The sequence below is a fragment of the Coenobita brevimanus genome, chromosome 63 (genome assembly GCF_032717465.1).
Source record: "Coenobita brevimanus isolate Jiangsu-jjx chromosome 63, ASM3271746v2, whole genome shotgun sequence".
Taxonomy (NCBI): domain Eukaryota; kingdom Metazoa; phylum Arthropoda; class Malacostraca; order Decapoda; family Coenobitidae; genus Coenobita; species Coenobita brevimanus.
In genome coordinates, this window is record NC_137016.1 from 4635952 (window position 1) to 4689711 (window position 53760).

Sequence of the window (53760 nt, forward strand, 5' to 3'; positions counted from 1 at the left end):
CCGACCACAACTCAGCTAAGAAAAGCGTCTTACACAGGACGAGGCGCCATCAGCAACTTTGATAAAATTTGGGTAAGGACTTTTACTATTTTATTTCATCTGAAAAAATGTCTTGTGAGGTCTGTCAGTTTGTTTCATGCGTAATATTTAATTTTCACTATATATTTAATAAAGAATGATTCATGGGATGTATTTTACTGATGATTTAGTAGATGGTTATTATTTACATATCACAAACAGATAATTTATCGTCCTCTTGTTAATATAATTAAGCTTTGGCTCAACTGTTCGGCGTTTTTTCCACTTGTCCCTCAAACACGTGTTTTCAGGCACTTTTGCAAGTTTGAAAAATGTTTAATGGATTAAATAGTGAATTCTACTTTTAGCTTGGAACGAGTGAGAGAATGGAGAACATTGTCATTCATATACTGTAGTAGCTAGGATAGTGGCGCACGTCAAAATTTAGTTATTTTGGAAATCATAAAAGCTACAGCGAACCTACCCACTGCATTGGGAACTACTAGGAACGACTGTGAAAAAGGCCCTGAACGTTTACCTCATCATGCCTCCAAAGGACAACGCATCCGGGACGTTTGAAAGTTGATAACGTTAGTACAAGCCTTCCATTGAAGAATTAAGCATGGACTGTTATATAAATACCGTAGATAGCATCATGGCAGGCAGGTAGAGAAGTAGGTATATTTTCCACTGCGGAGAGGAGGATGGACTCAGGCACATAACGAAGAGAGGCTTACTACAGTATGCCACTTTGCCTATGCTAGGCAGCTCCTACAAGAGTAACGAAGCTACAGTACTAGAAAAAGATAGCAAGTATGGGGCAGAGCGACTGGGGGTAACATTAACACAGCCCCTCTAAGACTAGGGTAGGTTCAGAACTGACTGAATTTTTCAGGTCAGATTTTTAAACACTCTTTTTAAAATACTTTGTCAATAAACTGACTGCCGACTATGCAAGAAGGTTAGATGTAAATTTATTTTTCATTGAAGAAAATCTCTTAAACAAATAACCAAAATTTTGACCGTTGCTAGAAACAGTATAATATTCTCACACTGCCAAAAATTAAAATAAATTAATAAATGAACTTTTATATTGTTTTTTGAAGCATAATGAGCTTTGCACCGCCATTCGCTTCCATGTAACAATAAATTGTCATTGTATGACTATAAGAAACTACTATATAGGCATTTTAGTTATTTTGCAGTTTTGTAACATTTAGGCTAGATATATGCCCCTTAAGAGCTTTCAAGGTCACCTAAGGAGTCAAATTTGTGCATGAAACTCTTGTATAATTCAGCAGTATATGTAAATCTTTATGAATCAGCACTGAAACAGTATGTTTCATTATTGCTAAAAAGCCCCATACTGATATGCGAAAGTTGTCATAAAAGCAGTTTGTTAAAAAGAAACAAAAGTCACGTCAGTTTTCCCCGGATAAAAAGCTATATCTCAAAGCATAAAATTCAACTCAAAGGTGAAACAGGAGTATCACGTGGTGCAAACTGATGCATTATGTTACGGTATGAGTTAATCTATTACTTGGATAGGACATTCCAATGTTTGTAATTAGCGCCTGTGACGTCACAGGCAATGGAAGGTTTTCGAATGCAATATGCTTAGCGTGTTTATTTTGATTTATCGTGAATGAAGGAGGAAAAAATCTTATATTTACTTGTCACGATACAGGAAGATGCAAAACAGTATCTAACCTTCTATAAAAGTCAAAATTGATGTTTGTTTTGGTTTGTTGGTACGCACTACATATCTGCCTAGCCATCCTGTTCTTGTAAACTAGAGAGAGTACGTAATACTTTATATGCAAGAAAAATACTCTCTTAATTTATACTTGTAACAGTAATATATTATAATTTGGTTTAGTCATTGACAGGGAAATGTATTTTTGTGTGTATCAAGAATTGCATTTAAATCCCTATGATAACGCTCCCATTACTGTATTGATTCACAATTTTGTTACTTTCTTCTGTGGTAGTGCGATCGTCACTTCTGAATCGTCGTCAGAATAGAATTGGAATAATTCTTACCTCTCGTCGGAAGAAATTAGTGTAAAATTGAAGCAACATGCCAACACAGCCCGTGAATACCGTGATCCAAATGCCGCCGTAAGTGGCGCGTATTGGCAGGGGAGTTAAGGTTCCAGGCACATGGTGTATGTCCCCTGTGTGTGTGTTCCCCCCCCCCTTTTTTTTTTTTTTAATAAGGATGCCAATAATTGATTGGGGAGAGGCTTGGTTTGGTAAAGTTGCATTTTAGGTAGCACAAATGCCTTACCAGTTATTCTCTTTGAAGTTTTATATATTTTCATCATTTTTAGAATGGTAAATTATTGTTTCCTCTCAGTTTTGCTTTCCCTTAGGTTTTATCCGTGTCCACTCTCCTCAAGTGTGTTTGTTAAATGTAATGGTGGGGACGGTAAAACCTATTCAGATCTACCTAAATTTTTTGTTATGAGGCTAAGCTTACATACCCATAGCCTAGCCTTACCAAACCTAACAACACTAATCCCACTTAATATTAACCTAACCCAACCTAGCAAAAGAGTGTAACTTATCTTGACTTAACCAAATCTAACCTAATAGTCTAGCCCATCCTAGCCGAACTTAACGTAACATGCTTTCACCTAACCTAACCTAAATTACGGGATCATATCACTTATAAAGGCTCCAATATGCTTCCATACATCAGCCTTGGTCACGTAATGGCAACTCTCAACATTGCTTGATCCCTGGCAGCCTCCCTGTTCAGTTCCATATCCCTGATGTCAGATTATAACCTTATCTCAGGTCATTTTTCGTCTCGCTCTTACAGCCCTACCATCGACATTCATACCTCACACCTTCTGCACCCAGTTTTCATCGTCCATCTTCAGAACTTGCCGAAACCATCTCAATCTACCCCTCCTCGTCACAACACCAATACATTTAAGTCCCAACCATCCTCTCAACTCTTCATTTGCAGTCCTGGCCTCTCCAGCCCTCACATTTAAGGATGCACTTCACATCCACCTAATCATTGTCATTTTTTGTACATTTGAGCCTACCAGTATCTGCTTCTTTTACTGACCTGGTCTTACTACCATACAGCATTACACTCCTAACATGCTCATACAAGATCTATTAGCATGGATGGAGAGCCCTCTCATTGTCAGGAGACAACAGCTTCCTAAACTTACTCCAACCACTCTATATCCTAGCCACAGAGCTAGCTCCAGCCCCACCTCCAGCACATTACATGTCCCCCAAATAACAAAACTCTTCCACACTCAAGAGACACTCCAGCATGATCAATCCTTTCATGCATCTCAGTCTCTTCACACTCTTCTCAACATACTGCAGACACAAAATCAGCATAATTTTGCAGCCTGCCTCTCATACCACTACAGTACATCTCTTATGCATCAGCTTATTAAAAACACTGCATAAAATGCAGTCACATCCAGCACCCTTGCGATAAACCGTACATGGCCACAATCCCTCTGCTTTGAATACCCCACTATTCCTTGGTATCACTGCTTTTATTTTTTTTGCATTTTCTCACAGACCCCTTTACCCCATTCCATCTCTGCATTTCCTAATTCTTTCCCCAGGCTTCCTTTCATTTTCTGCAGTCAAATCCAAGTCTTCAGCATACAACATCTCCCACAGGATTCCATTTCTGAAGCCACATGAGAGAGCTTCAAGTACCATGATAAACAATAAAGGACAGACCCCTGATGCATATCAGCATTCACAGAAAACTCATCATTCAAATCCCCATTCACTCTTTCCTGGGTGCAAGCATCTTCGTACTGTGCATTGCCTAACCAGTTTAACCAGCCACTCCTTTATCCCAAGCTTTCTCATTGCTGATTTCATCACCTCCCTAGGAACTATGTCAAAGACCTTCTCCATATTTGATAATGATTATTGTCAGGTATAATTATTCCCCTGTACTAAGGAAAAGGAGAAGTGTGTGATAATCAAAGGGGTATTTGTCTTCTTAGTGTAATAGGAAAAGTACGATATTGGTATATGGTAGGTTACTTATTGACAGAGTTAGGGAAGTAACAGAGGAATTAGCTAGTTGGAGAAGAACAGAGAGGTTTTAGAAGGAGAAGAGGTTGTGTAGATCAGATAGCCATTCATTATTAGGTCTTTAGTGGAAAAGTTTCTAAAGAAGAGAAAGAATTTGTATGCAGCTTTCATTGATGGATTTGGAGAAATCATACAACAGAGCTTGGTGAATTAGTCTGGGAGAGTGTAAGAAACAGAATTTAAAGGTGAATGTAGGGAAGAGTAAAGTTATGGTCTTTGAGAGAAATGAAGTCACTGAATGTACATTGAGGTTGGATGAGGAGGAAATGGAAAATGAGTGCATTTAAGTATGGTTTTGTACGTGGGTAGTGTGATTATTAAGGATGGAAGTTTTGAGGGTGAACCTGAAAGGGTACAACAAGGAAGAATGGTTGATGGTTCTTTGAAAGCAGTGATAAGGAACAGGGAAGTGAGCATGGAAGTAAAAAAGCCTCTGCATGACAGTACAGTAGTGTAATACCTCGATATACGACACCCCTAGATGCGATACCCCGGCTTAACGATGGGGGTAGAAATACCACCATATCCCACCTAATGATGGCCAAATCTCAGTTTAATGATGGGTTTTGATTTTTTTTACCAATTTTGATTATATTTTAGTCTAAAATTGTGTGTTTAGGTTGATTTATAAACAGTTTTTAGACTTAGATTAATGTGCTTTAGCCATAGGTGGGGTTAACATTGTCATTGTGGGGTACCAGTATGGTTTACTAAGCTTGATATTTTCCAAACATATTTGATGATTTTCAGATTTTATTGTTGGTTTTAGTGAGTTATTTACAGGTGTTAGGCTAAGGTTAGCTTCCATGACAGCTGTTAGGCCATTTAGATTGGCATTAAACTAGTTTTTGGGCTCATTTGGGTGGGTTTTGGGCTTGGTTTGGGGGGAAACCCAAGGCTGGTAAACACTCCACATTGCATTACATGTTAAAAGTACCCTGATATACGATACCCTGCCTAACGATGGGGTTTTACCTAACCAATTACAGCGTTAAACCGGGGTATGCCTGTATTGCAGAACCAACTCTAACATATGGAAGTGAAGCTTGTACCTTGTTGGAGGGACACAAGTCAAGAGTGAGAGCATTGGGAGTGAGTTATTTGAGTGGAGCATATGGAGTCACATGGAGAGACAGACTGACAAGTGAGGAAGTGAAGGAGCATTACAGTATGGTTGTGGATGTGATAGAAAGCGTTAGGAGAAATACATTGAGGTGGTTTGGCCATATGGAGTAGCTGTAGTGGATGCTGAGTAAGTGTTCTTTCTGACCACAGATTATAGTAGACAACAACCATGTTTTTGTGGTTCAGAACTACTAACCCTACCACATCAACACAGCCAGATGTCCCAGTGCTAGCAAGCTCCTAAAAGCCATTCGGAACAGCTGTGAAGTTGGAGGTTGGTTTGGGTATGGGCCCAGCCAATGCTTGGTCCTGAAAGGTTAGGGACAGTTGTGAAAATTGGCTGTAAGCTGTCAAATCTTTGTATTGTTTATGCATATTTCTTCCATTGCCATCCCATGTTTGAAATTACCTCCTCTAGTGGTATAGTATTTAGCACTTCTGGTGCAGTACAGTACTGATATGGTGCATTTTCTTGAATCCACAGATCATTTACAAGGGGACACTTTAACTGTAATCATGGCTTCATCAAGGATTGCTGTGGTGAGTATACATATACCTGCAAATTCTTATTAAGGTAAAGAATTAAGACAGTTTTATTGTATGTTTTCACTGAAACTCTTATGCTGCATATAGCAGTGCCTTCATTTTAACTGTGTATGTAAATAAATTTTTGCTATTAATGGAAATAGCAATTCTTTAATTTGATCGTAGTGATGCTGTTGTTAATACATTTTGAGTGTTGATGCAGTTATCTATCCCCTTTAGGTGACTGGTGCCAACAAAGGTATTGGATTTGGCATCATGAAGGAGTTGTGTGCCAAGTTTGATGGCATTGTGTACCTGACAGCCCGAGATGAAGAACGAGGTCGTGCTGCTGTGGAGAAGCTAGCAAAGGTTTGCAGTTTTCCTTGCTGATACCTGCTACAATGTATTTTTAGACTTTCACTAAAATGCCATGTTTGTGCTACCTTCTGGTCATCACAAAACTACATTACAGTAACTCAGTTATCCGTTATCACAATATCTGACCCAACACAATATCTGGTGCTGTTGGCTCGACTCTATTAAAGCAATATCCAGCAAAATTATGCAACATTTGGTTCCAAAACAGGAAGTAACCTGTGGTTATATGCAATATCCAGCTCTTAGGCATATCAACCGTTTCATTCGTGGTAGCCAACTGGTGCTGTATTACCGTACTGTATCGGTACTGTATTGTATTTTATGCTTAGTTTTTATCTTTTACTCATGGGAAAGTTTGTAGGATAGAAGGCCAAGACAGAAAGTAACAATATCCGGATCAATGCCGAATGGCGTGATGATGGGGCGTTCTATGAAACATCCAGTGTTTCTCGTTATTCAGCTTAGGGGTTGGCTGAATTGCATCAGATAATTGAGAGTTCTCTGTATGTGGATCAGGAAGGACCTCTTGCATGCAGCGAGATAAAAATGATATCCCTTAAAGGCCTTTGACAGAGTCCCTAGAGAGGTGGTGAAGTGGGCAATGAGAAAGCTTGGCTTGGAGGAGTGGCTGGTTAGGGTGGTTATGGCCATGTATGTGGGTGCTCACACCCAGGTGAGAGTGAGTAGAGATTTGAGTGATGAGTTTTCCGTGAATGTTGGTGTGCATCAGGGGTCAGTCTTGAGTCCCTTGTTGTTTATCATGGTACTTGAAGCCCTTTCACCTGACTTTAGAAACGGACTCCCGTGGGAGTTGTTGTATGCTGATGATTTGGTGTTGATTGCAGAGAATGAAAGGGAGGTGGAGGAAAGGTTTAGGAAGTGGAGAGATGGTATGGGGCAAAAGGGTTTAAGGGTAAATGCAGATAAAACAAAAGTGATGATATCTAGGGTTGGTGGCGGTACTGTCAAAGACGAGGGAGAGTGGCCATGTGCAGTTTGCCACAAGGGCGTGGGAAGTAATTCCATCTTGTGCGGTGTGTGTGATAAATGGGTGCATAAGAGATGTAGTGGTATCAGAGGTAGACTGCAAGATAATGCTGATTTTATGTGTAGGGCGTGCCGGGGTGAGCAGGTGGAGATCATCAGACGTGAAAGGATTGAACTTGCTGGTGAATCTCTTGAGTGTGTTGAAGAGTTTTGTTATTTGGGAGACATGTTGTGTGCTGGAGGTGGGGCTGGAGCTAGCTCTGTGGCTAGGGTGAGAAGTGGTTGGAAGAAGTTCAGGGAGCTCTTGCCTCTCCTGACATTGAGAGGGCTCTCCCTACGTGCTAAGGGGTCTTTGTATGCAGCATATGTTAGGAGTGTAATGCTGTATGGCAGTGAGACCTGGGCAGTGAAGGAGGAAGACATTCACCGGCTCAGACGTACAGAAATGACAATGATTAGGTGGATGTGCAGTGAGTCCCTGCGTCCAAGGCCTGGAGGGGCTGGGTTTACAATGGAAGAGTTGAGAGGTAGGATGGGACTGGAGTGTATTGGTGTTGTGATGAGGAGAGGTAGATTGAGGTGGTTTGGACATGAGAGGATGGGGGATGATAATTGGGTGAGGAAGGTGAGAAGTGTTAATATTGGGGGTGGGGTTATGATGGGTAGACCGAGAAAGACATGGGACGAGGTCATTAAGTGTGACCTTAGGGTTAAGGGACTGAACAGGGAGGCTGGATTGGATCGTGCAGCATGGAGAGCCGCCATTAGGTGACCAAGGCCGACACATGCAAGCTTGTTGGAGCCTTTAAAAACGAAAACGAAAACGATTAAAGCTTTCACTAGACCTCCCTAATGCTGAAATGTATCATCATGAAGTAACAAGATTGAACTGTTAAAGTCAACACTTATCACATAGATTGGATCTATCTATCTATCTATTGCCAGACGCCTCAATCCCGTTTGGGGTGGTCACAAACAAATCGCCTCCAAGTCGCCCTGTCCCCCGTCATCTCACTGCCCTGCTCCCAACTCACACCCCCCTCTCTCATATACCTCTCCACCCCATCCCTCCATCTCATCCTCGGCCTCCCCCTCCCTCTTCCCCCCTCCACCTCACTCACATACACTGTCTTCATCAGTCTTTCACCCTCCATCCTCTCCACATGGCCAAACCACCTCAGTGTGTTCCTCATAATGCTTCCTATCACATCCACATCCACACCACAACGCTCCTTTATATCCTCATTCGTCACCCTGTCTCTCCATGTGACTCCACAGGCTCCTCTTAAATAACTCATTTCCACTGCTCTCACTTTTGACTTGTGTCCTTCCAACAACGTCCAAGCTTCACTTCCGTACGTTAGAGTTTGGTATCACAATACCGTCATGTAGTAACTTTTTCACTTCCATGCTCACTTCCCTGTTTCTTAACACTGCTTTCAAAGAACCAGCAACCTTTCTTCCCTGCTGTACCCTTTCAAGCACTTCACCCTCCAAACCTCCATCCTTACTCATCACACTACCAAAGTACTTAAACGTACCTGTACTCACATTTTCCAATTCCTCACCATCCAACCTCGCTGTACATTCACTGACTTCACCTCTCTCAAAGACCATCACTATACTCTTCCCTACATTCTCCTTTAGATTCCGTTTCTTACACACACTCCCAAACTCATCCACCAAGCCTTGCAGCTCCCCTTCGTCTTCACTCAATAACACAGTATCATCTGCAAACAACAGTACAGGGAGTTTCCAAACACTATCCTCTGTCACCAGGGCCACTCCAACATCCACTACCCTACCTTGTACCTCCTTTATTACCCCATCCATGTACAGATTGAACAACCATGGAGACATGACACATCCCTGCTTCAACCCAACTTTCAAAGAGAAAAATTCACTTAGTTCACCATCCACACGCATTGCAGCCTTCGCACCATCGTACATACTCTTCACAGCATTCAGCAACTTCCCATCTACTCCATATATTCTTAACACTTTCCACAATCCTTGTCTATCCACCCTGTCATATGCTTTCTCCAAATCCATGAAAGCCGCATACAACTTCTTTCCCTTCTCTAGAAACTTTTCCACTAAAGATCTAAGAATGAATATCTGATCTACACAACCTCTTCCCTTCCTAAAGCCTCCCTGTTCTTCTCCAACTAATTTCTCTGTTCTTTCTCTAACTCTGTCAGTAAGTATCCTACCATACACTTTTCCTATTATACTAAGAAGACAAATGCCCCTATGATTACCACACACTTCTTTTTCCCCTTTTCCTTTGTACAAGGGAATAATTATACCTGACTTCCAATCCTCCGGGACTCTACCTTCCTCCCAGGCCAATCTGCACATCTTCCACATCCATTTTACTACTATCTCTCCCCCATGCTTCAGCATTTCACCAAACACTCCATCAATTCCTGGGGCTTTCCCCGATTTAACTTTCTTCATTGCTTCCACAACTTCTATCCTACTGATTTCTTCCTGTCTTCTCACCTCCCTCCTTCTCCCAGCCATTCCCCAGCCACTTATACTCGCATTACTTCCATCCTCTATGTTCATCAATTCCTTAAAGTGTTCTCTCCATCTGCTCACTTTTTCTCCCTTCTCCACTAGTAATCTACCATTTTTATCTTTCACTCCCCTGCTAACTTCACTTCCACCCTGTCTTACTCTTTTCACCTCTTTCCAGAACATTTTCTTATAGGCCCTCCACTTTACACTCAAATTCCTTCCAAATTCCTCATCCACTCTCTTCTTACTCTCTCTTACTAATCTTTTCACCTCTCTCTTTCTTTCTACCTAGAACTCTCTTTTCTGCCTCTCAACTTCTTCCACACCCCTATTTCTCATCCATTCATTGTATGCTTTCTTCTTTTGTGCCACAGCCTGTCTCACCTGTTCAGTCCACCACGCTGTTCCTTGCACCCCCCTCCGTCTTCTCTTCCTTCCACACACCACATCACATGCTGCATATATTTCTTCTGTAAAAATCCTACACACACCTTCCACGTCTCCCATCTGCTCCAATTCATATTTGCCCAATCGTTCCTCCACTTCTCTCTTATACTCTGCCTTTTTCTCATCCTCTTGTAACCTTTCCACTCTCCTTGCAACTACTCCTTCCTCTCGTCTTTCCTTTCTTCTATTCCTCCATCTTACTTGAATTCTAATTCTGGCCACCACCAAGTAGTGGTCAGAAAGTCCACTCCCCCAACCTCTATAAGCTCTTGCATCCATTACACATCTTCGCATCCTTTCATCCACACACACATAATCAATCATTGGATACCTGCTGTATTATCTGTATGCTGTATATGTCACTGCTTCCACTTTTCAGTTTTGAAGACTGACAGCAGGGCTCTTGCTAACTGCCTATGGTTGCGAGCCATTTGGCTCCTAAGGTTTCAGATTCACAAGCCAAATAAATTTTTAGTAGCCAAACTGACTTCGAGCCGAAATAATTTACGAGCAGTGAATATATTTATTTATATAATTATATACTGTCTATTTTTAAACATTCACAGTGGCGACAAGGAAAGACTTATTCGATCACAGTGTGCTTTTTTTGTTCATTTAAGTTAGATTTACTTATTTTGTAGTTTACTGGGTTTTTAAGTGGATGTATTTTCTCCTCGCCAAAAGGCGACTTGCAAGTAAAATTTGTTCGCCAAAGGGAGCTGTGGCTCGCCAGACAAGGGCGCTGGACAGATATAGCTCTATCTGTCTGTTGCCTGATGCCTTAATCTCGTAAAGGGTGGCCACAAACAGATCATCTCCACATAGCAATGTCCTCTGCCGTTTGATCTCACTCCCTTCTACTGATACCGCCATTCCTCATATATCTCTCCACTCCATCCCTCCATCTCATCCTTAATCTCTCCCTCTTTCTCTCCCCATCTACCTCACTCACCTACATTCTTCTGTTCAGTCAGTCATTCTTCATCCTCTCCACATGGTGATACCATCTCAAAGTAAATCTCTTAACACTTTTAGTCACATCCACGTCAACAGTGGTGGGCAGCACAAATGAAGAAGGACCTTGTGGAAGCGCAATGTGTAATCCACAGTTCACTACCTTGTGCAAGTGCAGTTGAGCAATCTGACAAATATTTAGCTTGTGCAATGTCCCAAAGTGCAAATGCAAACCATTTGCATATATTTGTGGGAATTACTGTAAAATATTGAGATATTTAAATAAAATAGGATATTTACTTACTTTTATTTATTAATATAATTTTCTGTTATTTGTAATTTGCGCGTGTGCAATCTAATATTTAGCTCACACAATGTCACAAAGCGCTAGTGCAAACCATTTGCATATATTGTGGAAATTACTGTAAAGTATTGAGATATTTAAATAAATTAGCATACTTTTATTATTATTCTATCTATCTGTCTATTGCCAGATGCCTTAATCCCATAAGGGGTGGCCACTGGCCACAAACAAGCAACAAATCGTCTCCATGTCGCCCTGTCCCCTGCCATTTCACTGCCCTGCTCCCAGCTCACACCTCCCTCTCTCATATACTTCTCCACTCCATCCCTTCATCTTATCCTTGGCCTCCTCCTCCCTCTCCCCTCCTCAGCCTCACTCACATACACTGTCCTCATTAGTCTGTCACTCCATCCTCTCTGTACGACCAAACCACCTCACTGTGTTTCTCCTAACACTTCCTATCACATCCACATCCACACCACAACAATCCTTCACTTCCTCATTTGTCAGTCTGTCTTTCCATGTAACTCCACAAGCTTGTCTCAAATAACTCATTTATTTCCACAGCTCTCACTCTTGACTTCTGTCCCTCCAACAAGGTCAAAGCTGCACTGCAGTATATTAGACTTGGTATCACAATACTGTCATGTAGTAACTTTTTCACTCGTGGAAGTTCAGAGGAGTGAGAGGGCTGCGAAGCGGAGGGACAGGGAAACAAAGGCTGTGATGTTGCCAGTTTTACTTTATCTGCATTTTTGCAAGATGTTTTATTTAATAATTCAATATAGATATACAATAACATATGTAATTCCTTACAAAAATCATTTAAACATTATAGTATTTAAAGCAAATATCCACAGCCTGTGGATATTTGCTTTAAATAATATGTTTTAATGATTTTTGTAAGGAATTGCATATGCTGCTCTTAATAATTAATGTATTTTAATAATTCAAAAAATATTAAAATACATTATCTCTGTTGAAGCATTTTAAGAAATGCTACAACCCTCTGTCCCTCCCACCTCTCCCCAGCAATCCAAAACCCTCGCGACCCGCCAGAGTCTCCCCCATCCCTTGTCCAGACATGCGGGAAGCTCCCAAAACCATGTGTTCCTTGGATTGCGCAGTGTGCAATCCACAGGACAGGTGCACAAGGCAGGTGTGCAAGCGCAACTAAATTCGCACTTGCGCACCTGCCTTTTCATGTGCGAAAGCGCAATATTGTGCATGATCTCGTGCGGTGCGCAATGCGCAAACGATATTCACCAGAGCACAACGGTGCGCAATTGTGCTTTGTGCAAGTGTTTGCGCACCTGCCCAGCACTGCACGTCAACACTACAATTCTTCATTACTTCTTCATTTGTCTGTCTTTGTGTCTGTCTGTCTGTATGTTGTGAAATATTTCCTTGATCTCGGCACAGTATATAACCCCCCTCAGCACACTTACATCTTAGGGAACGGTAAATGGAGATTTAAGTGGTGAGTTTTCCACGAATATTGGTGTGCATCAGGGGTCAGTCTTGAGCCCTTTATTGTTTAGCATGGTGCTTGAAGTCGTTTCACAAAACTTCAAAAATGGACTCTCGTGGGAGATGTGTATGCTGATTTCGTGTTGACTTCAGAGAATGGAAGGGAGGCAGAAGAAAGATTTAGGAAGTGAAGAGATGATATGGGCCACAAGGGCTTCAGAGTAAATGCAGATAAAACTAAGGTGATGATATCTAGGGTTGGTGGCAGTAGGCAACTGTCAGAGAAGAGGGAGAGTGTCCATGTGTGGTTTGCCACAAAGGTGAGAGTAATGATTCCATCTTGTGCAGTGTTTGTGATAAATGGGTGCATAAGAGATGTAGTGGTATTAGAAGCAGAGTGTGAGCTAATGCTGATATCATGTGTGTGGTTTGTCAGGGAGAGCATGTGGAGATTGTCAGACATAAAAGGATTGCTCTTGCTGGTGAGTATTGAGTGTATGAAAGAGCTTTGTTATTTGGGAGACACATTTTGTGCTGGAGGTGGGGCTGGAGCTATCTCTATGGCTAGAGTGAGGATTGGTTTGAAGAAGTTCAGGGAGCTGTTTTCTCTTCTGACATTGGAAGGGCCCTCCCTCTCTGCTAAAGGATCTTTATATGTGGCATGTGTTTGGAGTGTAATGCTGTATGGTAATGAGACCTGGGCAGTAAAGGAGGAGGATATTCGCAGACTCAAATGTACAGCAGTGACAATCATTAGGTGGATTTGCAGTGTGTCCTTGAGTGTGAGGCCTGAGGGAATTAGGTTTACGATGGAAGAGTTAAGAGGTAGGATGGGACTGGACTGTATTGGTGTTGTGATGAGGAGAGGTAGATTGAATTCGTTTGGGCATGTGGAGAGGATAGGGATGACAATTGGGTGCGTAAAGTGAGAAGTTTTAACCCGCCGCATCCCGGCAAATTTTTCACCAATGACCTCCTCCCCCCCAGTCCTGGCAGATAGATTTTTTTTTTTGGCTAAAACCTCTGCTTTTTATCAGAAGCATCAAAAATTCAGAGAGAAAGTGCTCAACTGAGTTTAGAAATACGGTAGAAGTAACACTACCTACACCTAAGTACCATGTTCTCTCAGGCCAGGCTCCAGAGAAAACATTTTCTATGGGAGGGGTAACTATTCCAAACCATTCATAGTTGGTTAGATATTTAATTATTTGGTATGAATTTATATATAGTACAAGAGTATATTGGTTTTCAGATAATAATTTAGGCAGTGTAAACATTGTTCACTCACCAAAAACATCAACATAAGGCACCTTCTATTACAACATTACTGCCTCATCACTTCTGCTTCTTCCTTCCTCTGGATTGTTTCTTCCTTTGTCCTCCACCTCAGGAATCACTTTTGCCTTGAATGTCGTCATTGGAGAGACCATGGTGCGACATGTCTACAGTATACTGGCCAGGTCACTATTAAGAGGTGAGTTGCCGAGAAAATGGCATGCGAGGGGGAAGGGGGGTCAGGTGGGACCAGTCATTATCCCCACCTGGCATTGGGTCTCCCACATATGCCTACCAAAAATCACTCGTGAAACTTGAAAAATGTGCAAATGACGGACCTCGCAATTGGAAAACGTATGGATACACTGTCGGGTGTCACTATGACAAAATGTGGCAACGTATCCATACGTCATCGGGACGCCTCGGGTTAACATTAGGGGTAGGTTTGTGAGAGGTAGACTGAAAAAGATCTGGCACTAGGTCATTGAGTGCGACCTCAGGGATAAGGGACTGAATAGGGAGGCTGCCAGAGATCAAGTAGCATGGAGAGTCACCATTAGGTTCCTGGGGCTGACGCACGCAAGCGTGTTGGAGCTTTTAAAAACTAAACAGAATGCAATAAATGATACAGATTCTGTATATAGGTAGATAGATAGATATATCCATCCATCCATCCATCATCCAATCCTACATTGCCTCATGAGGAGCGTAGGAGCCTGGGGCTAGGCAGTTGGTCCCGACATTTAAGATGAGATATATATATATATATATATATATATAAATAAATAAATAAATAAGTAGATTTTTTTTTGGAGGGGTGAGGAGAAGACAGGATAGAAACTCCCATTTTGCAGAAGTTACTCCTGGACATTCAGGGAATTTCATGTAACATTAAATTCATAGGTATGATGTTTCTGATTACCTTTCTTAAGTGGTCATTGAATGCATCCTTGTCATAGCTTCAGCAGAGCTTTGTTGTATTCAGGATACTGCTGTACTCCATTGTAGCTAGTATAGAAATACAAAAATTATCTGAAGCTTAATGCCATTCAGGACTTAAATTGGTTCTCAGTGGCAGGAGAACATTCAGATATTAACTACTGTACTATATTAACTGGGGCCACATTAGTGCAAGCAGAGCCCTTCATGATTTGGTAGTTATTATTACTTGATTTAAGCCTGTCCATGTTCAGAATAAACTTGGCTCTTATTAGAAAGAAGAATACAGTATTCTTTTATGCACCAAACTGCATCAGTCTGGAACTCACTTTCCCGGAGTTGTGTCCCCCCAGACTTCAACCTACAGCTTTTCAAGTCTAACTGTTACAGATATTTTATGATTGGAGGATGCCAGTAATCTGGTGTATGGAATTTTTAATCATTTGTTTTTCCTTCCTCTGTTCTGTTATTTAAAAAAAAAAATACTGTATTTGTACGACAGTGGTAATTACAGCCTGTCTCATTTTACCCACAGGCTTGAGGCTGGGCAACCAATACCAGCAGTCCAAAAAATTTAAAAGTAGGTGACCAAACTATGCCTGTGAGAGCATTTTGCTTGATACAGAATTCACTAACCACCTCTACAGGGTTGGAGTAAGACACCAGAGAATTCATTGTTGATGATGATTATGAGGAACCATTAACTGAAAACTGAAAGCTTAGATTCATGCTGTTAATGTATTCCAGCTGGGCCTGACTGCAAAATTCCACCAACTTGACATTGATGATGAGCAGAGCATCAAGGGATTCAGAGACTACATTGCAAATACCTACGGAGGACTTGATGTGCTCGTGAATAATGCTGCCATTGCCTACAAGGTTAGTGCTTTCCCTTTCCTGAGTTAATCTGGAGCATGAAAACCCATCGTACGTAACTTTAACTACATTACTTTATTTCACTTTTCTTTTTAGACTATCAGTGTATCCTACCCATCATCCAGTATACAGAAATTTATTTAGACAAGAAAGTATGATTAGTTGTAATTAACACTTATACTTTAATAAATATGGAAAGCTGCTGGAAACACATAGGTTGCATGTAAATGCAATCAAGAATTAAAGGTCTTTTGGGAATATCCATAATATGGTATTGTTAAGAAAAGTAGATTGTTAACCCCATCATTTTATTGATATACTGTAGTGTTTATTGAATCCTGCTACTGTCAGATGATATTCTTGCAGTCTAGAGACCTTGTAATGCTGGTGTTAGAAATGGTCCCCAATAATCCCCTCAGTATAATAACTTTTTTATTATTATTATTATTCAGTCTCATCTTAAATACCAAGACCAACTTGCCTAGCCCTGGGCTCCTACACTCCTCATGGGGCAAAGTAGGATTGGGTGATGGATGGATTATTATTATTATTATTATAATATAAGCAACGTTGGGTCTGGTTAGTACTTGGATGGGTGACCGCCTGGGAACACCAGATGCTGTTGGCATCCCTACATGTCAAGTGGGGTTGGTGGAGGATTAGTGCCCCTCCCTGTAAAACAATTAACTCTAAGCCCTTGGCCACCCCGTGTGGGATACATGGCGTCTGGCAATGAATGAAATGAAATGATTATTATTATTATTATTATTATTATTATTATGTGGTAGGTGGGGGCACTCACCATCCACTCACTTAATGTAGGGCTGCTCTCAGGTGACTGTCCTCTCCTCTCTCCCTTCCTTCCTTCCTCTTCTGTCTTTCTTTCCTTCATTCTTTCCTCTTCCTTCTGCCTGTGGGTGGGTCTACACTGAGTGACAAGCCAAATGGTTTCCTGTACACCAGGAAACCATTTACTACGCTGGGTGGTAACCATATAACCAAATTATGGCACCTGGTGTTTTAGTGGGTAATTAAGGTGCTCCAATTGGATTGAGCCGGTGAAGGTTTATATCCAAGGGATGGTTGGGGTTTATTGCTCACATAATGCCACTCAGGGATGAGTGAGGCTGGTCACTCTCATCTTAAATGTCAGGACCAACTGCCTAACCCCGGGCTCCTACGTTCCGTATGGGGCAACACAGGAAGAGATGATGGATGGATGGATGAATTATTATTATTATTATTATCATTATTATTATCATCATTATTATTATTATTATTTTGAGTTATTCTTGCTATTGCCAGATGATTTGTGCTTTGGAGAAACCTCTCATAGTGGAAGTTAATTGTGCCACTTCCATGGATGCATTGGGTATTTTATGTAATCTATGTCCAACACCTGTTACTTGTTTTGAGGAAATTTTCAGGAGTCCAAAGGTTAATGTAGACTGTGTTCAACTCTTTTACTACTTGAAGTAACATCAGCTGTAAAAAGAAGAAGGAGGGGGGAGGGGGTGATCATTGAGCCTGAACATAATTTACATCATCCATAGAAGCAAAGGGTTATTGAGATGACAGTTGTTAATTGTGGGATGAGGAAATGGTTGTTTGGGGTCATGAAATAGGGGAGCTGTTTATATAGAGCCTCTGTCATTTTGGAATGAATAGCTTTAGTAGAAGGCAGCATGCCTAAGTAGATGGACAGTAGTGAAATATTTTAATTTTGGAGAGGAGCAGGAAATGTAGCCTGAAGAGTTGTTAAACTGGAGAAGAGCATATTATGGAAGATGGATTGAGGAGCTATGTATTAGGCAAAGCTCGCTTTTAGATAATGTGAGTCTGTCTGTCTGGCAGTCATGTTAGACATGGAATGTGAATGTATTAGCAAGAATATACATTAGTAGACTTACAGTAATACAGTATACACTGTACTGTATGCGGTTGGCTATGGCTCATTGAAATTGATGCTATGCCCACATTCATAAGTCTTATAATATTACAGTATATGCTGTATTTGAGTAATAGTCATCAACTGTCTGTGAATAGGAAATACCATAGCACAGTGTGATGTGCATTGTATTGCATTTCATGATGTGTGAACTTTAAAGATTAATACTGAACATTGTGTTGCATCACCATCACCACTGATACAATTTCATCCTGCATAGACTTTTTTTTTCTTTAATAAATAAATAGAATGCAGCACGTGAACCGTTTGAAGAACAAGCAGAAAACACCATCCGTGTGAACTTCTTTGGGACATTAGCAGTGTGTCATGCTCTTTTCCCCTTGTTGCGGCCCCATGCACGAGTAGTCACTGTGTCCAGCAGTGTTGGTCATCTCTCCAAGGTGTCTGGTGATAAGCCTGCTGCCACTGCATTAAGGGAGAAGCTGGCATCACCCACTCTTACAGAGGAGGAGCTGTGTGCTCTTATGAACCAGTTTATTGAGTAAGTTTGTAGAAATTATAGGTGTTATGCAATGTTTTAAGAGAATTCCCTGTGATATATTTGAATTATAAATGATTTGCATTAATAGCATATTAAGATCATCAGACCTACTTTATAGAAGATTACCTTTTTAAATTATAAATTATTTGCATTAATGTGGTATTAAGCTGCATCCAGCTTACTTTTTAACCAAGTACATATTACTGTATATAAGCACCTGGAGCATCTGTAGGGGGGAGTAAGGGGAGCACCTGCCTGGTGCTCTTAGTCCCTGGATTCGTATCATATCTTTTATAAAGGCTCCAACGTGCTTGCATGCATCGGCCTTGGCCACCTAATGGCAGTTCTCCATGCTGCTCAGTCACTGACAGCCCCCCTATTCAGTCCTTTATCCCTGAGGTCATATTATATGACCTCGTCCCAGGTCTTTTTTGGTCTGCCTCTCACAATCCTATCCCTGATGTTCAGGCATCTCAACCTCCACAGTCATCCTCCTTCCTCTCACTGTACCCAGATCATCTCAGTCTACCCCTCCTCATTACAACACCAGTATGTTCAAGTCCTGTCCTTCCTCTCAACTCTTCAATTGCAATCCTAGCCCCCCCAGGCTTCACGTTTTAGGACGCACTACACATCCATGTATGAGGTATTCATTGTCATTTCTGTATATATAAGCCCACAAATATCCTCTTCCTTATTGCCCAGGTCTGACTACCATATAGCATTACACTCCTGACACATGCTGTATGCAAAGATCCCTTAGCATGGAGGGAGAACCCTGTCAGTGATAGGAGAGGCAACAGCTCCCTGAACTTCCTCCAACCATTCCTTACCCTAGCCGCAAGCTCCAGCCCCACCTCCAGCACATAACTTGTCCCTCATATAGCAGAACTCCTCCACACAGTAATTATTTTGGCTGTTTAACCGCTCAAGACCAAAAGGTGCAAGTTATGGTAGTAGTTAAGGTGGATACAAGAAAGCAATTCAGATGGTAAAGATGGGGGGCATATGTCATGAGAAACTCAGCAGCAGTGTTCATCTCTAACTTTGGCATTTGAGGCCATATCAGGTAACACTGTTTTCATCCAGTATCCTGGTATACATGGCCACTGAATTATTCAGGCATGGTTACCTTCCCTTGATGTTAAAAAAGATTGTACCTACCAGCCTGCAAAGGATGATTGCATGCTGGAGTTGAGTGACACCAGCTGCCTATACCATGATTTGAAACCTGGTGCTAATGGGTCAGCAGCTTTACAGTCAGCACTGATGACCATTCAGATGAAAGGGAAAAAAAAGATGTATCATTAATAAGCACATTGTTAAACATCTTGAATCCAGTAACATATTAGTGACATTATGGCTTTCGCCATGAAAGATCCACTGTAGATATACTCAATCTCTTTGCTCCTATCATCCGTTATTCAGCTGATCAGTATGGAGAAACCCATGCAGTAGTCCTTGATCTTTCTAAAGCTTTTGACAATGTGGCACCATTTCCTGTTATCCAAACTCCCTTGCTATGGCCTGTCATCTTTTGTCCCCTTTGTTTCCTCATAATTCAGCAACAGAAAGTTAAGTGAGAAAGTAGGTGATGTATATTCCAGTTTCCACTCAGTTAATGCTGGCATGCTACAAGGATCACTCCTGGCTCCAATCCTGTTCCTCATTTTAATTAATTATCTCTTATCTGTCACCCATAATCCCATTCAGTCATATGCAGATGACTCAGCACTTCACTCTGCCTTCACACAAAAACATCCATTCACTGAGTTTGTTACTGTATCTTTTTCAACTCAGCACAGCAGTCTCCTTAAGTCAAGACTTATCTAAGATCACCTAATGGGGACAAAATATTATTATTTCATTTAATGCTAGAAAAAAAATATATATATATACAATTTACTAATTGACAAGTATTGTCTAATTCCTATACTTCAGTGCAGCCAATATTCTTGTCACTAAAATTATTGAAATTCTCAGTATTTTGCTTAACAGTACCCTCAGTTGGACCTCTTATGTTAGACCACTTGCTAAAACCACCTCAAAGAAACTTGGGTTATTGTATAGCATTCATAACTTTTTGACTGACAAGCAGTTAACTATAATTTACAAGAGTTGTGAGCACTCTCTGCTCGAATATTGCCCACCCTTGTGGAGTGGATGTGGATAGGTTGCACTACAACAGCTGGACAAAAGTCAGAGCAAAGCTATAAGAAAAATTAATGACCCTGCATGTATTGATGAACTACCACCCCTACATGTGAAGTTGCATCCACTGTGTCATCTTGTCACGTCTGTGCCTGTGCTATATGGGCCTCTGGCAGCGCCCATGACTTGACTGTCACATTGCCATATTGCAAAAATTTTGCCTGTCAGAATTCATTTATTCCCAGAACCACTTCTCTTTGACACTCACTTCCCCAGAGTAGTTTACCCCTAAACTTCAAGTACAGCAGTTCATGTCCAACTGTTACAGATTTTTTATGAACAGAGGACACCTGAAGTCTTGTGTATGAGATTTTTTTTTTTTTTTCTTCATCTGTTAGAAAAAAAAGAGAGAGAGAGAGAGAGAGAATACCCAGTAATCATCCCTGCATCCAAACTATTCCAAGTAAGGACAGTTCATTTACACACATAATTAGGATGCACAAAAATTAATCCAAAGTTTCCTCCCATAAAAGCCTGGGACCATCTGTTACCTTTTGCAAATCCGTCTAAACACATATTCCTGTGATAACAGTATATACTTCAGGTATAAAAATGCAGTACAGTGCAATAATTATTAAAGTATACAGTGTTGTATAGGCTAAGGTAGCCTTTCCCATACAATACAGTTAAGTACAGCTATTGTCCAGTACACAGTACCCCCTCCATGTATGTGCTGTCCATTTGCCCAATGGACATTTTGCCTGGCAACATAAATCTCTGCCCCAATTCTTTTCCAGAGGTTCAAAGTCTCATTTAGCAATGGCAAATCCAGGCCAACCTTTCATTTTTCCTCACTTACATTCACACACCACCAACTTCATGGCTGTAGCACATATGCACTCCATGTCCTTCACCCCTTGCTGCCCAGCCATGGTTCTGTGTCCATGATCTCAGCTTGTGTAAAAGTCCTGTGTAATCCAGCCATTACAGTCTTGTTCATGCACCATATCTTATAAGTAATGATGATCACTGTGTTATATGCTTGTGATTAGTGAGGAAAATTTTTCAAGGGTCAAAATAGGAACTGAAGACAAATTCTGGAGAGGTGGTGCCCCCCATTCGCCAAGTGACTGGAGTTTTGTGGTACTGTACGCCATACACATTTCCATTTCTGCAGCTCCTTTTACTCCTCATAATAGCTTTGTAAACAGATGATCTACTACACACAAATAGTGTACCTGTATTACATGCAGGTAAATATTGTGGACAATGATTGTAGTGTACACTATTGAAAATTGCAGTACTCTGATATCATCATCATTATCATCATCATCATCCTTGACCATCCCATATGAGCAGGAGCATAGGGGCTCAGGACTAGGCTAATCAGTTCTGACATCTAAGGCGATGGTGACAGCCTCACCTGCTTGAGTAAGCTCAAATGTACAGAAATGACAATGCTTAGGTGGATGTGTAGTGTGTCCTTGAATGCGAGGCCTGGGGGAACTAGGTCTATGACTGGAGAGCTGAGTGGAAGGATGGGACTAGAGTGTATTGGTGCTGTGCTGAGGAGGGGCAGATTGAGATGGTTTGGACTTAGGGAGAGGATGGAGGATGACGGTTGAGGAAATTGGAAAGTGTCAACTGGGGGGTTGCGAGAGGCAGACCAAAAGAGACCAGGGACAGGGATGATCACAGCGCGTGACCTCAGGGATAAGGGACTGAGTAGGGAGGCCGCCAGAGATTGAGCAGTGTGGAGAGCCACCATTAGGTGACCGAGGCTGATACATGCAAGCATGTTAGAGCCATTATAAATGATGCAAAACCCCTATCATCCCTTCAATGGAAACCCTACAGACTCCATCTGGGTGGAGCACCTTAACCCACTACACCACCAAGCATCATTTGGTTACCAGTCCCTGGTTGCCACTCATCATAGTACATAGGATTACAGGAAACCATTAGACTTCTCACTCAGTGCAGTCCCTGGAAATGTACAATATATAGAGAGAGATCATGACATCATATGAGTGGATGATGGATGCCCCCACCCACCACAACTTTAAATGACAAAAGACAGTATATCAGGCAGCATTACCTATAAAGAAAACATTAAAAACTCGCCAGCAAGAAGTGGTGGTTCAGCCATCATCGCGAGATCTTATGTATTTGTTTGAGTTCAGTGCAGTGCTTTCTTGGTAATAAGTGGTGGTGACCATCATCCACTTACTTTGATGTAGTGCTGCCTACTTCTTCCTCACCACAATCATTCTTTTTTCTGTCCTCCATGCTTCTGCTTCTCCCTTTCCATCCAGTCTCTTTTCATTACTTGTACTGTACTCGTTTTTTCCACTTCAGGTGGCTTTACACCGAGTGACAAGCCTAATGATTTCCTGTAACCCAGGAAATCATTTACAGTGCTGGTTGATAACCATATAACCAAATAATGCAGTGATGTGCAGCCTACTATGGTGCCCCTAGCTAATTGGGTGGGTGGAGAGATGCAAATGCAGTGTCCATCTGGGAACCAATCCTCCATACTTTTCCCCATACCTCACCGTTGCTTGGTGCTATATCTGCAAGGGAACATCGATTCACTGCACAGGAGGACCCTGCAAAGATGGTTACTTGCATGTGGTTGATGGGTCTGCTCCACCAAGTAGACTGGGGTTGAATAACAACAGTTCTTTCCTTGGGTGTTATCAGGGAGGGGAAGTTGTTGCGATAACCATAACCACACAGAGCAAGAAACACACAAGCTCAGAGCTGGTAAACAAGGGTGCAAAGAAAGTCAGAGTGTGGATACACACAAGGTAACTGGTCAGCAGTGATGTGACTGGGTAGGATGATGCTGGCACTACTTGTGGAACATCTCTCTGAAGTAAAATGCCCATATTATATTTAAAAATTTACAGTTTTACAAATAATGGGGTCTGGATAGTATCTCATGCTGGTATGGGAATTTTGTGGTTTTGTGTGTGTGTGTGTGTGTGTGTGTGCATTTTCTTAGGAGATTTATTAAAACATTGTTGATAATATAGAAGAAAAAGTATAAGAAAAGTTTGAAAGAAAATTTAAATAAATTTCACTGAAAAGATGAAGCTTTTGGAAAGAAGTGTGAATGAGTGTGGGATAATGTAATGGGATGAAAACAGAATAATGTTAACAGACAAAAGTGAAATAAATGACACATTAAAAGATAGCTATAAGTATTAGAACAAAATGATCGTTAGCATGTTAAGTTTAGTGATTTACAAAGAATAAGAATGTGGTGCCTGGGGATTTGTCACTGGCAAGAGTACAAGGGCTTTGATATGACTGAAGAATGAAAGATAGAAAGTTCATATTATAAATGATAATTATCCAATATGTATAGTGAAGAGAACACTGTGAATGGATGAGAAATTTATCATAAAGCCTGGATACATGGTTTTGTGCCAGTGGAGTGGAAATAAACCATGACTCTGTATGATTACAGAAACAGGATGAATGGAGTTGTTGCCCAACCTAGGTCTGTGTGGTTGAATAGACCCATTAACCCCTCTGCTGCGTATAACATTCCAAAAATACCGATTGGTAGACTGTGTCTTACATTCCGGAAGAGTCGCGTGAAATATTTTGAACTTACTGGTCATTTTTCACATTTACTGCATACCTATGCTTGATGAGTGGGTCATGAATTGTCATTGTGGAGTGGCAACTTTGTCTGACTAAAATGTTATCATGTTTGGTTAGGTATAAGTGGGTCATAACATATAATTTTTTAAACTGGTTTTCCCGTACTACAGACATAGGAAATGGTTAAGGCCGCCGCAGCCTAGGGGTTAACCACAAGTAACCAGCTAACTACTTCTATAAACAGCACTTCACCAGGTTGAAAAAGTCCTTTGCCAAGGGAAGGTGATGGGAATTATGAGGAGGTTTGGCTCCTGGATGGATGGCACAGTTGGAGTGAAATGCAATAATTATCTTGTAATAGGGCTTTTGAGTATGCACAGAAAAATAGTACAGTAAGGCACCAGGTTTCACGGCATCCAGATTGACGAAATCGCACTTCGGCGGCAGCCATTACATATTTCCATGATTGCACATTCGTGACTAAAAGTTGCACTTTCACGCCCTCCGGCAGCACAAGTTTCGGATTTTTGCCAAGGCGACGTCAGTGCCAACACTCAGTTTTGGCCTGTTTCCCACATGTGTTCAGTGTGTCCGCAAGTTGAATGTTACACTCTCACGTCCTTGTTTAGTAATTGACGGAAATATATCATCCTGTGCTTCAAGTGGAGCCGGAGGTGGACTGGGCGATTGTGGAAATGGTGTAAGAAGACGTGAACCTGGAACAGCAGGGGATAAAGGGAAAGCCAGGTGTGACTGCCACAGGGGGGGTGAAGAAAAAGTATGATGACAAGTTAAAGAATAATACAGTGGAGGAAATGGAAGAAGGTGCTCGTTACTAAAAAATGCAAAATGGTTTTTTGGAGGAGCAAGAAAGGCAAGCTTCTGAGGAGAGGCATAACAGAGTGAATGTGCTGCATCAAAGGGCGCAACAAGAAAGGAGTGGTAGGGATGGAGATGGTGTTGGAGGCAGTGGTGAGGCCCACTAGCCCTACACAAAACCTTGGATACCCCATAGCATCGAGTCCATTAAGCCCTTCACCCTGGTGTTTCTGGTGAGTGTTATGTTTGAATGGAAGGAGTGAGTGTGTTACACGCGTAAGGAACATTGCTGATATATACAGGTAAGCCCTTAATTCACACGAACTTTTTTCACGCGATTTCGATTATCCACGAATTTTTCGTACAATAATTAAAACAAAATAATAGTATTCAAATAAATAATTTTAATATACAAGAGAAATAAATAAAATATAAAAATACCTACCTGCTGCCCGTGTGCATACACATATGCATGTGTGTGTGTGTGTGTGTGTGTGGGAGGGCGGTCTACCACACATGCACCACAGAGTCAGTTTGAATCCGACAGTCAAACCATGCATGACTCGCGAATCGTTATTTGTGGCTTATTTTTCTGCCTTCCTGTGATTGCTTGCCTTGTCCGCCAACATGGGGCCTAAGCATAGTGCTAGTGATGCATGTGGTAACACACCAAAATGGACTCGTAAAGTGATGTTACTGACAGAGAAAGTTAAAGTGTTGGACAAACTTAAGGGAGGAATGTCAGCGACAATTCTCCGTCAGGACAATTCCCCGTCATTTATTTACATACCAGTTTATTTAGCAAGTACAGTTCACTAGTTTTTTACTTATACGAGTTATAAAATCTCCTTGAAAATTAGTTATTAAAGTATTAATTAATCAATAATAAGTATAACTATAGAATGACAGGGAATCGTCCATGTTTTGATGGTGAATTGACTTCATGGTGAATTATCTCTGAACCGTGTGTTTGGGGTGAGTCAACTGTTCTTACAATGAAGATGACAGAACGTAGCATACGTGAGTTAGTGAGGGCTAGTGCACCAGACTGTGCCAGAGTGTCTCCACCTACGCCTGTGAACTGGCGCGGAACCGTATGTTTGGGGTGAATGAGTCAACTGTTTGGATAATAAAAAAGGCAGAATGTAGCATATGGGAGGCAGTGAGGGTTTGTGCACCAGACTGCTGAAGCGTCTCCACCTACACCTGTGCTTGTCAGGTTTCAGTGTTAAATTTCTTACATTTTTGTTGTTTTTCATACTTTATGCTAGTTTATAAGGCGTATGTAGTGCATAAACAGTATTATTCAGATGTAATATACTTAGTAGACATGCGTAATTATGTGCACACAAGGGCAGAATGTATACGCGAATTTACCACATACGCGAAGGGTCTGGGAAGCAACCCTCGCGTGAATTAAGGGCTTACCTGTACTGTATTTAAGTGTACAGTATTTGATGATGTTTTTATGTTTTATTGTTAATGTTACTTTATGATTTAATATGTTGGTAGCAACATTTCAGGTAACTTTAGGATGTATTTAAATTAGGAAATACACTTGAGGAGTGAATTTTCTTATTAGCTTATTTCCCTTAAGGTTAGTGCCCCAACTTTGGCAGACTCAACTTTGGCAGCACTTTTCATGATCCCTATTAGACTCAAAACCTGATGTTTTACTGTAGTTGAAGATGTGCTCTAAATAACAGGTATCTAACGTCCAGTAAGTGAGGTTTTGGGGCAACATCCATAGTGTTACAGGATGTGTCAAGGAAATATATGTAGTGAGGAAAGATGTAATGATTGCAAGATATTTATTTGATGAAATAAAGTACAGTAATCTGAAAGCTGTGATATCACCTTTGTACAAATAAAGGTAAATGTGATCTAAGTGAGCACAAAAATTAATCTGGAATAAACACTGAATGCTGTGGATAGTGTACAGTATATGGATGGATGATAGTAGAAAAATAAAACAGGTGTCAGCATATCTAGTGAATGATGAACACAATGGTTTCTGGAGTGATAGAAAATGTGTAGTTCAAATATTTATAATAAAATAAGTAATGTAAAAAGAAAATATGTAGTTCAGATATTTATAATAAAGTAAGTAATGAAGAAAGAAAATGTGTAGTTCAAATATTTATGATAAAGAAAGTGATGAAGAAAGCACATGAGAATGACTAAGATGTTTGTGGCATTTATAGTTCTGATAAAGCATATGACAGAGTGATCAAAGAGGGATTGTGGAATGCTTTATGTATGTATGATAGAGATGGAAATTGTTGAATACAGTAAAGATGATGATGGTAGTGGTGCTAATGTTAGAGTAGATGGATGTTTGAGAGTGGCTTAGCATCAGTATTGGAGTGAGACAAACATGGGTATTGTTATTATCACGCAAAATAGATCCACTCCGTGAGAGTAGCATTGTGTCATGTTGTGTTGTCACCAGTATCCTAGACTGATTAGCTACTTCATATTATCTATGTTAGTTAAATCTTTCTCATTACACATCTTAGGAAGGCAAAGGATGGCACTTGGAAGGCTGCCGGATGGCCTAGCAGCACCTATGACACCAGCAAGATTGGGGTGTCAGCCCTCACACGCATTCAGCATCGGGCTTTTGAGGCAGATCCTAAGTACGAAGATGTTGTCATCAATCACTGCCACCCAGGCTATGTGGACACTGACATGTCATCACATATGGTAGAGTAAACCACTCTATTTGTTTCATTCTTTTATGTAAGTGCCAGAATATTGTAATATTGCCCATACTCATGGCTTTTAGCATTCATGTTGTACCAGCCTCTCACCTATGTTAATTGGAACACTAACACATCTTCATGAAATCATCTTGAAGTGTCTGTTACTCAGTATTGTGTTTTGCATCAAGGCCTTCATAGTGCTTGTCACTTATAAAGTAGACATGCTGTTAATTATAAGGAGAGTGATTACATGTATTTCCACTTGTATATATAATTAGTGAAGAATAAATGCTAGCTTTATGAATTTGGTAATGAAAAATTAAATTTGGTAATGAAAATTGAGGAGTTTGGTAATGTGGCTTTTGCGATGTGGCAACTCTGTTTCCCCGTCACCAACACTGTCCAACAGTTACCGCCTAACTTCGATCGCGAGTAGGTGCTTATCGCAATGGAAGCCACATGTGCTCATTTTTTGTGAATAAACAGTGAATAAACGGCAATACCTCGCCACTAGACCACATGGGAATTTACAGTGTTGTGCAGTGTTATGAAATTAGAATTTAGAGTGCAAAGGATTAACTGTGGAGTGCAAATTGACAGTTGAAACTGGCGTGGTGCAGTTAAGAACAGTGTGCAGTGTTAAACAATTACCGTATAACTCACAGTGCAAAGAATTAAGTGCAGCACAACACTGGATTACTGTACATGCTTCAAGAGCATTGTCACCACTGCCAAAGCCTTAGAGAAGGTGGCCACAGACGTGCTGTAAGTACCCTGGCTGAGGTACAGTCACTTCTAATTCCTCATTCTTTGGTTCCTTTTCATTTATTTCAGGTTTTATGTCCATTATTGGTGTGAATAGGGTCTTAAATAGGTTTAAATAGGTGCTATGCATGTCCGGTAGGGAGTTATTTAGATGGCTTTCAAAGTTAGGCTGGGTTAGGGTCCTTAAGTACGGTACCAGTCCAGGAGCCAGTGGCCCACTTTCCGGACAGGACCACTTTCCAGACATGCTCTTGGCTTTGTTACATCGGATAGTAGAGGGATTACTATGTATATATATATATATATATATATATATGTATATATATAGTCATTTATAGGTCAGGTGTTTTTTGGTTTTCATTGTTTTTTTATCATGGTTTTCTTGGTGTTTAGCATTGCTTTGGATATTCCTATGTGTGTTCTGATGTCTAAATATGGCAGATTGACCTGAACACAGTGCTAGAATTAGGAGGGGAACTGTACATACAGTGGTGTATAGGTAGGGTGTTTTTTGGTTTTCAGTGGATTTTTTGCGTGGTTTCCTTGGTGTTGAAATTATTTTGGATAATCCTATGTATGTTTTGATGTCAAAATATGCCATAATGACCAGAAAACACTGCCAAAATGTGGAAGGGTTCTATACAAACATAGTCTTTAGGTAGGGTGTTATTTGGTTTTCAGTGTTTTTTCTGCATGGTTTTCTTGGTGTTTAGCATTACTTTGGATATTCCTGTGTGTTTTGATGTCTAAGTAAGCCTGAATGACCAGAACACACTGCCAAATTAAGCATAGGTACTGTACAAATAGGTTAGGTATAGATTGGAGGTGGGTATAGGTAGGGTCTGGGTATGGTAGGGGAATTCATTATCCAGATGTTGCCACTATGTGGACATGCCTTTGGCTCTGTTATGTCCAGATAAATGAGGGATTTATGTTTTATATATATGTATAAATATCTATTGCCAAATGCCTCAATCCCTTATACACGGTGGCCACAAACAAATTGCCTCCATGTCGCCCTGTCCGCTGCCATTTCATTGCCCTGCTCCCAGCTCACACCCTCCTCTCTCATATCCCTCTCCACTCCATCCTTCCATCTCATCCTTGGCCTCCCCCTCCCTCTCCTATCTCTCTTGTTGTAGGTAGGGGTGCCCATCATCCACCCACTTAGTGCAGTGATACTCTGTTTTTAGGGTAGCTCTACACTGAGTGGCAAGCCAAATGATTTCCTGTAAACCAGGAAAGCATTTACAACACTGGGTGGTAACCTTATAACCAACCAACACATGTTCCCTACGTGACAATGAGTGGATTGGCTGAGGGTTATTGCCCCTCCCCAGAAAATAACTAACTAAAAATACGAACTGTCCCATGTATTAAACCATTTTTATCATACATATCCTAAAATTTATTAATTGCTTTGGCACACACTATTTCATTCGGTATTGCATTCCACTGATCAATTGCCCTATTTGGGAATCTGAATTTCCTTACATCTTTATCACATTTCATTTTTATGTAGCTTTTTGCAGTGTCCTAATGCTGAAGCTCCCCCATACGTCATATAGTTATTTATGTCTATTTTATCTTTCCCTGAGATGCATTTATATAGCTTTCTTGTGTCTCGTCTTTTCCTTCTCTCCTGCAGTGTTGGCAGATTCAGTTTTTCTAGTCTTTCATCATAGCATAGATCCTTTAAGCTTGGTACCCATCGTGTAGCGGCCTTTTGTACTTTTTCAGTCTTATCTAGGTGTTTTTTGGTATGTGGATTCCAGACTATTGATGCTACTTCAGGGTTGGTCTGATGAATGATGTTATCTTTCTCAGCATGTCTTCATTTATGTATGTGAATGCTATTCTCATATTAGCAAGCATTGTATACATGTTCCATACCTTCTCACTGATGTGGTCAGCCAGAGATAGTCTGTTGTGCACACATGCTTGTGTGTGCTTGCATGTGTGCACATGCACTCATATGCACAGAATATATCTTGTGGTTACAGTGAATCTCATCCCATTACCAGGGCATTAGTATTATGATGTGAACTAGGTCATGATAATATGGTGACAAATTTTCTCTTATATCTTACTTAGCTCTAAAATTATTACCTCAGCTTTGTTACATGAACAAAATCAAGATATGCTTAACCATATATTGCATTGCTTGCTAATCATACAATATAATTAATTCATGTACTGGTAATGTAAAATTGGTTAGCATTGGTACAGTATATCTATGTACCTTCTAATATTCCCATGAATCTAAGAAATAGTTGCTTATTTTGTGTATAAATTAACTGTATTGCCTTGGATGCAGATCTGACCAGTAGTGAAAGTGTGAGAGAAATATGTAAGGACAAAATAATGTGATGTTAGTTCTGTCATGACCATTCCCTGTGGGGTTTCCTGGAGGATGGAAGGTGTTGGAGTGCATTATGGTGAGAAGTCACTGTAATTTAAATATTCATAAGATTGTACCTTGCAGGGTCCATTGACTGTTGAACAAGGAGCAGCATGCCCAAGCTACTTGGCTCTGCTACCACCCAACATCAAAGAACCTCGAGGGCAGTTTCTTTGGCATGACAAGCAGGTGGTGGACTGGGTGAAGGGACCCCTTCCAGGACCATTAAACTGGTAAATTTGTTGCTCTTATGTTACAAAATATATACAGCTGACTCTTGTTATCCAGCGAACTGATGTGCAATAAATCTCTTTTACAGTGGCAAAAAGGTTAGGTCCTTTTTTGATGTACAGTGCAATCTTTGCTTATACTGTATTTAGATGTACAGTAGAATTTTTGCTTACCGGTATTTATATTGATATAGAATTTTTGCTTATATGATGAGTGTGATCCCATACGAAACCTCACTGGTTGATATAGAATCACTGTTTTTGCATTTATTATCACCCTCACTAAAGTCTTCTGTCATTTGTTTCTTGAGGGATGGCTTTTGCACTCATCACTGTCAGGTGTCCTATTGTCATTGATGGAACAATAGTGTGGTGTTGGAATTCAGGCAGCAAGTGAAAGGAAATAACTACCAGATCAGTTGAGTTGAAAGCTTGTTTTTAGACTTATTTTTGGTGGCAAGCAGCAAGTGCAGTAGAGTGAAGTGAAATAACCACATTCAGTGAGTTGGAAACTTGTTTTTAGACTTGGTTCGATGGGTGGCCCTTGGACAAAACTGTATTCCCACCGAACTTATGTTATAATTAACTTGATATATGAGAAATTGTTATAGGATACACTTTTTTCAAATGCATCCTTCACGTTTAACCCCTAAAGTACTAATCTCATCGATCGGGCTTTTTGCGCAATTTCTTAATAGGACGAGCAACACCGATCGTGCAACAACCACAAAAAACTGGCAGCAGCTGGCTCCACCCCAACTGTGATGCAGATGGCTTCTAACCAATCAGAACTAAGTGTTGGACACACCGGAGGGGAGGCCCAAGCCCGTACCAAGGTGGTGGGGGGTGTACCCCCCACCTCCCTCTTGCCACGTCCCTCTACCCCACTACTGTACCTTGTTGCTACCCTACCTCCCACACTCTTACCACTACCACCCCAATTCCCACACCCTCCTCATGCATCCCCCCCCCCTCCCATGTGGAACCCCCAATGACTGGGGGAGGGTATTTCCCCCCTACTCTCCCTCCATGTCCCTGTACTCCACTGGGGCCCTTCTTTTGTGTTTGTTGTGGTCTCCTCCCATCCCTCCATCCCCATACTCCCCCTCCTGGCCTTACCACCTCCCACCACCACCCCCAACCCCCCACCCCACCCCCTAGCATGCAGTATCTTTACCTCCTCAGCCTCGAATATTGCGTATTTTTTACACTTTATGGCGCTTGTTTTTTAATCATTACCTGTAATTTATTCGTGTCTTCATACAGATATGCACACTACAATTATTTTAGCTGTCTTTATTCGAAACCCACTCGAAAAAGAAATTTTATGCCGACACATGCATGTTGGAGCCTTCAAAAACGAAAAGAAACGAAACGAAAAGTAGCTAGATTTGACAGCTCAGAAGGGAGGGGAGGAGGGAGGGGAAAAGGGGGAGGGGAGATTAGGTGAGGGGAGGGAAGGGAAGAGAGGAAAGAGAAGGGCAGGGGAGGGAGGGGACTGGAGGTGTGGGGAGGGGAGGATAATTTTTACTATTTGTCATATTTTTATTGGGGGGTTCATAACCATTTTCCCTAGCTAGATTTGACAGCTCAGCGGGGAGGGGGGGGGTGAGGGGAAGTTAGGCGTGGGGAGGGGAGGAAAGAGGAGGGGAGGGAAGGGAAGGGGAGGGTGGGGATTGGAGGTTTGGGGAGAGGAGAGGAGGGGAGGATAATTTTTACTATTTATCATATTTATTGGGGTGTTTGTCACCATTTTATTATTTCTAAGCACATTACAATGGTTTATAACATCAATACACACCAAAAAAAAAAAATGATTTTGGTTATTTTTTTATGTATTTTTGTGAAGAAAACAGGTGCGAGCAGTGTATTTTCTTTCTCCCTGGGGCCGTGATGGGTAACTATTATAAACTTTGACAGGCCATAGCTCGATAACTATTGGGTCTAGGAGGGTGGGGTTTGCGTTTTCAGGTGTGTAAATTCAAGCTCTATAAATTGGGCATAAAACTTTTAACCTTTGAGAAAGTTGAAAAATAGGCCTGTTTGTGCATCCTGGGGGGCAGTCAAGGCTGGAGAATTGCGTACCTTAGGGGTTAATACGGGCATACTGTACAGTCCGGTCTCACCATATGACAGGGATGCATCAAGTAAAAACCTGTCGCATAGCAAAGTCAATATAACATGGGTTCAGTGGGGTTAGGAAGAGTGACCTAAACTGTGAAACCTAATATGCGCCCCCCCACCCCACCCCCCAAAAAAAAAGAAGAAGAAAAAAAAAAAAAACTGCCAACCACCAGAAGTTTGCCCTAGGCCAGTCTGACTCATCACCAACCCTAGGCCAATCTGACTCATCTCCAAGGGTCCCCCCTCAGGCTAGGGGACAGCAGGAGGGCCTGGACCACGTTCTCAGGAGGAGGTGAAGAGAGATGGGAAGAGCAGTGTGGTAATGCCAAGGGAGAGCGACGCAGTGATGCCAAGGGAGATCAGTGCACTGAGGCTGAGGGAGAGTAATGCGGTGAGACCAATGGAAAATGGAGTGGTGAGGGTGAGGGAGAGCGTGGTGTATGGGTGTACCAGGCACCATGAAGACAAGACTGACATGACAGAGGCAGGTGATACAGGATGTTGCATTCCCACACCACTTGATGATGACATTGCTCTCCTTCAGTGCCACTCCAGGGGAGAAGGAGGTAATGGTGGTTTGACTTGCTGCCTTTTTCTTAGCCTCCAGGAGGTTCCTCTACACCTTCAGGTGTTGCTTGATGTCATGCATAGATGTGTCACTCCTCACTGGGTTCGGGTACTTGTCCTGGATGAACGCAGTGCCCTTGTCCATTATTGCAAAGTACTCCTTCAAAGTTTTAATGTCAAGAACATGAAGGCGCCTGTCCTCTCCACTGTCCATGCCAGCATCTTGTGCCTTCACCTGAGTTCATTGAGTTCCTCTGTGGATAGCTACATGGTGTAACTGTCCAGGATATCATGCACATCATCATCATTGGCCTCTTCAAATCCAAACCTCATGCAAGATTTCAGTGATAAGGCCCTCTCCCACTTCGGCGAAAGTGTGGAAGATAAAGTCATGATGTGTCAAAAATCCCTAATCGTGGGTATTCATCATCAAAATCTTGTCCATTCGTGGCATGGCGCCGATACGTCGCACGAGGTGGAAATTTGTGTGTGGGGGACCACGACGTTTTCATGCTGCATGAAAACGTCGTGGCCCTCCACGATTTTGTAAAATTTCGCCAATTAGTCGTAAACAACAAGGCGACGCCTCGGCGACGTCGGCGATTACCCTGCGTATAAACTGTGTATGATCGCCGACATCGGCGAGGCATTGGCGGTGAAAAAAAACGTTGAGATGTCATACGGTCATACGGCGAAGCGTTGGCAATGTATCGGCGATGCATCGGTGAGGTTAATACGACATAGCCTATGTAAACCGTACGATATGTACCGGGTTGTGCGACAGTAATATTTCATCTTACGAATGTCGGTGATATATCGCCGACATTTCGCGGATGAACCGTCGATTAATCGCCTTAAATACGCCGATGACGGCGAGGCACCTGCGATGGCCTCGGCGTTTTGTCTGCGAGGTGCGTGCGATGCATTCGCCGACACATCGACGATACATCGTCGACAGCATGCCGCCGTTGTACCTTTATCGCCATTGAGTCGCCATAAAGAAAACCGTTAAAATTTGAATTTAGAATAATGCTTGTGCCTTACGCCGACATAGCGATATGTCGGCTACTAGTCGCCAGTTATATCGTATACTCCACCGAGGTTTCGGCGTTTTGTCATACTGGTGTCGCAGGTATTACGCCGAAACCACGATTCTTTGTCAGAATCGTCGACACATCACCGACTTCAGCCACGATTTTCATCGTGGCTTCATCGTGCCTATTTACGCCGAAGTGGGAGAGGGCCTATATCTTGACAGAGGTTTTCAACCAACTGGAAGTTCATGAAGGAATACACACACTTCGGCCACAGTTTACACCAGATGGTGTTCAGTGTGCTCGATGGCACCTCCTTCCCTGCTGCCATGATATATTTCATGGCGTGCTTGATGTTAACGTCTTCCAAAAGCACTGCACTGCATTGCTCTCACCTTAGTCACTTGCTCTCACTGTCTGCTCCTTGGTGTGGCAAAGGTAGTTTGTCTTGAAGGTCATGATGATGCCCTGGTTCATAGGATGCAGTAGTGATGTTGTATTGGGGGCAGGTGCACCAATTTGATGTTATCCACCCAATCCTCCATGCACTGAGGGTGGCTTCCAGCATTGTCTACTAACAGGATGAAATGGTTGTAATGGTTGTTCCTGCTGGCATATTGCACAGACGGAGGAACAGGTAGTGTGCCATGAATTACTGGAAGAGTGCAGAGGTCATCCAGACCCTGGGATTACTTCTCCAAATAACCCCAGGGTTCTCCTTTATGAACCCTGCTGGTGTATGGGGGTTCTCCCAGTGGTACACAAGAAGCAGCTTGAGGTCAGTCCTCCTCCACATCAGCACCAATTAGAGGCTTCACCAAACCTGTTTCAGAGGTCTGCCACCAGGTGGTCTACCATCGCCCAGCCTCGATTAAAAATTTTTGCTGGGTTTAAAGACCTGTGAAATTGTACCTAATACAGTAATCACTCTAATATCCAGACGCCCAATAACCGAACATCCCCACTACCCGGACATAATCATCCTGGGATCCAAAATTCCCAAAATGGTCCGAAAACCCAAAAAAATAAAAAAAGAATAAATGATTTTTTCCCGTCCGTAATTTGAACTTACCGCGCGTGCCGCGGGAGAGCATTGTTTTGGCGCGTCATTCCTCCAACATCCGATAGAGCGCCGCTGCATCCTCCCCACTTCCCGCCTGTCTCTCACCGCGAGTGCACTCTCGTCGTAATGGCTGCCCACGTGATCGCTTTTGTGGTGGTGCCCTACCTGCTGCAGGGCCTCCTGCTGCTCTCGGGCCTCCCCTTAGTGTGTGTGATGATGGCCCCGCCACCTGAGAAAAGGAAAAGAGTGGTGTTGACTCTGGAGAAGAAGAGGGAGATATTGGAGAAAGTGGATGTGGGTTGGTCTTCTTCCTGCATTCTTCGCGAGTTCAACCTGGCCCGGTCTACTTTGTTCGATATCAAGAGGTCCCGAGACAAACTCATGCAGTACACGGCTGACTTCTCGTCAAGAAGCAAACGCAACGTGGAAAGGAAGGTTATGTTTACCCCCAAGTTTGCAGAAATCGACCGATCCACGTTGATTTGGTATCGACAACAACATGCTGCTGGTGTGATGGTACGTGGAACGGAGCTGAAGGCTGCTGCTGAGAAGTTCGCCAGGCGTCACGACGCCCTAGACTTCAAGGCATCCGAGGGTTGGCTCTTCGCATTCAAGTTGTGACATGGCCTTACCAACCGTAAAGCACATGGCGAAGCATTGGACGCTAACAAGGATGGAGTTGACGAGTTTCGGCACAAGGTGAAAGGCTTGATCGACAGGGAGGGCCTAACTCTCGGTCAAGTCTACAACGCTGACGAAACTGGCCTATTCTATTGCTTGCTGCCAACGAACACTCTGGCCGAGGAGACGGAGAAGCGTGTACCTGGCCGCAAGCTTTCCAAGGAACGGATATCTGCTTTGTGTTGTGCCAGTGCTAACGGCATGCACTGGCTTAAGCCCGTTGTTGTTGGCCGTGCAAAGCAGCCTTGGTGCCTTCGTGGGGTGATGGATGTCCTTCCTGTTGTCTGGTACCATTCTTTGAAGGCATGGTTCACAGCTGTGATCTTCAAAGACTGGTTTCACCGTCACTTCGTCAAGGAGGTCATCCATTACCAGATGAAGACACTGGGAATCCCGCGCGACCAGGTAAAGACTCTCCTTCTACTCGACAATGCACCTGCCCACCCGTGCGACAAGGACTTGGTTGCTGAAAATGGCCGTATTAGGTGCATGTTTCTGCCACCTAATACGACTGCTCTCATTCAACCAATGGACCAAGGAGTGATCGTGGCAACAAAGCGCCTATTCCGTCGGAAGTTCCTGGACGAGGTGATGGTTGTTCTCGAGGACAAGGACGAGCGCAGGGAGGGACGGGACACACGAGGCAAGCGGACTTTGGAAAACCTTCGCCGCTACAACATCAAGTCTGCGCTGTACAACTGGGCTAGTGCATGGAAGGAAGTCCCTGTGAAAACTCTTGAAAATGGTTGGTCTCGTCTGCTTCTCGGAACGGATGTGGAGTACGATTTTCTAGGGTTTGACGTGGATGACTTCCATGCACGGCTACGTACGCACGGCGACAATGTAGATGTGGACGATGTTCGTGAGTGGTTGGATGACGACGAGGGCGATCCTGAGTATCAGACGTTGTCTGATATCGAGATCGCATCTTCGGTTGCAGGTGTCAGTACCGAACTTGAAGATTCCGACGCTGAAGGCAACGATGATGCGGACTCCTCTCAGCAGGACACTACGCCAGCCATCCCCAAGCTGAGCGCACTCCGGGAACATCTAGAGTTCGTCCTAGACTACCTGGAACACCTGGACTGCGACAGGGAGATGGGGCCCTTGGGACTCGTGGAGGAAGTGCGTGCTTTCAGGCAGCGCATCATCAATCGTCAGAATAGTCGGTCATTGCGTCAATCAACCATTGACAGTTTTTTCAGGCCCATGACCCCCGCTGTGCCCAGCCCTGGCTCCACTCCGTTGCCTCCCCAAGACAGGCCCTCATGCTCTGAGCCACAGCCCAGCACATCAGCCAATGTGGAGTCACCGCTCGACGTGAGTTTGCGGCTGTCTTCAGAGTCCTCTGCAGTGGGTACGCCATCACCACGACCCAGCGATGCACCCCTAGGTCGCCTGCCAGTGATACTCTCGGACTCTGACAGTGAATAAACAGCAAGAACTTCACTAGACCACATGGGAATTTTGAGTGTTGTGCAGTGAAAAAAACAGTATGTTGTGTGAAGGATTTAAAGTTGTGAGAGAAAAGACTAGAAAAAATATGTAACGTAAATAGACTTGTTTGTTTTGCCTTTGGAAAATTTAAAAAAAATTGGGAAAAGTTAAAGTGCAACACTAAGTTACAATGGAGCATTATTTTGACAAAAGTGAACACTGTGAAGAGAATGGACTTCTGTGTGTTATTGACTAAGTTCAGTGCAAGACTTCAGGAACAGTGTACTGCAAGTGCTTCAGGAAATCGTTCTTACTGTCAGAGTCCGAGAGGAGGCGGTTATTCATCGAGGTGGCCAGGGACTTGCTGTAAGTAGCCAGAATGTTGCATACTGTACTTTTTCCCTACTATACTTACCTCATTTCACTCTTTAATGTCCTTTATTGGTGTGAATAGGGTGTTAGTAGCTATGCATGTGCAGAAGGAATGTGTTTTTCTGAGTTAGGCTAGGTTAGGGTCCATAAGTACCAGATTGTTTATTAATGTATGAACATACTTCTAAACCCTCATTTTATGTTTCTTTTGCATTTATTTCAGTCATTTATGTGCCTTATTGGTGTGATTTGGGTCTTAAATAGGTGCTATGCATGTCCAGAGGGAGTTGTATAGGTGTTTCTCTGAGTTAGGGTCCATAAGTACAAGTCCATAAGCTGGGGCCCAATATCCAGACAAAACCATAAGTGCAAGTCCATAAGCTGGGGCCCAATATCCAGACAAAACCAATAACCGGACCTACCTATGGCTCTATTACGTCGGATATTGGAGTGATTACTGTACTAAGTTTATAATAATATTGCTATTTATAAGAATCTTTTTTCCTATTCAATCTAACGCATACTTACATACCTGTAAAGGAAAAATAACCAGGCTCTCAGAGAATCTTAGCTTGGGGACTAAAATAGTGTGCTGTCTATTTACATATATTTGAATAAATCATGTGCCGATAGTAAAAGGAGATTACCTTCAGGACTTCTGATGTGTGTATTTTAGCGTGCCTTAAAGAAGTAAGCAGTTCCACTGAAAATAATTTACTGAACGATTGCTTAGTTGGTGAATCAGCCATAGTAATCCAAACAAACGGCAGTGAGGTACGACACTATAACCGTAGCAAAGTACAAGGAGTTGAAGTGTAAACTTCCTAAACTGTGCAGTGGAACCAGGAAAACATTTAAAAGGATTATTTATGTTAGAATTTAGTTACTAAGATGATCACCACATCTAACAGGTCCGAATTGTTATGAAAAGTCATACATCAGGCAGGGCAGCATATTGAAAGGTGCTGCCGAACGTGTGGCTGCATATCTACTTTCTTTTGTGGATACTAATGAATGACAAATATTTTAATCACTGTTATCCTGTTTTATGGATGGTTCTTGTAAAATTGCCTAGGTTTTGTCTCTATGTTATCTTTACAGAGATGAGTACACTAACGAAAGCTGAGTTTAAAAAATAACACCTATAATACTGTACATTATATATAATCAAAAGGCTCCCATACTGTAATTTCTTTGTAGCATATCATGCTAGCTCAGTAATTTCATGAGTAAAATCTGTTTTGGGGTGTTTTACTTTGTGTCAAAATTAAAAAGAAATTACGCACTGGCTACTTTTTCAATGCCTACCCCGCATCAGAGCTGGGCAACGGAAGCGAACCTAGTGGCAGATTTCTGAAACAGGATCTGGTGAAGTGTCTAATTAGGAGTGTGAGGCAGTCCTCTGCTGACTTGAAGCCATGTGTACATCTTTGTTCCTCACTGTTATGGGTCTTCCATGAAATCTGCTTCCAAAACAGGCCCATTTCATTAAAGTTTAATACCTGCATAGGAGAGTATCTCCCTCCTTCTATAATAACCCTCAACTGTACAGGGAAGGCCTTAGTTGCCACATGGTCTGCGCTTGCAGCCTCGCCATGCGTGGTCATAAGTTTAAGGCCTGCATGGGCCTTGAAACGTTCAAACCAACCTGTGCTGGCCTTGAAGTCCTCCTTGACCTCCATACCTTCCGTATCCTTAAGGTCCTTTCACAGATGGGGAGCCTTACTGCAGTTGAAGATTGGTCCAAATCATTAACTAACAGAGCCAGGAGATGCCCCATTTCCTGCACGATACACTTCCTTACTCTAGGTAGACGTTTTGCGGTCGGGGAAGGCATGTTTTGCGACACCATAATTTTAGTATCTGGTTTCTTTTTGACTGTCAAAACCATGGATTAGGGCAGCTTTAGGGTGTCAGCAATCTTGCTTGGCCACTGACCCTCCTTATGGCACTTAGTAATGTCTAATTTCATATCAAGAGCGAAACGTAACCTTGCCCTTTTGGCCTTTCCCATAGCAGCATCAGTAGCACCATACTTGTCACTGGGGGTAGCACCAGACATGATTCCCAAGTTCAGTGTTTCACTTATTTTACACACTCAGAGTTCCTCACCACTTACTGTTGCACACAGCACTATTCGTAGCGTACTTGCACTGTTACTTGGTGTTAGCGATAACGTTGTGAGGGTCTTATGCTAGCAAAAAGGTTAGGTAGCTTAGAGAGCGCAAGTGAGATGATAACAGATGCAGGACACGTGAGGAAATGGGAGAGCGAGACTCAAAGGGTTGGCGTGAAGGCTGCCACCTGCGCAGGCCGGAGATGGGAGTTGTGGGCATGTAAACATTGGGTGGCCATCTTGGCTGTGCCCGTTAACTGTCGGCCGGGTGCATCATTGTACTCACCTGAGATTCTCAGAGCCAGCCATTGAAAATATCATTCTAGCGAAATTGCGACCAGTTTTTTAACATTAATCCGATAAAGGTCATAACTTTTTCAATTATCATTCTAGCAATTTAAAACATAACGAATAGTCTTATAGCAATACCAGATTTTATATTTTTATTTATTTCAGTTTTTAGGCCATGTGGAGAGGATGGAGGGTGAAAGACTGACAAAGAGAGTGTATGTCAGTGAGGTGGAGGGGGGAAGAGGGAGGGGGAGGCCGGGGATGAGATGGAGGGATGGAGTGGAGAGGTATATGAGAGAAAGGGGTGTGAGTTGGGAGCGGGGCAGTGAAATGGCAGGGGACAGGGCGACGTGGAGGCGATTTGTTTGTGGCCACCCCAAACAGGATTGAGGTGTCTGGCAATAGATAGATAGATAGTTTTCAGTGGTAGGTGAGGGCGCTCACCATCCACTCACTCGATGTAGTGCTTCTCTCGGGTGTCTGCCCTTTCCTCTCTTCCATCCGTCTCTCCTTCCATCCTCTTCTGTCTTTCTTTCCTTCATTCTTTCCTCGTCCTTCTGCCCACAGGTGACTTTACGCTCCCTCTTCTGTCTTTCTTTCCTTTATTCTTTTCTCTTCCTTCTGCCTGTGGGTGACTCTACACTGAGTAACAAGCCAAGTGGTTTCCTGTACACCAGGAAACCATTTACTACACTGTGTGGTAACCATATAACCAAATTTTGGCACCTGGTGGTTTAGTGGGTAACTATATCACTCCAATCGGATTGAGCCTGTGAAGGCTTATATCCAAGGGATGGTTGGGGTTTATTGCTCATGTAATGCCACTCAGGGATGAGTGAGGTTGGTTGCTGTCATCTTAAATGTCAGGACCAACTTGCCTAGCCCTGGGTTCCTATGCTCCTCATGGGGCAACATAGGATTGGATGATGGGTGGATGGATGGATGGATTTATTTCAGTTTTTCTAACCATGTAATACAGTAACTGGTGGACTATAGAGTCAAGTTCAGTAGATATAGTGTTTTGTTAGTCAGCAATTTATTTTTGACATCCAGGTTTAGGTGTGCTAATGATACGAGAGATGAGAGACAGTGGTGTGGGAGGCTCTTCTGATGACGTTATTGTAGGAAAGAAGATGAAAATTAAAACAGAAAGGGGGTGGAAGAGTACTCACTGTTATTGTTGTTGTTGTTGATCAACTCCAGTCTGTCTGGCTAAACAGACCTATCAACCGCAGGCAAGCAACTGCCCATGCAGGTTTGTCCTGTGCAGTGACCAATGTTCCCTTGCAGCTGACAACACCTCACCACAGCATAGCTCTGGGAATAATGTGGTTTGGTTCCTGGATGGACACTGCACTTGTCTCACTCCACCCAGTTGACAGGGGCACCATAGCAGGCTCCACATCACCCCATAATTTGGTTATATGATTACCACCTAGCATTGTAAATGGTTTCCTGGATTACAGGAAACCATCACACTTGTCACTCAGTGTAGAGCCACCTGAAGTGGAAAGAAGAGTTATAAAAAATGATTGGAAAGACAAGGAGAAATAGGAAGAGAGGAAAGGAGACAGAGATAAAATGAGAATGGGCAAGGAAGAAGTAGTCAGAGCTACATCAAATGAGTGGATGATGGTTTCCACCACCCACCACCTGTGAAAGAATGAGGTGAAAAAGCTGAGAAGAAAAGTAGTGCAAGATTAATATTTGCAAAAAGTAGAGGCACTAAGATCTGTGAACTGGAAGCAGAGAAAATGTTTCGAATAGATGCAAAGACTGTTTGGTTGGGGATATACTGAAGCAGAGTATTGAGATAAGACATTAGTAAAGAGAGAGAGAAAGGATAAAATGCATTTGTAAGCGAAATTAATATTGTATAATCACTGACAACAGAAAAGTGTTTTCTCAAGAGGGGCACAAATGAAAGAATGAATGAGGAAAATGAATAGTATAAATGTGTCATTAAGAGCTGGAACCAGGGAGGGTTGCTGGAACAAAATTTACAAGAATATGCCATGAGATCAGAACAGTCTGGAGATAAGTTCTTGATATCTCTGGTAATATGTTTTTTCCACTTAGCTGCTCCTATTCCCCTCTCTTTAAAGCTGGAGCCTGACCAAAAGTAGCATATTGGATCAGATTATAGTTTGTACAGGATCAGAACTGTACTAGATCAGATTTGTGGAAGTGATTTTTGTTACATAACCCCAGTCTGATTGGCAGAACAGACATTTCGACCACAGGTAAGCAGCTGCTGCTGCAGGGTCATCCTACAAGTACAGTACATACACTGTATAGGGATCTGGCATCCCCTTTTGGAAGACAGCACCTCACATGTGTTAGACCAGGATCTTTCCCTGGTGAGGTGCAGGGAAATAAAAAGAGGCTTGGCTCCCAGGTGAACTCTGCAGGTGCTCCACTGTGAGTGCACAACGCCACCACATGTAGACTCCTTGTTAGCCTAGATCGCTGAACATGAATTAAACATGATTTACAGTACTGGCTTCTAGCTGTATCATTGTCTTCATCATTGTCATAGCTTTATTAAATGCATGCTCGCAAAGCAAGAGCAGGTGTATCTTTTTATCTATTTTGTGTGAGAGAGAGAGTGAGAGAGAGAACTTGAACAGATATTATATTATTTTTAACCAAGCTTCATTGAAGGGTTGAGGGTCAGCCATTGCTTGCTTTTTTTTTTTTCTTTTTTTTTTTTTTTCTTTTTTTTTCTCAAGGTCACAGGGCATGGTCAGAGTTTGACTTAATCCATCCATCCATCATCCAATCCTACATTGCCCCATGAGGAGCGTAGGAGCCCGTGGCTAGGGTGTTGATCCCGACATTTAAGATGAGAGTAACCAGCCTCACTCATCCCTGAGTGGCATTACATGGGCAATCAATCCCAACCATCCCTTGGATATAAACCTTCACTGGCTCAATCCAATTGGAGCCCCATAATTACCCACTAAATCACCAAGCGCCAAAATTTGGTTATATGGTTACCATCCAGCATAGTAAATGGTTTCCTGGTGTACAGGAAACCATTTGGCTTGTCACTCAGTGTACAGTCACCCGTAGGCAGAAGGAAGAAGAAAGAAGAAAGGAAAGAAAGACAGAGGAGGGAGTGTAAAGTTACCCGTAGGCAGAAGGACGAGGAAAGAATGAAGGAAAGAAAGACAGAAGAGGGAGTGTAAAGTCACCCATAGGCAGAAAGACAAGGAAGTATGGAAAGGAAGACAGAAGACGATGGAAGGAAAGAAGGATAGAGGAGAGGAAAGGGCAGACACCCGACAGCAGCACTACATCGAGTGAGTGGATGGTGAGTTCCCCCACCTACCACAAAGTTTGACTCATTAGAATCAAAAATTTTATCCTGTTCAGACCAACTTAGGAAAAAGGTTGAGGGTAAGGCAACTGTGAAGTGAGATAGTTTTGAGAACAGTTAGTCAGAGGTCAAGATCACAGGCCAGGGTCAAAGTTCATCCCATATGCATGTATGTGAATAATATATTCATCCATCATCTAAACCTGTGTTGCCCCACGAGGAGCATAAATATAAATTTTTCTTTTTTTTTTCTTTTCCTGAATTGTATCAAATATGGTGTATGTATTGAGTATCCTTACAAGGGGTGATCAGTTGATTTTGAGAACAAAAAGTCAGAGGTTTAGGTCACTTGGCATGGTCAGCTTAAACAGATATCTGATGTACACCAGACTTTGTGGAATGGTTCACAATAACACAAGAATAAAAGGAGTTGATTTTGAGATCAGTTGGTCAGATTCAAGGTCGCAGTGAAAGGCCAAATGCCAAGGTCAGAGGGCAAGGTCAACTCACAGTTTTGATCTGATTTAATTCAAAGCAGGTGGCTGGGTTAAGGGTCAGGCAAGAATGCAGGGATTCAGTTTTGTGAAGAAATAGTCACAGATCAAGATTACAGGGCAGGGTCAAAGTTTGACCTGTATGTTTATATGTGAACAAAGCAACTAAAACTGCTTTGATCTGATTCAGATCAAACATGGTGCATGAGCTGAGGATCACCTGTTGTTTTTAAGAAAAATAGATCACAGGTGAAGGTTGTATCATGGTTAATTTAAACAAATTTTATTCAATGTAATATAAACTTTGTGGATGGGTTAATTTAAGACAAGGGTAAAGAGATTCAATTTTGAGAAGTCAGTCAGAGCTCAAAGGTCAAGCTCACTAGGCACTGTCAACTCCAATTTGAACCAAGCTTGCTGGAAGAGTTATGGGTTAGGTAAGAATTAAGTATTAAATATAAGAACTTGATTTAAGATCCAGCTAGGGAAGTATGAAGCATAACACCAGAACAATCCTGTTATTGGAATGGGTCAGACATCCATTTATTGTACTTCATGTTCAAGCCATGAAGATTTTTTGCTCTGCCTCATAGACAAGCCATCTGTATACTGTATTGTATTTAGTTATTTCACAGTATCTTTACATGGATGATATGATATTAATTGTGTTTCATTTAGTAGTGGATACACTACAGTATTTAATTGTTCTGCTTTTGTACTTTATCATTTTTTGCCAGATCATTCCTTAGTCCCTATCTTAGACTGGGATGCTGCTGCTGATGATGATGATGATGTATTAAAATGTTTCTTGAAGCACTGGAAAAAAATAAAATAAAAAAGTTGTAGGAGCTCTGTCTTTGAATTTGGATTAGAGAATTCAGAGTATATGTTGAGTGCATACAAGGAGAGTTTGGTTATGAATATCTAATTGTGAATTATGAGAGGCTCTTACTATGCAGAATATATTTGTCTGGTGGTTAGTGTCAAAGATTTTATGCTTGCTGCCAGGTACCAGATTTTATGCATGCTGCCAAGTACCATTTTATTTCAGTCATTAGCTATGTCGTATAATGTCGTTTGCTGGGTAGTGCCAAGACTGATAATTGGGAGTTCACTGTAGTTTGAGGGGTAGAGTGGGGGAAGTGGTTGAGGCATTGAGTAGGAGGTGGATGGATGTTGGATGTGTGCAGGACATTAGATACAGGGGAGGATCAGCCAGGATGATTGCTGGGAGGGATTGTCGATACAAGATATTTTGACAGGGTAGGGCAGATGGATATGGTGGTGTGAATGTGTTGGTTAAGGAGAAATGGGTGAAATATGTCATGAAAGTATTGAGAGTGAGTGAAAGGATAATACAGTAAAACCTCGATATAACGGACTGGATTATACTTGAATTTGCTTCTATCAGACTCGAGGAGGTGACCAGACTAAATTCTCATATACTGTATTGGAAAAAGTCCAATAAAGCTAGAAGCAGTCCGGACTGCCTGACCACTTCAGCTGTGTTCACCTCAATAAGGTAAATAAAAGACATGTTTATCAGTGTACAGTACAGTATTATTACACAAACAGTATTACAGTATATCATTTGATTATTGTAGTGAATATATAATACATTACAGTACTGGAATGGTTGTGAAAAACCGTTGGTGCGATCCGGACTGATGTCTGATAGATAGGAAAAAGTCCGGGTTAGCAGGGGGAAGTCCGGATGTTGCTTTTATCAAACTTTCAATCGTTTTAGAATGGCTTGGGCCCCAATTAGTCTGCTATAGTGAGGTTTTACTGTAGTAGTGAAAATTTTATATGGTGGGGTCACATGTTTATTTATATCAGCATATGCTGCACAGGCTGGAGTGGATGATTTAGAAAAAGATAGATTCTGGGATGACTTAATATGTATGGTAAGTGGTATAGGGGATGATGAAATTGTAGTTCTGGGAGGGGATTTAAATGGTCATATAAATGAAGGAGCTCAAGGATATGAAAGGGTACATGGGGGATGTGCACATGGTACAAGGAATAAGGAAGGGGAAAGGATACTCATGTTTAGGAACTCAGTTAACATGACTGTGTGCAACACACATTTTAGGAAAAGAGAGAATAGGTTGATTATATATGAGTCAGGGAGAAATAGTAGCCAGATAGATATTTCCTGGTCAGGAGGGCTGATAGGAGATTGGTGGGGGATGTTAAAGTTATAGAGAGCAAGGAGTGTGTGCAGCAGCACAAGTTGTTGAAATGTGACATGGTGTTTAACCCCTAAAGACCTATGCTGCATGATCATGCTTTTGTGTAATTTGACACACCAGCCTATCCCGCACGATCGATAAAGACACACAAAAAACTGGGGGAGGGTAATTCTGCCCCTTTGGTGATGTATATGGGATCAGACCAATGAGAACTAGAGTGTGTGGGGTTGTATGGCGTCATTGGCCCTCTAAGGTCGGGGGAAGGAACCCTCCTCTCCCACCACCGTCACTTTACCTCCCTCAGCCCCATTGCATCATCTCCACATTGTCCCCTCCCAACCAACCATACCCCAACATACCCCCTACAGCGGTGTGTGCATAGCAACCCTCCTCCCTCTTCCCTCCATCCTCCTTCCCCCTCCGGCCACACACACTACACCTCCACTTTTCGCCAGGCTTGTTTTGTTGCTATGGGCATATACCAGACTGACATTTCATGTCTAGGGAACACATCACATTGACATTAGTTATATATATATATATATATATATCTATATATATATATATATATATATATATATAGTTATTTACTGTAAATAATGCATTTTCTGTACATTTTCTGTTTTCGCCCATGCGGAATTGGTAACTTTTTTGCATCTTTGACGGGTGATTGTGCGATAACTATTTGCTCAATCTGGCTAAAACATACATTTTCAGGTGTGTAAAATCAGTCTCCTGAAATGTGGGAAAAAAATTTTACCTTGGTGAAGGTAAAAAAATTGACCCTGTTTTGCGGTTGGAGGGACAGACCTGCTGAGCAAATTGCGTACTTTAGGGGTTAAGGACCGGGTGATGAAAAAGAAAACCTAAGTACCTAGGAGGAAAATATAGAAGTTGAAAAACCAAGCAGTAAGGGATGCCTTCTGTAGTGAGATCGGTAAAGTGGTAGGTCAGCAGGAAGCTGTTGACAGACTTATTAATGGACAGTACAGAGCTCTCAAGAACAATCTCCTGAGAGTTACTGATTCATTGTGTGGATGGACAAGGGGCCCCCCCAAAACAAAAAGTAACGTGATGGTGGGATGAAAGTGTAGAAGCTGTAGTTGAGAAAAAACTTTTTTCAGGAATGGAAAAGGGATGGTAACAATGAGGAATACTTGGCTGCCAAGTGTAGGGCTAGAAAAAAGATTTACAGGGCAAAATCTGAGTCTCAGAGACTTTTACTTGATAACCTAAACAATGTGGAAAGGAAGAATATTATATTTAAGGTGGCACATCAGATGAAGAGGGAAAACAGGGATATCATGAGCAGTGTGTGAATAATGTTGAAAGAATGGTAGTGGTGAACAATGGGTACATTAATGACACCTGGAGAGAGCATTACAACCGGTTGTTGAATAAGGAGTTTGACTGGAACAGGGAAGGTTTGGAGCCAACATATCCAGTGTTTGGCCCTTGGCCTTTGATGCTGGTTCTGTGAGCAGGGCAATAGGCAGGATGTGTGTCTGGGTTGACTGCTGATATGCTGAAAGCCTCTGGAGATATAGGATTGAGGTTAGTTGCTGACTTAATAAATACAACTATGTATGAGTGTGTTGTCCCAGACGATTGGGTGAAGAGTGTAAATGTCTACAAGGGGAAGGGTGATGCCCTGGAAACAGGAAATTATAGATGCATAAAGCTTTTGGACCAGATAATGAATGTAATGGAGAGAGTTCTAGAAGGTACGGTGAGGGAAGAGTGATTATAAAATCGTAATTGTAAAAATAATGTACATGTGTGTCGAGCACCAGTGAATTCCAAATGGAAGAACTAGCACTTTTGAGAAACAAAATACTAGTTTATTATTATTTATTATTATTATTATATGGCAATATGGACAGGATGGAGAGCAAGAGACTTATGAGGAGAGTGTATGCGAGTAAGGTGCCGGGGGGTAGAGGGAGGTGGAGGCCAAGTATGAGATGGAGGGATGGAGTGGAGAGGTATATGAGAGAAGGGTGTGAGCTAGGAGCAGGGCAGTGAAATGACAGGGGACAGGGTGACATGGAGACAGTTTGTTTGTGGCCACCCCTCACAGGATTGAGACATCTGGCAACAGATGGGTAAATTATTTGGGAGACATGTTATGTGCTGGAGGTGGGGCTGGAGCTAGATCTGTACCTAAAGTAGGGAGTGGTTGGAAGAAGTTCAGGAAGCTGTTGCCTCTCCCTCCATGCTAAGGGATCTTTGTGTGGGGCATGTGTTAGGAGTGTAATGCTGTATGGTAATGAGACCTGTGCAGCAAAGGAAGAGGATATTTGCAGTCTCAGACATACAGAAATGGCAATGATTAGGTGGATTTGCAGTGCATCCTTGTGTGCAAGGCCTGGGGGGACTAGGTTTACGGTGGAAGAGTTGAGAGGTAGGATGGAACTGGAATGTATTGGTGCTGTGATGAGGACAAGTAGATTTAGATGGTTTGGGCATGTGGAGAGGATAGAGGATGATAATTGGGTGCAGAAAATGGGAAGTGTTAATGCTGGGGGTAGGGTTGCAAGAGGTAGACTGAAAAAGACCTTAGATGAGGTCATTGAGTGTGACCCTCGGGGATAAGAGACTGAATAAGGAAGCAGCCAGTGATTGAGCAGCATGGAAAGTCGTCATTAGGTGACCAAGGCTGACGCATGCAAGCATGTTGAAGCCTTTTAAAAACGAAATAAAAAACACTTGTCCGAAGGTACCATCATCATCATCTCAGCCCTTATTCCCACTTAATTCCAATACCTTGGATGTTGTTCCAGAGCACACCATCAGCACACCCTAGTGATGCTCTGGAATTGACATGTTTTCTATCTATCTATCGCCAGACGCCATAATCGCGTAAGGGGTGGCCATTTGACTTTGAGTTATTTGTTTTACGGGGCGGGGCACTAACCCTCCACCAACCCACTTGTTGACACGTGGGGAGCACATATGGATTGGTTATATGGTTACCACCCAGCGTTGTAAATGGTTCCCTGGCCCACAGGAAACCATTTGGCTTGTCACTCAATGTAAAGCCACCGGTAAAGGAGAGAAAAGCAATAAGAAGTGACAGGAAAGATGGGAGAAATAGGAAGAGAGAAGGGCAGGCACAGAAAAAGAATGATAAAGGCTAAGGTAGAAGTAGGCAGCACTACATCAAGTGAGTGGATGATGGTCATCACCAGATGTTTTCATGGCATCATTTGATTGCATGAAAATACTTTTGATCAGTCTAGCAAATACATCTCGTGCCATACCTGTGTATTTTTCCCAGTGTGTTAGTAAGGAATGGGTTGCAGTCATAATGCTAGAGTTATGTCAGGTTGACTTATCAGTAGAATGTACTACTGTACTTTTATCATTGTGGTTAACTCTGTGCTTCACTTTTCAGACTGATGTCATGACCAGCCATGCTGAGAGAAGCAGCAGTCCAGTCATACAAAGCACTGTTACACATTCATTACTGTATTTTTTTTGAATGGGATGATAGAAAGTATATTTGAATGTTTCGATAGTAACACCCTCTGTGCACAGTAATGCAAGCAGGAGGTTAAGGTTACATGGCAAAGTCTACTTAAACAATTTTGATCCAATTTAGAAAACACTGGATGGAAAGATTGAAGATAAGAATGAAGAGATTTGTTTTTGAGAACATTCAGTTAAAGAATACGGTCAATTGTCCTTACCAAAAGTATAATACAAAGAGGATGAGTTGATTTGGTTGGGGTTGTGGGGTGCAGTTGAAGTAGCACATGGTGTGGTAGTAATCTGTGTATGTTACCCCTACAGCTAGGTTAGGTGAGGTTAATTTGCAGATCAGCAAGGCCTCCTGGGTTAGGCAAGAGCAGAAAAACTCCAAATCATTAAGGTGAAAGTAAACTAGGATCCCTTAATGTATGCCAGTCTATTGTTTGGCTTTCCTTCAGATGTTTAAGTATTTCAATTGAAAAAGTGATAGTGGTTGCTCATATGATGATGAACTGATACAAGAAAAGTTGAAGGCAAGCAAAGTGTTTGATGCAACTGTTCATTGCAAATACTTGTTTTATTCCTCTTGATATCGCCTGCCTCCTTACGGACATCTTTTACCTCATCCACCCAGATTCATGATAACCATCACCATTACAAACAGTGTACAAGATAATTATTGTCAGCATGATAATAATCTTGTCGTAAGTGATTTTAATACTGTGAACTCTATTGATTATGTCATAATTATTTTTAATTTGAAGAAACAGTCACCAATTTTTTTTTTTTTTTTTTTTTTTTTTTTTTTACCGGCCATTATTCTCTGTTAAGGAGTTTTCTTTTGGTGGTGTGTGTGATGTTCTCTTGTTGTTGGGAAATAGCCAGTTGATATTAAAGCTCAGTACATTTGTTCTGTTCCAATAGCTATTGCATCATATGTAGGAATTGAATGAGTCTTTTCTACACATTTTACATTCAAAAGTTAGCAACTGCCTTGGATGTATGAAATACGGTATGTAAATCCTGTTTTGTTTTATATATATAAAATGCCATTAACCCTTACACCGTGGGCTTGTTTTGATTTGACTTGCAGCTCCCGCGGCCATATTCGCGCTCCGACAGACTCTCTAAAAATATTTGCCAAAAATCAGTTATTAGTCCTAGAATATTAAAGTCACGTATACTTATGGCACATACCTTCAGCTTTTTCCTTGGGTGTTTGTTGAGCCATCATCGAGTACCATAGTACTTGTGGAGACCTCTAAAGTTGGGTAACGAAGTCTCCACTTTACACTTCCCGACAACTCGTAATATGATTACCACAGCCTGATATTATCACTAGAAACACTAATCTATGATTCTCAAATAGTTTGGAATCCATACTTCCCAAAATAAACACTGTGAAAGCAATGAAAATTACGAGGGTGTATGACCTTCCCACTTCCGATCGTTCGCCGCTAGTGTTGTCTATTATTCATAAAAACACTCACAGTTTATATTTCTGTTACCATACTATATAACACTTATATATATCTACAGTCTTTATCCATAAGTTTCCTTCAGTAATAGTAGTTTATTGTCACTGTAGGGATTCAATTTCTTTCAGTAAAATATGTAACATTCACTTTCTCGTCCTGTATACTAGCATTGAGAGTGAATGTCACTTTCACCTTCACTATCATAACTCATAGTATTCATACATGCTAGAGTGAAACTTTCACTTTCATTACTTCTAGGGTATATACTCTTATTCTTATAATACTACCCATTTACATTTCTATTTACGTTCTCTATTTTATTTACATTATTTACATTTCTATTTTATTTACACTGTGTTATGCACTGTCACTTAAAGTAACTTATAAAACTATTTTCCACTGTTCACGTATATTTACATTCATTACTTTCACTTGCTGTTTACACATTATTTACACATTATTTACAATTCCACTTGCACTGTTTTACTCAATAGAAAGATCGTAGTCACTCTTTTATCAATTGTCAGCCCTTTACCTCTTTCCACACGAGGTTTAGTAGGGGGTAAAGGTCACTGGGCCCTTTGCATGGAGGTGAAAAGTGGCTGAAGTTAGCAGGAGCAAACAGACGTGCCTTCACATTGGAAGATGACAGTGAACTGATAAGGGTGGGCCGGGGTGGCCTACCTAGGGAAATGCGTTACTGCCAATGTCAGCCTCTTGACAGCAGCTAATATATAGCAGTGAAATGATTGGCAGGAAATCTAGACAATACAGTATAAATTAGGTAGTTCCAGGTGAATGTAAATATCACTTAGGCTTCTCCCTTCCCTCCTTATACAGTATGTATATTTATTACGAAAATAGATTATACGGTATATTTCAAGGGGAAATAAACAGCGAAAATTAGCAAACTAGTGCACGTGAGGTGTTGTCAGGTGATAATTAGCCAATTCCAAGTGTATGGCACTATCACTTACCTTATTTCTTTTTTGTGTATATTATTTGGTATAAGAATAGGGCACAGGGCTTATTTCAATGGATGAAATCAGTGGAAAATTCCAGGAAAGATTTACTTAGCGTAGAATACAGTGTGGTGGCCTGCAATAATTAGGTAGTTCCAGGTGAATGTAAATATCACTTAGGCTTCTCTCTTCCTTTCTTATATATATTTTTATTACAAAAATAGATTATACAGCATATTTCAAGGGGAAATAAACAGCAAAAATTAGCGAACGAGTGCACGTGAGGTATTGTCAGGTGATAATTAGCCAATTCTAGGTGTATGGCACTCTCACTTACCTTATTTCTTTCTTGTATATATTATTTGGTATAAAAATAGGGCATAGAGCTTATTTCAATGGATGAAATCAGTGAAAAATTCTGCCTGCACACCAGTTGGGTCCTGTGTCCGAGTCATAGGGCAGAATTGCTTAACGTTTCTGAGACAGATATTACATAATTTCACTGGATATTGCTTTAGTAGAGCCAAGCTAAAAGCCCAGGATTTTGCATTGGGCCGGATATTGCAATGACGGATAATTGAGAGTTTACTGTATCCTCCTTGTGTAAGAGTAAACTGATCTAATTGTTTTTGGTTTGTTTTGATACTTATTCCTTGCTGAGTGTCAGTTTTTGCATGAATGCAAGCCTAAGTATGATATTTTAAGCACATAAATTCTATCTGTCTGTCTACCTATAGCCAGATGCCTTAATCCCAAAAGGAGTGGCAAAAAACAAAGTGACTCCATGTTACCCTGTGCTGTGCCATTTGGCTGCCATCCTTCCAACTCACACCCCCCTCTCTCATATCTCTCTCCACTCCATCCCTCCAATTCACCCTTGGTCTTGCCTTCCCCCTCACCCCTCCACCTCACTCACATACAGTCTTGTAATCACATTTTCAATCCCCATCCTCAACACATGACCAACCCATCTCATGACCAACCCATCTCAGAGTATTTCATTCAACGTTTTCAGTCATAACCTTATCAATACCACAATGCTCCTTTGCTTTCTCAACATTTCTCTTTCTAAGAGAAGCACGTGGAACTCCACGTGCT

General features: G+C 41.8%; 1 protein-coding gene across 1 annotated transcript; it reads left to right on the forward strand.

Moving 5' to 3' along the window:
• Positions 1-2265: 2265 nt before the first annotated feature.
• On the forward strand, positions 2266-33563 carry LOC145404285 (carbonyl reductase [NADPH] 1-like). The gene is made up of 8 exons (XM_080275806.1): positions 2266-2355; positions 5720-5775; positions 6001-6129; positions 15785-15916; positions 18110-18363; positions 27471-27657; positions 30907-31055; positions 33425-33563. The coding sequence occupies exons 2-8, from the start codon at positions 5752-5754 to the stop codon at positions 33561-33563; spliced, it is 1014 nt and encodes a 337-aa protein (XP_080131932.1). The 5' UTR covers positions 2266-2355; positions 5720-5751.
• The last annotated feature ends 20197 nt before the right edge of the window (positions 33564-53760 follow it).

Excerpts from the sequence above, each read along its gene's own strand:
- LOC145404285 (XM_080275806.1), top strand. The coding sequence starts at position 5,752 with ATGGCTTCATCAAGGATTGCTGTG. Across the intron at positions 15,917-18,109 it reads ATGCTGCCATTGCCTACAAG|AATGCAGCACGTGAACCGTT; the intron begins GTTAGTGCTTTC and ends ATAAATAAATAG. Across the intron at positions 31,056-33,424 it reads CTTCCAGGACCATTAAACTG|GCTAGGGGACAGCAGGAGGG; the intron begins GTAAATTTGTTG and ends GTCCCCCCTCAG.